A 72,089-nucleotide genomic window follows, 5' to 3' on the forward strand; every position below is an offset into this window, starting at 1 on the left:
AGTCAACCTTCTTCTTGTATCTCTGGTTCGACAAATTTTGAGTCGACTAGAGTAGAAATTGGAGTCATCTCTGGATCGTACCAGGATGTTGCTTCGTCGAAAACGACATCTCGACTCACTCGAGCTTTTCAGGTATATGGGTTGTAGCATTTGTACCCCTTCTATTCGAGCGAGTACCCTACGAGGATACATTTCTCCGACTTCGGATCAAGATTTTGTTGCGTCTCGTCAGCAATATGCACATAGGCAATTGAGCCGAAAATACGGACATGTGATAAATCCACCTTCTTTCCAAAAAACTTCTCATGAGGTGTTACGTCGTGTACACTAGAGGTTGTACACCTATTCATGAGATATACAGTTGTGTTCGCCGTTTCTGCCTAGTACGATTTCGGCAGGTTCTTCTCATTCATCATTGCCTATGCAACCTCTACTATGTGCCGATTCTTCCGTTCAGCTACACCATTTTGCTGAGGTGTATGTCAACACGAGAGTTCTCGTCGTATTCCTTCCTTCTGGAGATATGCCGAAAAATCATCGTAGAAATATTCTTTGCCTCCATCCGATCAAAGGCAGCGTACATTTCTACCCGTGGCTTTCTCGACTTCATTCTTAAACCTTTGGAAATGTCCGAACACTTTGCTCTTCTGTCTCATCGGGTAGATCCGGGTGTGCCTAGAGAAGTCATCGATGAACGTGACATAGTAGCTGCAACCTCCAAATGTTGCGATTTGGGCTAGTCCCCACACATCTGAATGTACTACATCAAGGATCCCTTACTCACATTCCTCTCTTTCGGGAATGGATGTCGACATTGTTTTCCAAACTGGCACGCCTCGCATACGCTTGTAATCTCCTTCTCGGTAAAGTTTGGGAGTCCGATTACGACTCCTTTCGATTGCATGTTCTGGAGTTTCTGGAGATTAATGTGGCCAATTCGCTTGTGCCACAGTTTCAAATCAATTTCAACTTTAACGCCTTTCGCGAACATAGCTTGATTTCACCTCTTTCGATTCAAGGATAAACATCTTGCCTTCTCGGCGACCGTGAACGATGAGGCGGCCTTCTTTTTCGATGAAGCACCCTTCATCATTGAACCGCACTTGCATCCCTTATTCGACAATCTGGACTACCGAGACCAGGTTTTTAGTGATGGTTGGGACATGCAAGACATTTTTGAGGTAGGTTTGTTTGTCGTCGTTCCTGAATGGGATGTTCCCGATGTGCCGTATTGAATGTGTCATGTCATCGCTTGTTTCGACATAACCGGACCGATCGGGCTTTCGTAATTCTCGGAACCAATCTTCATGGGACGTCATATGATTGGATGCTCCTGAGTCAACAAACCATACATTATCCGAGGATTAGGTGCTTGTCTCACCTTGTGCCGACATCGAATGTGCCTTGTGCCTCATCATAAACATTCCGCCATGATCATCATAGTCGAAATTCGAAGCGTAATTCATAATTTGTCAGCTAGTCGATGACGAGTCTCGTATCTTTTTTCGGCACTGCTCTTCATAGAGTTTGTTGGGTGCAAGGCCATCAATGCGGAAGAGCAGACAACGTCTGTGATGGTGAAGAATCTGCGTATGCGAGTTAACACTAGATACGCACGGAGAGAGAGAGATATAGGCACAAAGAAATAGGGTTTTATTTCTCAATAGCAACAACTACAAGAATTACAACCAGCAGCTACTAACAGGTTACAAAGTCACTTTATATAGTGATTGTCCTAGGGCAACTGCCCTTTGTGCTATTTATAGAAATAGCCCAAACTTGGGTTGTCCAAGGGGACAATGTGAATACGGCCATTATACACTCGTATTCGACACTCCCCCGTAATGGGTGTATACATGGGTTATCTAAACAATTACAGGTATATATACAAGGTTTATCGAACAGATCGGGTTTGTCAGAGTCGGCAAGATCCGAAGACAGAAGACCGAACCGGTCGGGTCGAAAGAGCTGAAGCCGATCCTCAGAGACCCGATGTCGGTGGTCCGAAACCGTCCTGTGTTGTGTGTCGGACTTTAACCGGACCGATTTTTCGTTACGCCCATCTGGTGCCAAAGGAACCGGAAACGATCCGCTGAAAGACACTTGTTCATTCCATCTACGACCTTATCAGTTGTGGATATCTTCTCTAGACTGATTTTCCTTGAAATGACGCAATCCCGAACGAAGTGATATCGAACGTCGATATGTTGGAGGCGTTGTGGTGAACCGGGTTTTTTGACAAAGCAACATCACCCTGACTGTCGCTGTAGACAACTGGAGCCGAGTCGGAGTCGACCTGTCGGAACGTGTGCGCCAGCCGACCGAGCCATAAAGCTTCTTTTGCCGCGTCGGACGCAGCTACATATTCCGCTTCGGTCGTTGAGGTGGTTGTGCACTCCTGAAGTTTCGACTTCCACGAGATTGCTCCATTGCCGAATTTGAAACAATACTTGGTTGTTGATTTCCGACTATCCACACAGTCGGCAAAGTCCGAGTCGGTGTAACCGACTACGCCTGAGGTTGAGTTCGGGCTGAAGAGAATGTCGTGGTCTTTTGTGCTAGCTAGATAACTGAACACATGCTTGACTGCGTTCTAGTGCAATCGGCCGGGGTTGTGCATGAATCTGTTGACGACTCCTATGGCGTGAGAAATATCAAGCCGTGTCACGACCATCGCGTACATAAGGGAGCCGACTGCCGGTGCATACGGTACCAACTTCATATCTTCCCCCTCCGGACCAGATGTCGGGCAGTCTCACTAAGACAGTCGAAGGTTAATGGGGAGCGGGGTCGAAGCAGACTTGGCCGAGTGCATGTTGAAGCGTTCCAAGACACGTCCGATGTAGTCGGTTTGAGACAAGAAAAGTTGACGTTTATCGCGATGCCGACTAATCTTCATACCAAGTATGTGTCTGGCCGGACCAAGGTCCTTCATGGCAAACTTCAACTGCAGTTTCTGAACGAGTTCAGTGAGCTCACCGGCATGCCTGCTGGAGAGGAGCATGTCGTCCACGTAGATGATGAGGAAGACGGGAGACCCGTCTTGAGCTGTTTTGGTAAAGAGATAGTGGTCCTCATCGCTCTTTGAGAAGCCGACCGATTGGATGAAGTCGTTGAACTTCTTGTACCACTGTCGGGGTGCCTATTTGAGGCTGTAGAGACTCTTCTTGAGTCGGCAAACTAGATGTTCCTGGCCGGATGCCACAAAGCCTTTCGGCTGCTCCATATAGATTTCCTCCTGTAGCTCACCGTGGAGGAATGCCGTTTTTACATCTAGCTGAATCAGCTCCAAGTTGTCGGCGGCCACGACGCCGAGCATGAAACGAAGGGTCATCATTTTCACCACTGGTGAAAATATTTCGTCGAAGTCGACACCATATTCTTGTCTAAATCCCTTTGCAACTAATCTGGCCTTGTACTTTGGGTTGGTCGAGTCAGACGTTTCTTTTAGTCGATAGACCCACTTACATGGAAGAGCACGTCGATTCTCCGGTAAGTCGACTAAGTCCCAAGTTTTGTTTGCCCGAATGGAGTGCATTTCCGACTCCATCTCCAGATGCCATGTGGTCGAAACGGTTCGCCGGCGTCGGTAAAGAAAATTTCGAGAGAGTACCTCTCCGGAGGTTGTGACAGTCTCTCGGATCTGCGAGGTATGATTGGACTAGTTGCGTCGGGTGTCAATGTCGGATGATCGGGAGCCGAGCCATTCGGCTGTGTTGAATCGGTGGATTCAAGACGAGAGGTGTCAGTTACCCGTGAAACCGATCTCGTGTTGTGGGCTGGGCTTTCATGAAGGGTTGGCACTTCAGAGAATATTACCCTTCAGACTTCAATAGGCCTTTCAACCGTTTTATGCATAGCCGACTCATTGAACACGACATCCGAACTTCGGATGATTTGTCTGTGCTCGGGGTCCAGAGTCGGTATCCGATCTCGCCGTCGGGTCCATACCCAAGGAAAACACATTTCCTTGATCTTGGTTCAAGTTTCCGGCGATCGTCTTTCGGTATGAGGGCGTATGCCTCGCAACCGAAGATCCTCAGCTTGTCATAATTTGGCTTACTACCGGTCCATACTTCCTGAGGTATTTGAAGTCCTAGAGGTCTACTTGGCGACATATTTATTATGTGTACTATCGTAAGTAGAGCCTCCGCCCAGAAGCCATCCGACAGTCCGGAGTGTTGGAGCATGGATACTATGTGTTCTTGAATCGTCTGATTCATGCGTTCTGCAATTCCGTTCTGCTCCGGACTATAGGGTGTCGTATATTCACGTCGATCGCCGCGTTCCCGGCAAAATTTGACGAATTCGTCAGACTTGAATTCTCCTCCATTATCGGTTTGGAGACATTTTAGTTTCCGACCAGTCTGGTTTTCGACCATTGCAAGCCATTCAGAGAAGATCGAGAACACCCGATCTTTGGTTCTGATGGGGTAAGCCCACACCTTCCGAGTCGAGTCGTCAATAAAATTGACGAAGTACGAAGCACCGCCGAGAGACTGATGTGGCATCGGGCCACAGACGTCCGAGTGGACCAAATTGAGGGGACTCGATTCTCTTGGTGCTGATGTCGGACATGATGCGGCTACCTGTTTCCCGTACTGGCAATGCTCGCAGAATTCGTGATCCGAGAAGGAGAGCTTGGGGATGTAACCGGCTCTAGATAGGTGCGTTATGCCGGCCTTGTTGAGGTGTCCAAGTCGTCCGTGCCATAACGATGACACGGGGATATCAACAAAAAATAAGTCACCCTCTTTGAGTGTGACATATAAAGGGTGCAAAGAGTGTACCTTCAGTCCTCGAGCAAGCATGAGTTTCCCTTTGTGGAGTGTCCACCCTCCTTATGAGAATCCGGCACGGATGCCGGCTTCGTCAAGTTGTCCGACTGAGATCAAGGGTCTTGAGAGCTCAAGAATGTGTCGGACGTGTTGGGAAACAGGTCCCTCCGGATGGGAAGGGAGAAGAACAGTGCCGACGAACAAACTCGGCCAAGGCCGACAGGCCGAGGCCGAAACGGTATGAACCGGATGGGGAGAACCCGACTGCAGAGAGTCGGATGGTGTAGGCCCGACTGCGGAAAGCCGGATGAGGAGTACCCGACTGCGGAGAATCGGATGGTGTAGGCCCGACTACGGAGAGCCGGATGAAGCCCATCAAGGCTACATTTGTAAATAGCCGAAAAGTCATATTAGTATAAATATGACTTAGGGCAAACTTTTAGTCGTAGTTGTGATTATTCTTTCTTGTTGGTGCAAGAAGAAATCAGAGCGCGTAATTGTACAAAGAGAGAGAGAGAGAGAGATGAGGTCGTTGCCTCTGTTGTAACCGCCGCCTGTGGCGAAGATCTGTGAGCACGAGGTCGTTGCCTCAGTGATCTCACTGTTGTATATTTCTGCATAGTGACAGTTTGCAGCTTGTGGGCTGCCGTGGTTTTTCCCCCTATTTTGGGGTTTTCCACGTATACCTCCTGTGCACCATTTCTCCTCTTTTGTGTCGCGTCTCATTACCTGTTTTTCTGTGTATGAAAAGAATCTCGGTTGTGGCCGAGCGTCGGACATAAGGAACGTCGAGTTCCCAACAAGTGGTATCAGAGCGAAATCGACACAGAAAATGGACGAATCGTTTGGCGGCATGTTCAAGCTCACCGGCTCCAACTATTCAGTGTGTAAGTCGAAGATGAGGGACATGCTCGTGGTTAAAGACCTCTGGCTGCCGGTTCAGTTCGGGGACAAGAGACCGGACAAAATCGACGCCGCGATATGGGATGTGATGCACATGAAGACAACGGCGTACATACGGTGCTTCATCGACATGAGCCTGTACAACAACTTCAATGAAGAGAGCAAGGCTCATGAGCTCTGGGAGAAGATCGGCACAATGTTCCAGAACAAAAATGTTGTCAATCAGGCGTCGGTATTCCGGAAGCTTGTAAGACTCCGGTACCAAGATGGCTCCAGCATGGCGAAGCATATGAATGCCTTCCAGGGGCTGATTCACCAAGCAACGTCATTGGAAGTACCTCTTGCCGATGAGGTCCTAGCGCTACTCCTGCTCGGTTCCCTCCCGGATAGCTGGGAGACGTTGGTTGTCACTTTGGGCAATGCCGGGCCGGAAGGAAAACGGTTATCCCTAGCAAGAGTAAAGTCGAGCTTGCTAGATGAGGAGGCCCGTCGGAAAGACAAAGATACGAGCTCCGACTCCAAAGCGCTCCTTACCGAATCGGAACGCGGAAGACATAGAAACCGTAGTCCCCAGAACCGGGAGAAGTCGGGGACACGATCAAAGTCAAGGGGGAGGCCGACTTGCTTCTATTGCGGCAAGCCGGAACACTTCCAAACGAACTGTCGGCATTTCCGTAAAGACAAGGAAACCGACGGTACCGATTCGAAGCAAACCCCGAACCGGAACGGTACAGACCGGAACGGTAAAGACCGGAGGGGGCCGGACCGGAAGGGAACGACGGCAATTGCGGCAAGTGAAGAGGAGTTGATGCTCATCACCGAGGAGAGTGAGATAAACCATGCCGGCGATGAGATGACCTGGGTGGTAGACTCCGGAGCGTCGTTCCACCTTACCCCGGACCGGAAATGCTTCTCATCCTACTCAGCCGGTGATCACGGTTGTGTCCGGATGGGGAATGAAGGAACATGCCGAATTGTCGGCATAGGAGACGTGTGGCTGACAACACCAACCGGATGCAAGTTGCTGTTGAAAGATGTCCGACACGTTCCGGAAGTACGTCTGAACCTGATATCAGCCGATCGGCTAGATGATGAAGGCTACACGGGTAGCATCCGGAACGGTGTCATGAAGTTCAGCAAAGGGAGCCTGATTGTGGCTCGGGCCCGGAAGGTAAACACATTGTACCTGATGAATGCCCGGTTATGTCCGGAAGAAGTGAACGTGGCTTCCGACACTGCCGGTGAGCTGTGGCACAAGAGGCTATGTCACATGAGTGAGAAGGGGATGAAGAGGCTTGGAGACGACAACCTCATTCCAGTTAAGAACGTGCACTTAGAGAAGTGCACTGATTGTCTGGCCGGTAAGCAGAACCGGACCTCCTTCCGATCAAGGCCACCGATGAGACGTAATGCACCACTGGAGTTGGTGCATACGGATGTTTGTCAAGTAGACACGAAGTCACATGCCGGAGCGCAGTACTTCGTGACGTTCATAGATGACCACAGCCGGAAGCTGTGGGCCACACCGCTGAAGACGAAGGATCAGGTGTTATCCGTCTTCAAAGAGCTCCACGCGAGAGTGGAAAGAGAAACCGGTCGGAAGCTGAAGGCGGTTCGAGCTGATAACGGAGGTGAGTACCGGGGGCAGTTCGAGGAGTACTGCCGCTCGAAGGGAATCCGGCTCGAATTTACCGTGCCGAAGACGCCGGAGCTAAACGGACTGGCCGAGAGGATGAACCGGACCATAATGGAGAGGGTCCGGAGTATGCTAGCGCATGCAAAACTACCCAAGAAGTTTTGGGCTGAGGCATTGTCGACGGCGACATATGTGATAAACAAATCACCCTCAGTACCCCTGGATGGAGACACGCCACAGAGAGTATGGACCGGTAAGGAAGTGTCCTACCGGCATCTAAGGGTGTTCGGGTGTCTCGCGTACGTGCATGTAGCAAAGGACCGGAGAGGAAAGCTAGATCCAAAGACCCGGCCATGCATATTCCTCGGTTACGGTGACGACGAGTTCGGCTACCGAGTGTGGGACCCGGTCGACAAGAAGGTATTCCGGAGTCGAGATATTGTCTTCATGCAGGACAAGACGCTCGCCGACTGGGAGTCGGAGAAGAAGATAGTGAACTCCGAGTCGACCGGTAAGGATAGACTCTACAATGAGCAGACCGGTTAGCACTCGAGGAACCAGCCGGTTACGGTGAGGATACCGAACCGGCAGAAGAAGAAGTAGAGGAAGCTGAGACCGGAACCGGTCAAGACCCCGAATCGGATTCGGATGAAGAGCAAATGGAGGAACCGATTACCGAAGCCCGAAGACGTAGATATCCTCTCAGAGAGAGAAGGGCGCCCCGGAGATTTCCGGATGCAGAGCATGTCCTGCTGACCGATGAGGGGGAGCCGGAAAGCTTCGAAGAAGCGAAGGTTGACATCCACAGCCGAAAATGGTTAAGTGCCATGCAGGATGAGATGGATTCCCTGCATGAGAACCATACGTACGAATTGGTGGAGCTGCCGAAAGGAAAGCGGGCACTCCGAAACAAGTGGGTATTCAAGTTGAAACCGGGAGATGCCGGCAACCCCCCGAGATACAAAGCCAGGATCATGGTGAAGGGGTTCCAGCAGAAGAAGGGCGTGGACTTCGACGAAATATTCGCCCCGGTAGTAAAGATGACCTCCATCCGGACGGTGCTGAGTATAGCAGCAAGCATGGATCTCGAGGTAGAGCAGCTGGACGTGAAGACGGCATTCCTTCACGGCGACCTCGAAGAGGAGATCTCATGCAGCAACCGGAAGGATTTGTGGAGAAAGGGAAGGAGCACCTGGTATGCCGGTTGAAGAAGAGCCTATACGGACTGAAGCAGGCTCCCCGGCAATGGTATCGGAAGTCCGACTCCTTCATGACCGATCAAGGGTACCACAAGACGCATGCCGATCACTGCGTGTTTGTGAAGAAGTTCGAAGGAGGGGACTTCCTGATACTCCTCCTGTACGTGGATGACATGTTGATCGTCGGACGAGACCAAGGAAAAATACGGATGCTGAAGAAGGCTCTCAACCGGACCTTCTCAATGAAGGACTTGGGTCCGGCAAGACAGATGTTGGGGATGCACATCATTCGGGACCGGTCAGTGAAGCAGTTATGGCTGTCACAGGAAAAGTATGTGACAAAGGTGCTTCACCGGTTCAACATGTCAGATGCAAAACCGGTCGGATCGACACTTCCGGCAAACTGCAAGTTGTCCGGCAAGCAAAGCCCGAAGACAAAAGGAGAGAAGGCAGATATGATGAAGATTCCATATGCCTCTACCGTCGGGAGCTTGATGTACGCAATGGTTTGTACCCGACCGGACATTGGATACGCAGTCGGAGTGGTGAGTTGGTTCATGAGTAATCCCGGCAAGGAGCATTGGAATGCGGTCAAGTGGATACTCCGGTATTTGAAGGGCACTTCAAATATGTGTCTCCGATTCGGCACTGGAAAACCTCAACTGGACGGTTTCACCGATTCGGACATGTCGGCTGATGTGGATACCAGCCGATCTACATCCGGGTATGTGATGACATATGCAGGGGGAGCTGTCTCGTGGCAGTCGAGGCTGCAGAAGACGGTTGCATTGTCAACCACAGAGGCGGAGTACATGGCGGCTGTGGAAGCCGGCAAGGAGATATTATGGATGAAGGACTTCATCGGGGAGCTCGGTATCCGGCAAGAGGAATACCGACTCTACTGCGACAGTCAAAGTGCCATCCACCTTGCTAAGAATGCGGCCTACCATTCCCGAACGAAGCATATCCAGCGGAGGTATCACTGGATCCGGGAAAGGGTAGATGACCAGGAGTTCGCATTAGCGAAGATCCACACGGCCGAGAACGGGTCAGATATGCTGACCAAAGTGCTGACACCCGACAAGCTGGACGCGTGCCGGAAGAGGATCGGGCTGAAAAGACACCCCATGCCGGAGTGAAGGGGGAGTTTGTTGGGAAACAGGTCCCTCCGGATGGGAAGGGAGAAGAACAGTGCCGACGAACAAACTCGGCCAAGGCCGACAGGCCGAGGCCGAAACGGTATGAACCGGATGGGGAGAACCCGACTGCAGAGAGTCGGATGGTGTAGGCCCGACTGCGGAAAGCCGGATGAGGAGTACCCGACTGCGGAGAGTCGGATGGTGTAGGCCCGACTGCGGAGAGCCGGATGAAGCCCATCAAGGCTACATTTGTAAATAGCCGAAAAGTCATATTAGTATAAATATGACTTAGGGCAAACTTTTAGTCGTAGTTGTGATTATTCTTTCTTGTTGGTGCAAGAAGAAATCAGAGCGCGTAACTGTACAGAGAGAGAGAGAGAGAGATGTGGTCGTTGCCTCTGTTGTAACCGCCGCCTGTGGCGAAGATCTGTGAGCACGAGGTCGTTGCCTCAGTGATCTCACTGTTGTATATTTCTGCATAGTGACAGTTTGCAGCTTGTGGGCTGCCGTGGTTTTTCCCCCTATTTTGGGGTTTTCCACGTATACCTCCTGTGCACCATTTCTCCTCTTTTGTGTCGCATCTCATTACCTGTTTTTCTATGTATGAAAAGAATCTCGGTTGTGGCCGAGCGTCGGACATAAGGAACGTCGAGTTCCCAACAGGACGTTGTGTAGTACGAGTGCAGAGCCACCCGGAAGGTTGAGCTCTACGGTGCCGATTCCGATTATAGCACAGTGCTGCGAGTTTCCGACTCGAACTGAGTCGGAGTGTCGGTCCGAGTATTGCCGAAACTGAGATCGGTGAGGTGTCACATGATACGATGCCCGAGTCAAGAAGCCATGTGTTCGATTCCTCAGCTGTAAGCAGAACTTTTGATTCAACTAGGTTCTCTATGAACAGTATGTTCGGGTCGGTCGTCAAAAATTCGGCTGAAGAGCCGACGTAGTTGACCTCCTCATGTCGGCTACTCTTCTGATCTGCTCTCTAAGCTTTGTCGGTTTTTGCTTTGAGTGCCCGGTAGTCGTCTTTGATGTGTCCCAGTTTCTTGCAATAGTTGTAGATTCGGTTGTCCCGGGACTTGCTCCGGCTTCGCTGATTGTTCGGCGGTCGGGAAGAACTTCTTCCCCGGTTGTTCGATCAGTCAGTCGAACCTTGTACTACGTAAGCTTCATCTGTCAAGTATTTGGCGAAAGACTTTCTCCGAGCTGCTTCAATCATGATTGTGCTCATGAAGCGTTGAAGCGTTGAAGCCTTGCACACGGTTGTAGCGAAAGTTTCCCATGAAGAGGGGAGGCTACTCATGAGTATCATTGCTCTGAGTTCATCCTCGATTTCCATCCCCTGAGTCGAGATTTGGTTTCTTATGCTTTCGTACTCGTTGAGGTGTGCCTGAACCAAATCGAATTCTGTCATCCGCAAGTTGTAGAGGCGCTGGATCAGATACATCTTCGTTGCGGCGACCTTCTTTTCATAAGTTTTCGATAGTGTTTTCCAAAGTTCAAATGCTATCGTGCATGATTGCACTGTGAAGTACACTGACTCCGACAAGTGCATCCGAATCGTGGCTCGGATGATTCTGTCCAACTTTAGCCACTCATTTGCCTTGTATGCTTCTGGAGGATTTTCATTCTCAATCGAGTCTATCTGACCCTTGACTATGAGATAGTCTTGCATTTGTTCCTTCCAGAAGTTGAAGTCCGAACCGTCGAACCTCCTTAGACTCATCTCCGATGAGTCGAATGTTGATGCCATCTAATTCGGTTTCGGTTGGGAAGACTCAGTTCGGAGTTGACGACGAACCTTAGTGGGGTGTAGCCAGTCGGCTCACCCGATATTGTTCTAGTCGGTTTTAAACCCGAGTCGGTTTGGTTTCGGATACTTGTTGCTGAACTTGCTCGAAGTGACTCTGGTAACTTGAGATGCGAGCTTTTGTTTTTCTTCTCCCTTCTCTGTTCTTCAAGGAAAACGAAAAATGGAATGTTGTGTGGTGTACTATGACAACTGGCAGCGGGTTGAAGAACCTCCAACGCTCTAATACCAAATGTTGGGGGCAAGGCCATCAATGCGGAAGAGCAAACAACGTCTGTGATAGTGAAGAATCTGCGTATGCGAGTTAACACTAGATACGCACAGAGAGAGAGAGAGAGAGAGAGAGATAGGCACAAAGAAATAGGATTTTATTTCTTAATAGCAACAACTACAAGAATTACAACCAGCAACTACTAACAGGTTACAAAGTCACTTTATATAGTGACTATCCTAGGGCAACTGCCCTTTGTGTTATTTACGAAAATAGCCCAAACTTGGGCTGTCCAAGGGGATAGTGTGAATACGGCCATTATACACTCGTATTCAACAAAGTTTTCCACAATACCCGCATTTGATCGGGTTGTTATGATTGCTCGGTCCGGCAAGATAGCTCCCCCTTCTGCCGAACTCTTTGGCATTGCTCCTGTTGTCTTGCCACTAGTGAGAGTTACGTTCTCGAGTCGATTGAACCTATCGCCCTCAGCCGAATTGACCTCTATTTCCTCAGCCAAATCCTCTTCTATCGTCCGATTGTGAGTAGAGCATCTGACCATCCGATGTTTTGCTCCTTTGTTAGGCATGGTTTTCTTCCACCAATAATATCGATTGAAAGTCAAAAAAGGAAGGTGGGTTCTCCCTTGCGAGGATGTTTGATTTGATCGTGTCGAATCGTGGTGTTAAGCTACCGAGGCATATTTGCACCATTTCGTCATCGTCGATGATGACATTGATCGATCCGAGGGCATCACACAGCTCCTTGATCTTCAAGGTATAACCCGTGATCGACATATCCCTCTGTTGCATGTTGTTTAGCTCCTGTCGAAGTTGGAGCTTTCATGCAGCCATATTGGCCGCAAAGATCTTCTTAAGATTTCCCCAAGCTTCTTTTGGCGTTTTCAAATCTCGAATATAGCCAAGCATGTGGTCATGGACGCATGACACAAGGCAATACAACACACGGCTCGTAGCCTGCTCCCACGCTAGGTAGTCAACGTGTGTCGGGTTGGGTTGCGTTACGTGAGCTCCCTCGATGTAGCTCCAGTAACCTTGTCCGACAAGGTACTGATGCATCTTGTACTCCCAAGATGTGAAATTTGTTCTATTGAGCTTCTCAGTGGGAAGAGCACTTCCCATCTAGGTGTTCATTGTCGAACTTCTTCTACTCTTGATGCGAGCTGTGTAGAAATCGTTGCCACAGTGATCAATCGGTTCTCTACAAGTTTGAGCACAACACATGTAAAGGCGATGGGCTTGGATCAAGCGACCACGCGCTCTAATACCATGTAAAGAATTGTGAGTGATTTTGTGCAACGGAAGGACTGTGTGTGTGTATGTGCACAAGAGAGAGTGAGAGCTCTAACCAAGAAATTGTATATTACATCCAACAGTAACTAAGTTACAAAAGGTTGGTTTAAATACCAACTAGTCTAGGGCAAATGCCCTTTCTACTAATTACAAAAATGTCCTAGTAAGTTGTCCACTGACTAGTGTGAACACTATTCCTATAGGAAGTTGAGTTCGATTCTCAACAGGATCCGATATGCTCACGAAGAACCTACCAATGGATAGACCCAGAGCCTATCGACAAAAGACAGGATTGACTGACTCCCGCCCACTGAAGTGAAGGGGGAGTTTGTTGGGAATAAGTCCCTCCAGTGGGAGGAGCCGATAGTTTGGGCCAAGAAGTGCCGACAGTTGAAGACAAGGAAAAGCCAACAGTTTTGGCTGAGTGCCAATGGTTGAAGAGTCAAATGCGAGAAAGTCAACTGTGAGAGTCGACTGGGTGAGTCAACATGAAGGAGATCCAAGTCGAAGACATGACCGACTAGTCGGGCCGACCAGATGGTCAATGACCAGGCCGACTAGTCGAACCGACTGAACAGTCATCACTAGAGTCGGATGATGGCTAATTATTCTTATAGATAATAATAGTAGTGATGTGTAGTAGGGGCTACACTTGTAAATAGCCCATATGATGTATTAGTATAAATACAGCTAGGGCAAACAGAAGACAATGTGTAGAGAGGAGAGAGTAAGAGTGTTGTAGTGAAGCGCGAGAGAAAAAGAAGAGGGAGAGAGCGGCGCCATAGCTGTGTGAAACAGTCGGCACCAAGAGCCCTGTGAGGTTGATACACTCCACAAAGAGTGTTGTAATCTTCTTTTTTTGTATATCCACTGTATAATGAAGCTCTGGTCCAATGGTTTTCCCCGTTTAGGGTTTCCACGTATTCTTCTTGTGAGTTAACGATTGGTTTTTCAACAATGATTCCAGTCAGACTCATGTTGGCTGTGACATAGATTGGAACTCCTTATTTGTAGACTGCCTTCTGTAAAGCCGACGTTGTCATCAACATTTCCTTCAACCTTTTCATCACCTCCATGTGCTCCTCACCCCATGAAATGTTGCTAAGTTATCATAGGATGCCATGAAATGTGTTGAGTGAGCAAGCTCAACCGGATCTAGATCAGTTGGATAAGCTAGAGTCGGATCGGTGTCTACATAGTATCCGGAATGGGGAGCCGGATCGGAGAGCCAGACCCACGTGTGTACCGGTAGGCCGTTTAGAGGTCTACGCGTCTACTAGGTAGTCATGGTCCTCGTAGTTAGTGTAAGCCGCTTGTATGAGCATTGAAGTACATAGTACTTCTATCAGTCCCTTGTGGACTTGTATAAAGAGTGCTCACTGAGCACATCCTATGTACAAAGTGTTATTATTTTGAATTGAGTTTTATGATTTCTACTCTCTCTTGTGTATTCTATGTTCTTAAAGCTTTCATTAAACCTTCACTCTCTGTTTTATGTTGTTATCCGGATAAACCGGTTTGTCAAAGCTTCCACGTATTAACTTTGACATGGTAATAGAGCGCGAGGGTTGAGAACCTCCGCAACCGACGAGCGATTACTGAAGGCAAACCCTAACACCCAGTAAATAGCGACAGATGGATAGAAGTATGGCAAGCTCACTTCCGACAGAGAAACTTGACAAACACAACTATGCATCCTAGTCATACAAGATGCACCAGTATCTACTCAGACATGGATACTGGAGTTATGTTGAGGGGGTGTTGAGGGTGCGAATGAAATAGTGTCGGAGTCGTCACAAAAGGAGTTCCCGGCATGGGAACAAGGAGCAAGTAGGGTTCTATACTGCCTTGCATCCTCCGTGCATGACCAAATGATCAGCTACATTAGAGATGCTAAGACGTTGAAACAGGCATGGGAAAATCTGAAAAAGATTTTCGCCACAAGTACCTCAGTCTAGACGCTACAACTTCGGCAATAACTAAACAATATCCGACAAAAGGATATGTCAGTTTCAGACTACACCGCGAAGATAAAGGAGATTTGCGATGCACTAGGGTCCATTAACGTCACGATAGACGAGGATGAAATGGTGCAAATATGCCTCGGTGTTCTAGCTCAAAGGTACAGGCCCATCCGAACCGCTATCCTCACCTGGGAGAAACCATCGTCCCTCTTCGTCCTTCTTCGATGCTCATGGTCGAAGAAAACCATGCGAGTGGGTCAAGGACCACTCAATCAGATAGTCGAATGCTGTATACGGAGGTGAATCGGCCCCGTGGGTGTGGAGGACGAGTTGGATTGGCACGCAATGCAGGCGGCCGACAAGAGTAGAACCGGAGGCACAGAGTTAGTGCCGACAGTAGTTCCGAACCCTCCAAAAACATGGGGAGTCAAAACTGCGCCAGAAACCGGCAATCGAAAACCGATACGGAATGCTGGTATTGTGGCAAGAAAGGCCACTGAGAAAGCAAGTGCTGGAAGAAGCGTGCCGATTCGGATAAATCTGGATCTGACAAGGCCGAACAAGGGAACCGACAAAGCTCTCACTACGCTGAAGGATCGGAAGGATCCGGAACTGGGAAGACCGAAAAAGGGCCAGCCTTTGTGATGAAGCACAAGGCTAACTTGATGAAGAAGATCACTTCCAAATCAATGGAAGTTTGGTACGTTGACTTCAGAGCATCAAACCACATGACGAGCCATGAAGAGTGGTTCTCGTTCTTGGAAAAGCCGGAGCAACCAGGAGTTGTCGAAACTAGAGATGACACTCCTCACCCGATCGTGCATGTCACAAAAGTTCCCTCGAGTCATGCCAAAAAAAAAGGGAAGCTTATGAACTTGCTTCACATCCCAACAATCACAAAGGACCTAATATTGGTTGAGCAGATCGTTGACTATGGGATTCAGGTGCGGTCTACACACCTCGAGTGCTTCATTGAGGAAGAAGGCCAGATAATTGCGCAAGGGCACCGGGAAGGGAGGATGTTCATCCTTGACACCAATGACGTCGGCACCGCTATGTTCGCAAAAGGACAAAAGATCGAACATCGATCTCTGGTGCAAGCGGATCGGCCACGTCAACTATCGGAGGCTTCCAGACTTGCAATCGAAACAAGTTGTTTTCGGATTGCTGAAAGGCCCAAATTTGTGAAGCCTGCCAGCTTGGGAAGCAACACTAGCTTCCGTTCCCCACCGAAAGAAACCGGAGCCATAACAAGCTTGATCTAATACATTCGGATATATGGGGACCGACACAGAACGTTAGTCTTGGCGGTAGCCGATATTTTGTCCCTTTCATCGACGACTACACCTGACACACGTGGATCTACCTCATCGAGAAGAAAAGCGAAGTCTTCGACTGTTTCTAGAACCTACGAAGTCTAATCGAATGGGAAATGGAGAGGAAAATCAAGTGCCTGTTGTTGGATGGCGGAAAAGAATATTTTTCTGGCCAATTCAATAGTTATCTACAACAAAAAGGAATTCGAAGAGAATTCAGTTGTAGGTACACACCAGAATAACATAGTGTGGCCGAAAGGAAGAACCGGTTGATTGTCGACGCGGCAAGGGCAATGCTTGAGGAGAAAAGCATGCCCAAATTCTACTGGGTTGAGGCGGTCCGGACTGCCGGAAAGTTTTCTGAATAATAGCTCCCCGAGTTGCTGAAAAAGGCTTCGTTGTTCTGGCTAACAAATATTTATGATGAATGGCTACAATTTGACCGGACTGAAGACAGATGTCATTTTTACGGACGCTTCTATTTTCACTGAGCAATAATCCAAGCTTAATTAACAAGGTTGGTCGACGCGGGTAATTCCGCAATGAATAGTTAGAGAAAGGTCTATCTGGATAAAAACCCGTGGTAGATTTAAAAACAAACCCATCTTCATCAATAAGCACATCCAAAACCAAATCGGGGATAAGGTGTTATCACACGAGCTGCATTTCGGGTGAAAGCCGAACTTGAGGCACCTTAGGATATTCGGTAGCATAGCCTATGTGCATGTACTGGATGAGAAGCGAAGGAAGTTGCACCCAAAGTCGAAGACATGCATAGTAGTCAGCTACTCTCATGACCAGAAGGGGTATAAGTGCTATAAGCCCTGGACAAAGATAGTCCGAGATGTCGAATTTGATGAGTCAGCGTCATGGTACTCTCTATTGGCTCCAATGTTTGACTCCGACACAATTCCGGAGGATGAGGCTAGTGATCCCGACGATCCGGGCCGAAGAAGAAGAAGACTTTGGTACTCTAGATGAGATTTCAATCTCTTTCTAGCTAAGTGGGCCAAATGAGTGACTGAGTTGGAACGACCAGTCGGACGATCAGCCGGCGAGTAATGGAGACTCAACCGTGCTTTCCCCGCATAAAGAACCAAGGAGACAGTTCACACACAAGGAAAAAGGGAAGAAGAAGATGTTGGGATATGACACCGGTAGGGAAGAGTCGGATCAGAGCGATCCCGACTTCGGAATGCAAGAAGTCAGACCTTCAAAAACGAAGTTTGGGCCTGCCAAAACGGCCCTCAAATCGACTAACGAAAAGTTACGCTGATCAACCCGCCAGAAGAACCCCGTCAAAAGGTATGGGTACAATGAGTACATGGCGCCTCACTATGCGTACATAATGAAAATGGCGGAAGTGTGTGAGTCAGAGAGCTACGAAGAAGCGGCAAAAGACGCACACTAGCGTGCCACTATGGAGGAAGAATTGCGGGCACTTGATGCCAACAACACATGGGACCTGGTTGACCCTCCCCGACATTGCAAGTGGGTGTACAAAGTCAAGTATAATGTTGACAGTTCAGTCAACCAAGACAAGGCCCGGTTAGTGGCGAAGGGATATGCGCATACCCACAAAATCGACTACGACAAGACCTTCACTCCGGTAGCGAAGATGACAGGTGTTAGCGGTTGTTGCGGCAAGGGGGTGGCATCTTCATCAAATGGATGTGAAGAATGCGTTTCTTCAAGGTGATCTTGAAGAACGGGTTTACATGGTCCAACCCCCCGGATTTCAGTCAGAGATGAACAAGTCGTCAGTGTGCCAACTCAAGAAGTTGCTTTACAGTTTGAAGCAAGCCCCCTGAGCTTGGAATGCGAAAATCACGCACCGGTTGCGTAAGATGGGTTTTGTGACCTCAAAATCCGACTCTTCACTGTTCATCCGAAAAGGTCTGGACGGCCCGGTATGTATCCTACTATATGTAGATGATCTAGTGATCACCAAACCCAGGATTGATGAAATCGGCCGAGTGAAGTCCCAGTTGTCGGATGCATTTGAAATGAAGGACCTAAGGGACCTTCGTTATTTTCTAGGGATCGAGGTGATCCATACCCCCGATGGCATATTGCTCTCACAACAACATTATGTGTTGAATATGTTGTACAAGTTCAGCATGACGAATTGCCGACCGATCTCCACACCCCTGGACCGGAACCAACCTGCAATGAGAAACAATTTCGATAGATTGTCGGAAGCCTTATCTACTTAACTATCACCCGACCCAACATTAGTTATCTAGTCGGAGTGATTAGCCATTTCATGCAGAAGACGACCATGGAGCACCTTCAGTGCGCACACCGGATACTCTGGTATGTTAGTGGCACTAAGGATAAGGGTCTATTATACCGACACGGTATAGCTGAAAAGCTAGTAGGATATACAGATGTCGACTGGGCTAGTGATGCATCGGATCGCCGATCCATCTCCGGATTCATGTTCTCTCTAGGTAGAGTGACTGTTGTGCGGAGCAGCAAAAAGTAGCCAACAATGGCCCTATCGATCACTAAGGTTGAGTATCGAGGCACTACCATTGGCACCTATGAAGTTATATGGCTTCGGCGGCTGCTGTAAGACCTCCGGATCGAGGTACCGACCCCGATCCTGATCTATTGTAACAATGTAAGCAGCATATAGCTCGCTAAGAACCCCGTATTTCATGCTCGGACAAAGCACATAGAAGTACATAATCACTTTGTGCGTGAGCGGGTCCTAAGCGGTGAAGTTGTACTTCGGTATGTTCACACGGATCGGCAAGTTGCCGACATCTTCACCAAGCCCCTCGGATTAGACAAGTTGCAACACTTCTCGGAGATGCTCGGTCTCCAGCATCTCGATGTGCCACACTTGAGGGGGAGAATGGAGACAGGTAATGGCACCGAACAAGGAGCCGGAGAGAGAGAGAGAACCAAGACAAGGGGAGACAAGAAGACAAAGGGAGTTGAGTCGACTGATAAAGTCGGCACATCCGATAAAGTCGGAACAAACGGTGATGGGGGCATAGTCAAGAAGGATAGAGCCGATCGGAAGGAGAAGGCCAAGACCCGGACGTGGTTCAACGTGGTGAAGGGCTTGAAGGTTGAAGACGAATTGGAGACATCCAATTCAGACAAGAGCTAGAATGAATCGGAGGCAATTGATTCGCAAGTGGAGTTTGATTCGGAGGAGCCGAATCAATTGGAGCCGTATTGGAGAGCCGGACCTACGTGTGTATCGGTAGGCCGTTTAGAGGTCTACGCGTCTAGACTACTAGGTAGTCATGGTCCTCACGGTTAGTGTAAACCGCTCGTATGAGCATTGAAGTACATAGTACTTCTGTCAGTCCCTTGTGGACTTGTACCAAGAGTGCTCACTAGGCACATCCTATGTACAGAGTGTTATTATTTTGAATTGAGTTTTATGTTTTCTGCTCTCTCAGTCTCTCCTGTGTATTCTATGTTCTTAAGCTTCCATTAAACCTTCATTCTCAGTTTTATATTGCTATCCGAATAAACTGGTTTGTCAAAGCTTCCGCGTATTAACTTTGATAAAATTCTATAAACAATGTTGTGGCTAATTTATCTTAGGATGCCATGAAATGCTATAAACCTAATATTCCAAAATTGTACTCTTGCAGTTTAAGAGAAAAACACATAAGTTATCTAGAGGAACATACCAAAATCTACAAGAATAAAATTTTTATCATAAACAAAACAATAGAATATAAGGTATATGATAGCTTATCACCAACCATAAACCTTGAGGCAAATGCAATCCCATACTATAGGAGGGTAGGAACCACATAAGTTATGATTGACTTAAAAGCAAATATTGAGTTGGAGAGAGTAGTGAGCAAGTACAAGGATCGATAATCAAATAGCTCATGCTTATAGAGCCCAATGGCAAGTCTAAACCATATGCTAGATGGTTTAGCTTTAACTCCCTAATGAGTCATATGACTTAGTTATGTGTATGCTTGGAGCAATCCCTCTACACGCATGACACTTTGAAAAGAAAAGGGTGTGCCCATGGATGATGACGACGTATGAGATAGTATACGCAAAAAACATGCCGAATTCTCAACTACATGCGCCAAGTGGCAAGTTGAAAGGGTGGAGATATTATGAATTGCAAAAAGACGACCAAACCACGTAAGTAAGGGGATCTTCGAGAGCAAGTGCCATTGCTCAGTTTGTTTTGTCACATGCTTGATATTGGTTAGAGTGATAGATAGCTTACATGACATGTTCCACAACTATTGAAGTCGCAATATGTTGTCTGAGCGAAGAGAGAGCCCGTAGAACCCGAGTGTATGAATGACATTAGCCAGCTCATCTAGGTGTTTCATTATCATCGAATATGACCTGATCGAAAGCAAGGGGGGGGGGGGGGGGGTAGATGAGTGGGGGGATCGATCAAATGCAGAGAGGCCGACAGGAGGAGGAGACCCAGAAGGAGCATCATAATTTGGGTTATATTTTGTGTTTGCTGAATTGAAGAAGAAGTGTTAATGCCAACATTAGGTGATAAATAACACCTGCCTTCTTATTAGTAAACAATTTCCAATTCAAGTAGATTAATAAGTAATAAATAAATAAATATAAATAAACAAGTAAATAAATACATAATCGAATAAATAAGTAAATATGTAAACAAACAAAGAAACAAAGAAACAAACAAAGAAATAAATAAGTAAGCAAATAAGTAAATAAAATAAATAAATAAAGAAATACGCAAATAAATAAATTAAATAAGCAAATAAATAAATAAGTAAAATAAGGAAATAAATAAATAAAAAGAAAATAAATAAATAAAAAGAAAATAAATAAATAAAAAGAAAATAAATAAATAAATAAATAAATAAATAAATAAATAAATAAATAAATAAATAAATAAATAAATAAATAAATAAATAAATAAATAAATAAATAAATAAGTAATGTAGTAGATTTCTGTGTTCTCCCTCTCTCCTTCTTTTTCTTCCTCTTTTAAAGCTTTCAGCCTCGGCTATGGTGATCCTCTCGAGCCGATCTGATTTCGTAGAAGCTCTGATAAATTTTAGAAAGTAGTGTGCTTCCTCCGTTTGATTTTCTGTTCTGAGCTTTGGCTGCGGATTAGGGTTTGTACAGGAAAGATAGGCAGTTTTTTTTTTCTTCTGTGGATCAGAACTACAGTTCCTTTCTGTGGATCGGATTTAGTATTTTTTTTACTCCTTACATTTGGATCGGAGCGAAGTTCCCCTTTTCCACAAATTTTATTCCTCAGCATCAGGTAAAAACTATAGATGGTGAAATTCTCTCAAATTTGTTTTTCTTTATTTTCATGGTTTTTTCGATATTTTCTCTGAAGAAAATCGAAATTAGGAATTCGCGGTATTTAATTGCCGTCTGTGATTCCTCTATACCAGGGAAAGCTATGGATTCTGTGATCTTTAGGTCATTTTTAAATAAAAATCGAAGCATGAGAAAGAATCTTTGAATAATTTAAATCGTTGAAAACAATTATGGGTTCTCTTGTCATTAAAACCTTAATGATTATTGAAACATTGAAAAGCATTTGAAAGGCTTCTATCATCCCTCTGCATCAGGAAATAGCTATGGAGTTCGAAGGTCCTTTCTGAATATATTAAAGTTCTAAAGGCCCTTGAATAATTGGAAATTATAACTGGTTCTTGGATCATTGGAAATCAAGCATTGAAAGCCCTTCGATGACCAAGAAATCATATCAGGTCTACATCTGGTTTAAATCGTCATCATCAAAGAATGGCTTTTCAAACCGATAACGACCAAGAAGATAGTGATTTCTTTGAGCAACTCGCAAACGATCTTGGAGATGAAGATAGTGGGTCTAAAAAAAGCTCAAATCTAGATGACGATACAAGCTTTGAAGAAGCTTTTTCAAGGCTTAATGTGGATTACCAAGGTAGATCTAATGTATCTGCACCTGCTTCAATGATAGAACAGAGTGGTGGCGGATCAGATGATTTCTGGCTTGAAGAAAGCCTTCTCACTCTTGATACCAAGGAAGAAGTGAAGAAAGGATCCATTATGGATGGAGAAGATAGTGTTTTGCTGCCAGTGGATACATCTCTTGGGTCAGATAACTCATTGTCGGTGCTTCCACCATCTGATCTCAAATCGATAGAGTCAGCTGGATCTTTTACTTCACCACAGATGCTTGTTGAAACTGATGGTAATGAAGATCTGGGAACAGCTATGGAGGGTTCAATTATACCTACAATGGTCGACAGCAATGTAAATGTAGCCCTAGGATCATCTATGGAGGGCCTTATTATGCCTCAGATGGTCAAAACTGATGTAAATGGAGAACTAGGTCTATCTACTGAGGGTTCTATTATGGCTACCTTGCCTCAAATGGATGCGGCCAATGTGGATAATAATCTAGTTCCACTGATGGATAGTGCTATTTTGCCACCAGGCATGTTCCCAACTGATGTAAATGGAGATCTTGTTGTCCCATCTATGGAAGATTCTGTTATTATCACTTCAACTGATGCTAATGGGGATCTATGCCACCCATGTATGGATGGTCCTGTTATGGAAATTCTAACTCCAACAGTAGAAACTACTGTAAATGGAGATGTAGGAACACCTGTGGATGGTGTTATTACAAAACCAAGGAAGGTCGAAATTGATGCAAATAGAGATCAAGGAAACTCATCAGTGGATGATGCTATTATGGCACCAGATGTGGACATCAGTTTTATACCTGACACAATCGGCATAGGAAACGAAGAGGAAAGGCAGCAGTTTTCATTGAAGGAACCATCATTAGATGATGCTCATACTATGGTTACTCCTAATACTCAAGTAATCATGAATAGCTCCATTGACTCTGAAGGTGTAGTCCGACAAGAGAGTCAAGGAAGTGTCCCTAAAGATGCTACTGACATCTCTCCACCAACTGTGAAAGTTCTGGACTGGAGTAGCTTTGGGGGTGTGATTCAACCCAACTCATTTGGATCTTATTCCGATTTCTTCTCGGATTTGGGAGGTCAGGAAGATTCAAGTTCGGGCTATGGAATTAGCACAATCAATCAAAAAGACCATGTTAAATCATCTTCAATGGAATCCTCTATTGCACAAGAGGGTTGGGGGAACAGTAGTCAAATAATACAACCTAGTGGATATGATGAGGCAGAGTATTGGAATCAGCCAGAAGTCATCAACTATGGTGTTGGAGGCATGGAGGAGATAAATGAAGCCCATGTAACCACAGCTACTGTGGTGGGTGATCAGCAAGCACTAGGGTATAGCAATACAGGGTTTGTCGGTACAATAGGAAACAGTATTGGGAATATATCAACAGGAGTCGAAACTCAACAACAAGATGTACAATCTTGGGAGAATATGTACCCTGGTTGGTATTTTGATTATACAACCAATGAATGGAAGCAAAATATCCAAGCTGGATCTGGTGCAGTGGAGCAATCCTATACTAATGTCGCCGAAGTGGATCAATCCTATAACACTGTTGCTGAAGTGGATCCCCTCTACACTAATATTGCTGATCTGTCTTCCAATTTCAAGGTAATGGATCCTTCACTTGCCCAAGACGGTTCTAATATCAATCCGGTTGCAACAATGCCTGCGTCGTCATGGCAACATTTAACTCAAGAACCGAGTTCTCAGTCAATGCCAGGAACAGATCTCTCACATGCACAAGAGGGTTCTACTATCAATAAGGTTGCAATTCTAGCCGGGTCATCATGGCAACAAACAAGTCAAGAACAGAGTCCTTGGTCCACGGAAGGAATAGAACCTTCACTTGCACAACATGGTCCTATCAAGCAAACTCTGTCTGGATCATCGTGGCAGGAAACAAGTCAAGGTCAGAGTTCTTGGTCCATGAGAGGAGTAGATCCTTCACTTCCACAAGAGGATATCAATCCAACCCTGTTTGGGTCATCATGGCAGCAAACAAGTAAAATACAGAGTTCTTGGTCTATGGGAGGAATAGATCCTTCACTTGCACAAGAGGGATCGATCAATTCAACTCTACCCGGGTCATCATGGCAGCAAGCAAACCAAGAACAAAGTTCTTGGTCTATGGAAGCAACAAATCCGTCACTTACACAAGAAAGTTCTCTCAATGAGGTTGCAACGCTGCCTAGGTCATCATGGCAACAGACCACAAGTCCAGAACAGAGTTCTTGGTCAATGGCAGGACCAAATTTGGGAATGCACACACAACTTTCTAATATTGATCAATATGCTACTGATACACAACTTTCCAGCATTGATCAATATGCTATGAACACACAACTTTTGAATAATGATCAATATGGTACTGATGGTGGTTTGGCACATCAACAAGATGTCAGTTGGGAAAACCAATATCCTGGTTGGTATTATGACCATGCAGCGCAAGAATGGAGACAAATAGATGTAAATGCAACCTTCAATCAAGAGGCCTCTCAGGTTACTGGTGAGCTGACTTCCTCACAATTGGCTAGCGACACCTGGGCAGAGAGGCAAGATCAATCGTACTATCAAGGAAATGTGAATCAGGGTGCTTATTGGCCTGAGAATAGTCAGAGTTCATATAGTAGTGGCACTAATGCAGTGACAATGTTGAATCGTGACGCGTCATTCAACTCATGGGCAGATTCGAAAGTTCAGCAAGTGGATATCCAACATCCACTGGCTGGGCCAAATATTGAAAGTATCAATGAAAGTTTTCAGGGTGCAAATGTACAATTCTGGCCTGGATTCCAAGATAATGCTAATGCTAGTAGTTATAACTATGAATCAGTCGGTGTTGGATTTCAAGACAGTGCTAATTCCAGTAGCTATAACAACTTTGCATCACAGAATGCTTACAAGCTGTCAGATAGTACTGCATTTTTTGGCAACCAACCAGCTGTTGTCCAACCACATTCTGCTGATTCCTCTGCAGGACGCCCTTTGCATCCATTAGCAGTCTTTGGATTTGGTGGCAAGCTTGTAGTCATGAAGGTATTTAAACAATTTGATTCTCTGAATGTGCCCACCTGCATATTTTTATCTAATGTAAAATCAGCTTTTGTTTTCATATAAACTCTAATCATGTTTGCAACTTTTGTAGGCTTTGCAAATGGGGAAACCTGAGCCTATTGTTTTTCATGATCTGAACCAGTTAGTATTGAGTGCCGAAAATCATAGCTACAATGATGGAAAAACATATTTTTCTGCCTTGAATCATCAAGGGTTGACATTTCCTTTGGTAGGGCATGGGCCTACCAGCAAAGAATTGGTAAAATGGATTGATGAGCGTACCGAGAAGTGTGAGACTGAAGATCGGCATTGCACGAGCTCGGAAGCACTTTCTGTGCTATGGGGTGTCCTAAAGATTGCTTGTTCGCATTATGGGAAGCTGCGATCTCTAGCGGGATCAGCCGGCCTAAAATCACAGGTTTGTCATAACTGAAATAGATGTTAATTCCCTCTGTTTGGTAGAAAAACAAAAGAATGATTTGATATGTCTATTGAAGCTGAAGCTGCCATGAAGACCCAAATTTGTTTACAATCATAATGTTGTGTGGTATCTCCTCCAGACAAAAAGAAAAAGCTCGTTAAGATGATAATAACCTAAACTAAAAATGGAGAAGATGAGAATTGAACCCGTGATGCTTTTGATTCAGGCAGAAGATGGACCTGAGGTTGCTTTAGGGAAGTTGTTATCTGCTGCCAAGAACCAGAGACAATGGAATCTAGCAGGGAATCCAGGTTTGGATGCATTGTGCACTTTACCTCGAGAAGACCAACTACAGGTGCTGTTAAATTTGAAGTGTTTTTATATATTAGTTTTTTATTTGCTGTATTGTCTTTTTAACATATTTCAGAATATATTCGCAGGCAACTGCCCGTGAAGTGAGAGTGAATTTGATGGATGGGAAACGGAAAGAAGCTCTTCATCTTGCTCAGCAAGGTCAACTGTGGGGTCTTGCCCTTGTCCTTGCATGGCAATTGGGAGAGAAGGTTTGTTATATCCTATATGCCAAGTTGTTTTGAGCTTATTTTTTCCCTTATTTTTCCATCTCTTATTGTTTAGACTTTTACCCATATTTTATATATGTGACTAGATCTGTCTTCTGAAAGGCCCATATTTCTATTTCCCAAGCTATTTAAGTTTTTTTCTCTGTAATTTCTTGTACTGGTTTCAATTTTTTTAATATTTATGTTAAACTTGACATGAGCTTTGGTATCAATGAGTTAAGGTTCGATGTCATAACTACTAAGTAAATTATTGAAGTAGCATAATTGAGGTCCACAAATACATTTCATTTGAAATTAAGTAGTTTTTCATCCATTTCATAATAGGACATGACCTGTTTGCAAATAATAAGTGCTCTGATTTTTGAGATTGTTTTCATTTTTCATCCATTTTTATAGGATGTGTTTTTGTTTAACAAATAATTAGTGTTTTCTTGTTCACAAATGTTCTCAATGATCCCAGATTAAGGTAATTGACAACATTGTTTTTTTCTTCATCAGGCTTATTCAGATACTATTCTGCAAATGGCCCAGCAGCAATTTTTTCCTGGTTCTCCTATGCGAACGCTACTCTTACTTTTTGCGGGACAGACCACTGAACTTTTCAACTCTCAAAATGTTGTATTGTCAACTGGGACACCTGGTCCTTATTTGCCAGGTTCTTCCACTATAAAGGTTGTGATCTCTGAAGAGAAATTCTGTAGGTCTTGTTTTACCATTGATGAAACTATCTCCACATGATTGCAACTTGGATTGAAAATTTTAGCTGCAAGGCAACTTGCACTGTGGTCATCTTTGTGATATCGATATTTGGATTTTCTTGCTTTGAAAGCCACTGGTTTGGATTTATATTTAAGGAATGTGCATGGTTTTAGCCTTGAACTCTGACAGGAATTTTTAGAGCAAATTATGATCATAAAAAGCAGTTTAGGCTGGGAAAAACCTCTTATCCAGACATGACATGATGTTAAAGGAAGTTTGATGCTATATTTTCCACTCAATGCCTTAGTGTTGGAACTAATTGCATTAGAGGTGATTGCAAAAATGATCTATTGACATCAATGGTGAATAATGGGCCATGAATGTTTATGCTTATTGGTGAGTGTGATGAAGAGTAAGGGTTTAGTAGATGATGTTTTATGGGGATGACAGAGTAAGGGTTCTTCATGGGTTATTAGAACTTGTTTGTAAGTTCGATGCTTCCTCATTTTATGTCCGAGTTCCAACCAAAGGATTAAATATTCATCTAAGGTGCTACCATTGCGTTAAACCACATCAAGTGTCATAAACTGAACATCTGGTTGTTGGAGTCTCGATTGAAATACGAAAACTGAAACCTTATTTGGAGACATTGTATGAACCCTTGTTTGAAATACGAAACCTTATTTTAGACTACGTATCTGGGAAATATGTTAAATTTCTTTTGCTACAACAGGACAGTGCTGGAGGTATGCTTGGAGACTGGTTGGGGAACTTGTCAGTTATTGCTGCAAATCCAACCAAAGGAGATGATCAAGTTATCACTCACTTGGGTGATTCTTTATGGAAGGACCTAGGAGAGGTAGTATTTTGTGTAAGTTTTACTGTAAAGATACTATGGTACATGTAGTTGGAGAAGCTAATTACTTCAATGCTGACAGGTAGCCGGGGCACATACCTGTTATTTGGTTGCTGATGCTAGTTTTGAATCTTTTTCACGAGAAGCTAGATTGTGTCTTATTGGTGCAGACCATTTTAAGCATCAACGAACTTTTGCAACACCTCTAGCAATACAGGTGAGTGTAGGAACCATTGGCTTCAACCCGCTGATTTATGCTTTGCTTTTCTAGTAGTCAAATTCATTTACATTTTTTTTAATGTTGCTGGTACCATTTCATCCATTAGTTTATTTCATACATTTCTCCTTTTCTAAAACAGCTGTGTAATGTGTTTTCTACAGAGAACAGAGATTTTTGAGTATGCTAAAGTGTTGGGAAATTCACAGTATATTTTAGTTCCATTTCAGCCATACAAACTTCTGTATGCATATATGTTGGCAGAAGCTGGAAAAATATCTGAGGCATCTAGGTTTGTCCTTTGTGTACAATTTTCTTTACTATGGATGTAGTCTGTAGGGATTGTGATTCATAGAATATTTTGATTTATGAGTAGAATTTTGTGAGCAAACGCAATCTATTGTATATCCATCCCTTTGCTTCACATCAGGTACTGCCAGGTTGTAATAAAAGCATTGAAGAATGCTGGTCGTGCACCTGAAATTGAATTCTGCAAACAATCAGCTGTAGCACTAGAGGAGCGGTTGCGTTTGCATTCTCAGGTGTGATGTTCAGCTGTGGACTTTTGTTGATGTTACTACTGGTCATATTCGTGTTTTTTTGATGTGTTGCTATTCATTTTGAGTAGGGTGGATATAACTTAAACTTTTCCACGGGGAAGCTGGTGGGAAGAGTTATGGGTACCATTGACAGTACCATTCACAAGATCATTGGTGGTCCTCATTTACCCCCGGTTGAGAAACCAACTCCAACCCCTGCAAATTCTGGGGATTGGGTTTCAAATAGTCAGAAATATGCCACCCCGGTAAAATCTAAAAACGAACAAATATATGGATATCCAGGCACACCTAATAAAGCAACACCAATAGGTCCATCTGCGTCCATTAACAATTTGGTTAATACTAATAGTAATCAAGTTGATATGGTTGCAAGAAGTGTGTCTGAACCGAATTTGAGCTGGAGCCCAGCACAGGTACAATTTCCTGATATTTATTTTTGATGCATATTGATAGATGCACCTTTCCACGCTTGGAAAACAAGCTTCTCCTGCAACCCCTTTTGGTACAAGTGTTTATTTTTCATCTGTTTATCTCGCATAGGAAGTGCAAAAGTCTACAGCGAGTTCAGAAACATCGTCTTCCTCTCCAAAAAAGCCACCCAAACCCCAAGGATCAACCGGTGGTTACTTTGGTCGCTTTGGAAGCCAAATTCTATCAAAGGCAGTTGGGTTAATCAAGCATAGTAAACATGAGGTATGCATCTATGTGTGTGCTTGAATTCAGATTGGAAGAATGTAGCATGGATTGCATCACGTACCTCAAAAATTTACTAGATATGGTCTTAATCCAGGCTAAGCTAGGTGATGAAAATAAGTTCTATTATGATGAAAAACTAAAGCGATGGGTTGAAACTGGCGTCGATCAAAGTCAAGAAGAAGCAGTTTTGGCACCGCCACCTATGGCTACCAAATTCAGCTCTAGCGCTGGAGGAAGTCCAATGGCGGATGCAAAATCTAGTGGCGAATCTCAAGGTGTTGGACCGAATGGTTCTTCCACACTAAGCTCTTCTGCAGATTTGCCACCTATGCCACCTGGTATCAATCAGTTCTCAGCTCGTGGGCGCTTACAAGGTGTAAGATCAAGGTGAGATTTTAACGAGTTTATGATGCTTATAGTTGCATAGGTCATATTTGACATCTGAGGACAATAATATAATCTTATGACAGTAGCTGAATTGATGTTCTATAGGTTAGTTCATAATGGATCCAGGGAATTTTCTACAAAAGCATATAGATACACATGTTAGATTTGTTCATAGCGAGGTAAATGTGTGAATTGGTGCTAGGTAGATTCTTCATATCTGTTTTGATATTACTTTTTGGAGATAGTCTCAAATGCTGTCGAACTTCTTACGCAAGGTAAAAATGTGAATTGGTGGTAGGTACATCATTTGTACTTATTTAGATGGTACTCCTGTAGAAAAACTCAAATGTTGTTGGCACTTTGTACTTTTAATGAAGTCTACAGATTGATATATAGCATGATGGTTCCATTTTTGTGACATGGAAAAAGCTCTCTTGAAATGAATTTTTATGTAGTGACATCTACACATTTATATAGCTTGATAGGTAGCCAAGCATTCATTTGACGCATGGAAAAATTCTTATTTTAACTTGTGCTTTTTCATGCATTGTGAAGACACTAGACACCTATACATGTCCTGAACCCTGACAATTATACTAGACACTAGACACTTGTGTTTTACAGGTATGTTGACACTTTCAATAAAGGAAACACGCCCTCCCCAGCAAAACCTACGGAATCACCCATTGTACCTATGGGAGGATGGGGCAAGGCTTCGAGTCCATCCCAATTTTTCACAGCTGCATCAGTTTCACCCACCACAGAGAGCAGTAATGAAAACCTTGCTAATGGATATAGCTTTGGTGGAACGATGTTATCAAACATGGCATCAAATAATACTCCCCTGATTGATCAACTACAAGGAGATCATGAACCTCTGTTGCCCAAGGATCTATCGTCGAGCTTTATGGCGGTACCCCTCGCCCAACGGCATTCTAGTGCAAGTGATCTATCTACACTTAGTGGTAACACCATGGCATCGGCAGCGGATCATGATAAAAAAAATGCATATGCGAACATATCAAAAGCAGCTTCGTGGAGCGGTGAAGCCCCAAAAGTCCATATGCAAAGATCTGCATTGGATACTAGTGGTGACATTGATACGACTACCGGTAAGCAAGCACTTATGAATGGGATAAGTAGCTTCTTACCATCACCACCTGTGGTTGAACCCCAGGCATCTTTTTCAAGCTTTGGGAGTGGTCATTTACCGATGATGAACATGCCACCACCACCGATGAGCTTACAGGGAGGCATCTATGGTGAAATGCAAGAGGTTGAATTGTAATTGTAAAGCAAAAAAAGTGTCATTATACTTGGGGGTATAATCTGTTCATTATTCATGTGCAAAAAAACACTCTTTTCTTTTAAGAATGTAAAGTTCAGTAGGACGAAACGGGGCATTGGCAAGGAGAGTTTTTGCCAAAAAAAGAATCTGTTGTCGGATGCAAAATGATTTTATGCTTTTTGCTTTCATCATCAGGAGGCAATGTAAATAGAAAGTTTGAGGTGAGATCAGACCACAGTTTTGGACAGTTATATATAAAAGTGGTGAAAGGTGCCCATATTAAGGTTCAATTATTCTTTGGGTATTCCATAAATGTCGGCAAGCAAAATGCCAACCTGAATCGAACCCTCATTCTATTGCATGGGATAGCATTTGTTTAATTCTCATCAAACTTGCCCAATTGGGATTTTGTGGCCAACGATATACTTGCAATTTGGATTCATTTTTATGCCACACCATGGAAATCCAAATATTAATGCAACCTTTTCATGTCTCTCCTGTGAATTGTGTTGATGCAAATAAATTTAATATTGTGATTGGTTTATATTTCCACATGCATTTACAATTGTTTTGAGTAAATGATGTATTTTAGAGTTGTCACTGAAAGTGGCTATTCGATTTGGTAAATTTTCTATGCACGTTTCAGGGTTCCAGGTGAACTTTAAAATTTAAATCATTTATGGGTATGCATACTTTCACCTTGGTGCTTACTCAAAGTGTACACATGAGAACCTTATTTGCTCAATTATGGTATGCATAATGATATATTTGCTATATAAAATTAATCGAACGGTGGACTGACATGATTCATGAATGTGGTGAGCAGAATAGTATAGTGAGAATAGGAAGACATTGATGTGACATTTTGATTTCTTAAATGTCGCTTGCATATAGTACTCGTTTACAAATTTGAGATCCAAACATCTGTTTGTGGTTAAGGAGGTGCCAAAGGAAAAAAACCATTGGGACATCTTAATTTGTATCATCTCAGATTTCAATCATGTGAGAAACCATGAACCTTTCTTGTTTGAGGTTAATTGAGTATAAATAAGTTGCTACACTTAATGATCAGTCTTTTAGATGTGCATAACCCATCTCAACTTGATCAATGCCCTATATTCTTCATGAATCTACAACAAAGCTGTGTCTTCATAGTACAATGGAATATGATCTTAAGGATCGTTGTGAACCTATTTCTATGAAATGTAGATTGTCTCCCACCTAAAGGGATTGAAAATGAAGCAATGGCATCTACCATAGTGTGAAAGGACTCCTGAAAGAGTATTGCCCTTTTCAAGCTTTTAAATTTCCTTTAATGTGGCACTCTTGTAAGACCATGAACTTGACCTCCAACATCCTCAATCTTTTGTGACATCATTTATGATTGCGAACCATCATTTATCTAATCAAAATTTTGGAAGCACTCACTCATGGTCAATCAAATTTCTTGTACTAATTGATTGTTAAACTAAATATACCAAATCAAACAATAGAGTATCGTTGTTGTTTCATCAACCACCAATAGGATGAATGGGTTGACATTTTACATTACGTTCAATTCTTTCTCTCACAAGATATTCTCCATTCTTTGCAAACATAGTATGTCGTCTTCATTGGACAATCCTTCAACATCTTGAAGTCTTGAAAAATCCTATTGCCGAGGATCGTCTACTTTGCTCCAAGAAATTCAAGCTACCCTTTCCTTGATGTTACTTCTTAGTTTGACCCTCCTTTGTATAGACTCATCCATGAAGTCAATATAAATCTCCTCTTGAAATTACGTTTATTGAGTAATTATTAAAAGGAGTTAATATCTAACGTGCTCCAAAGTATCTAAGGGTGAACTTGATTGAAATGTATTTTTCGTCATACTTTTGACAACCATTCGGTAGGGTTGGAACGTGCCAATAAGCATACTACTTTATGTTGATAATCTAGTCATCGTCGACCTCGACCTAGAAGAAATTGGCCGAGTCAAGCCTCAATTGGTGACATTGTTCAAAATGAAGGACTTGGGGGACCTTCATTACTTCCTCGGGATTGATGTGATCCGCACCCCAGAAAGCATACTAATCAATCAATGACATTATGTATTGAGTATGCTCTTCAAGTTCAGAATGCCGAATTGTAAATTAGTCACAACTCTCCTGGAACGAAATGTCAAGCTTCGCCAAGGATCGGGAATGGTGTGCGATGCGACATGGTTCTGCCAGATTGTCGAAAGCCTCATATATTTGACTATCACCTGGCAGGACTTGAGCTATCCGGTCGAACTGATGAATTAATTTATTTCGCAACCCTCAATCGAACACATTTAGTGCATGCAAAGGATTTTGAGATATGTGAGTGGCACGAAGGATAGGGCGTTGCTATATCGGACCGGTGTAGTTGGACAACTAGTCGGCTACATGGATCCCGATTGGGCCGAAAACGCCGGCGATTGCTGACCAACATCAGGATACTCGTTCTCCTTAGGGAGTGTAGCGATCGCCTGGTGTAGCAAGAAGTAGCCAATAGTGGTAGTGTCGAGCACTGAGGCCAAGTATTGAGGAGTGGTTGTCGCGACATGCGAAGCCGTGTGGCTCAAGAGGCTGTTGAGAGATTTGTAGATGGAGGTGTCCGAGTCGATAATAATATACTGTGACAACCTCAGTAGTATTCAACTAGCCAAGAACCCCATCTTCCACTCCCGGACAAAGCATATTGAGGTACACTATCATTTTGTTTGTGATCGGGTGCTCTCCCGTGAAGTGAAACTTGTTTACATTTCGACCGATTGGCAAGTGGCCAATATCTTCAGCAAACCTCTAGGCCTAGACAAGTTACGATTTTTTTTGAGTATGCTTGGGTTATAACACCTCGACATGCCGAACTTGAGGGGGAGAAGCGAAAGCAGAATTAAGGGCAAGAGCAAAAGAGATGAAGTTTGAGAAGCCGAATCAGAAGTGGAATTCAATTTCGGGACAACTAAAAAAGCGGAGGACGGATCGGATGAGAGGACAAGCGGAAGAAGAACGGTTAAGTGTAGACTAACCAATTATAGGGGGAGCGGCCAGAAGAGTGAGGTGAAGCCCGAGACAATCAAATGAGGGAGAGGTAGAGTCGAGAGAGGCAAGGTCAAAGGTGGCAGAGCCGTGGAGAAGAAGGCCAAGACTTGGGTTGATATAGTCAAAGACTTGAAGGGAGACGAATCAGAGACAACCGATTTGGGTAAGAGGAATGATTCAAATGAGTTGAATCATATGAAGGACAAGTGGACGAGAGGGCAACTGAAGCCGATACCGACGTGGAGGAGCCGATGGGTCGAGGGATGCAAATTCTGTAAGGGCAAGAGGGCCATTGAGGGCCTTGGTAGCAGATAAGTTGACCGTGTAGGTCGAGGAGCGTGGGATTGGATGGGTCATGGAGTGCGAGCAAGAAGGCAAGTAGCCACAATAAGCTGGAGAGAAGAACTGGCAAGAGTGGACGAATGGACGGAACCTCAAGTTGAGCTTGAGGGGGAGTGTGGAGAGACAAGCTCAACATGGCCCGACCGACTGAAGAAACTAGAAGTCGGATCGGCTAAAGAAGCCGAAAACCAAATCGGATGAAGGCCAATCGGCTAGGCTGGATCAACTGAAGAAGCCGAAAGACGGATTAGACAAAGGTCGATCGGCCAGGGCCGTATTGGCTGAAGAAGTCGAGAGCTGGATCAGCGGGGAGTCGGCAGGCTGTTAGGGCCAATATTCCTATTCATAGTAATAGGAATACTTTTGGGAGTCAGTGTCAGATGCTTAGTTATGAGCATTCAAGTACTTGTCAGTACTTGAGTCAACCTATGTCAGAGACTTGTATATAAAGTTGTTGAATGTTGTACTCACTCAGTGTGTGTGTGTGTGTGTGTGTGTTTGTGTGTGTTTTCCTAACTGTCTTTTGGTATTCAGCCGAACTGACTATGTCTTCTGTTTGTACAAGCTTTCACACCTAATATTTTTCAATGGCCCTCTCTACTAGCATGCTTAAACAATCGAACATGGTCAAGTTTTTATTTTATCTGGTTGTGTTGTCGAATTGCATGTATAAAACTGACGGTATTATACATAGCCAAGGTTGTAACACTCTTCACATAACTGTGATTGTAAGATTAGGGTCTTTGTGGATATTAGGATAAGTTAAGAATACTTGAGGCCTTATTGTCTGACAGTACATCAAACAACCTACTAGATGCATTTACACTAGACATTCATCTCCAATGTCCTTTGGCAACCATTGGAAGTGTGACAAACAAGTCTTCTTCTGATCCATGCTGTCTATAATCATGCACATATACTTTTGGGTGATTGAAGCACTTTTTGTCGGTGATGCATAACTTTAGAATGTTCCAATGTTTGACTTTCACGATGTTCTTTTCATCGATTCTTACAATTCTTTATTTCTTCATCTAATCTCCCACTCTTTGCCATACTTTTTAAACTTGCACATATTGAGCAGACACCCATCCTTACCTTTCGCGGTATAACCACATCGTTAAATTGTAACCTCCATAATTGATTAAAATGTCTATATTGTATGTAAGGTACACCTTCTAACAACATGTCATCCTTATACGCTTGGTAAACCTCATGACAAGTGAAGTTATTAGACAAATACAATCTTCTAGTAGTAGGTGTTATCCGTGGGACAAAGGGCACGAGGTGTGAAATGAATCTAAAGAGACGAGTAGGTCAAGTATGTAAAAAACGAATCGGCCGAGCACTAGCAACCGAGGAAGGTAGAACGAAATACATGCATCCGGGAATAAAGGGTCGTGAATTAGGAGGGAGTAGTTGAAGCATGCCAAGGAGAGAATAGGCTATATAAATCGTGGAGCAATAGAAGAAGGGGTGAATATATACATATGTTATGACATAGAAAGAGAAAGAAAGATATATTAACGTCTTCTAAGCCCAAAATTGACCCATGAGACAAATGGTTTACAACAAAAAATGGGATATTTACCCATTCATCGAAAGTAAAAAATAAAAATAGAGTTTTAAGCTAAATAGTTCTAGTAAAATAAAATAACAAACATGTTCTACAATGAAAATGATGTTATACTAGGCCTAATTTCATTTCCATCCAAGTCTCTCGAAGAGAAGCGGGAGGTCAAAGGGTTTCGATGTGTATGTGGCTCGTGGCCCCAATGTAAAAGGTACCCCAACCATAGCTTCTAGTTGACGTAGCTCACGTTCCCTTATCTTCTTAATCCTTTCTACTCCGTGTGGACTTGTTTTGAAGCCCAACATCTGAGGCTGTTTGGTTGTTCTTTGCATTTCGGCTTCCTCAAGAGAGACGCCGAGCGGCATTAGTGTATCCACATTCATCGTCTCCCCTTATTCCTGAAAAATTACACTAGTTACAAGTTGATGAATAGTAAAAGGGTTATGGTTAACACTTTGTAATTTATTCTCCCTATGTTGTTTTAGCTCTAAGATATACCTACTGAGTCTCTTTACATCCGGAGTACCTAATAGTTTGGAGAGGGTCCTAATATGTCTTGGTATTCCACTCATATCTCGGCATAAGTTGGGCACTTGCATGTGAAGTGATACTCATCCTCTATCTCTATGTGGCACAACCTACATAGCCTTTCCTCCCTAGGGACTCTATTAGCCCGACCATTTTCAATCTCAAGTTGGTGAGATGATATCCTAAGTTGTCCAATGGCAACCCTTAGTGCATTTGATAAGAATGTATCTAGATATCTTGGTCGTGTAATAAAACCTAACTGAGAGAAGTGCAAGAAGTGTTCCTTATAGTACAACATTTTAGATGGGAGTGGCTCTCGTAGGGTAATCCATTTATATCGAGTGTAAATTTGCCATATTTCTTGGCGTATCACTTTATTACGGTCTTCATGAGATATTAGAGTTTGGTCAGTCCCATGGTTGTACTTAAGGGGGGGTAGGTTATTAATGTCTATGTTGTTTGCAAGTAACCAACTCACCACAGTGCTATACCAAGAGCTAGTGTCTCCAGACGCATGTAGGGATCGAGATGCCTCAAAGGCTCGACGGGACATCCTATCTTGTGGTTGGCTATGTATCTGATGAATAAAAACTACCACTTGAAGCAGTGCTTCTACTAACATCAGGGGCAGATTGAACTCTGCTCTAATAATGTCATGTGGTACTGTCGATTTGCTTCGGAGTTGATGTGATAACATCGTCACCAAAGGTTTCTCTAATTGCATCCACATGAAAGATGGTAGACCTGGAGCACATACTGCTGATGCATACATGAGGGAAGGGGTCACTAATGAGTCGAAGAGCCATCCCTTAGTTCGTGACTCTTGAAAGTATGCTTGGTGGCATTGTCTCTCTAAGAATGAGAGGGATGCATACCCTCTCGTTAGCCTATCTTTGGTTGCTTGGGTCATTGAGAATTTACCTGAGCAAGCACTAAAAGTGACTCCCAAGTATACATATGATCCGACTACCTCAACTAGTTTATGAGAGAGGATTAGGTGACATTTACTCCTAACTCGGGACGATGTATGAAAGATAAGGACTTTAGTTTTCGCTAGATTCACTACCAGTCCTCGTTGTGTACAAAAGTCATCTAGGGCATTAAGATGCTTTTGTAGGTCGTGTTCTGACACCGAGAGCAAGACAATGTCGTCTACGTAGAGTAAGAGACTAACTTGCGTATCCCCAATACCTACTCCCTTGCCTCCCTTACAAGCAATAAAATCAGTGATCTCATTAATGTAGATCCCAGAAAGAGTCGGTGATAGGGGGCAACCCTGTTTTACACCAATGGTGCTAGTGAAACAATCGGATAGGCCACCTGGGCATCTTACGCACGTAGAGACTTGCTCATATAGGGCATAAATGGCCCAGATCATGTCATTTGGTATCTCCAAGCTCTTAAGTCTATCAAACAACTTCTCCCTAGGAATTGTGTCAAAGGCTTTGCGGAAGTCCACAAAGCAACAATATAGTTTCTTCTTACGAGCCTTCGTCTGGTCAATTAAGCACCTAAGTGGGAAGATATGGTCAATAGTGGAGAAGGCTCGTCTAAAGCCAACATGCTCAGGTGCTCGAAGACTTAATGTTTCCATATAATCACTAAGCTCCGTTTCCATTACCGCACCATATAGTTTAGCAAGCGTATGGCCTATCATAATGGTCATATATGTATTTGGGTCCATTGGGCCCCCTCTTTTATGTATAGGGGCCACTGTGTTCATGGTCCATTGTGGTGGAAAACCCTCGGCAAGGGTGAGGTTGAAGATTAGAGTGAGAAAGGAGGCAAGGCACTCTCGAGCATATATGATGTGCTCGGCTCACAATCCTGTGTGGTCCATGGATTTCCTATGTGGTAATTTTTTTATGACCTTCGTGACCCTAAAGGTCGTGAAAAGTGTCCCCATGTTAGGTAGGGGTGTGGAAGGCATTAGGATGGGTGGTTGGTTCGGGACATGGTAGAGTCTCTCGATATATGTGTGCCAAATATTGGGATCCTTGATGGGTGTTTGTGGTCGTGGTTCCCATAGTCTCTTCCATGCAAGGGCGCAATCCCTACTCATGAGCATATGGTAGAGTTCCCAATATTGGGATGCTTCCCAAGCTCGTCTTTTACGACGTGCCATCTTGCACATCTCTTTTCGAGCCTGTATTGAGGAAATAGTACCACTAAGCCACGGCACTTTAAGTTGTCTATACAACTCTCTAAATCCTCTTCATACCACTTGTTCTGTGGCATAGACCCTATTCTACTATGATTGGAGTGTTTCATATATGGGAAGCTACTAATTGCCACTAAGTGAAGGGTGTGTGCGAGTTCTGCAACGAGGTTCTCTAAAGGCAAGGAAGAATCAAAAGAGGAGAGATGGGCTTGAACATGTCGAGAGTAGATGTTAGCAAGTTCATGCGTGAAATGTATTATGGTCTGATGGTTTGGCTGACTAGAGTTGGTGGCATGGGAGGTGTCACATTTTAGCTCAAAGTATAGGAAGCTATGGTCTGCACCAATGGGGCATGGGGCCACCCGGAAGGAGTTAACCATGTGGGTAGCTTCAGGGCGTCCTATTAGGTAATCAATTGTGCTTTCCCCTCCTCCATGTGGGAAACATGTGAGCGCTTCCGAGCCCGACCACTTGGCTAAGCCATTATATATGATCATTTGGTGTCAGCTTCCAAGTTCAAGTAGATGATGGCCAAATCTTGTGGCGTCCGCACCTTGATCCTTTGATGTACGCGTTATGTCTAACTCTAAAGGGTCGACATTCACCATTTCGAGGTTTCTATCCATCTGAAATATTGTTCATTGTCGGGATTGTGTTCTCGCATTGAAATCTCCTACAAGGAAGACTTCCCCTTGAGAAGAATATCGGATTATGTCATCCGATAAAGGTTCGTATGGAGAAGGCCCATGCGACGTTCCTTCATCAACTATACTCGCCTCTCCAGCCATATTATACCGGGATCCGTTCGGGGGGAAGTAACACACAACGATAAATATCGCCCGATCCTTGCTAGTGAGGACTTTCACCCACATAAAATTGGCTTCTGGGTCTTTCTTTAGTATTTCTATCCTATTTTGTATCTCTCTCCAAAATAGTATCACAACACCTCCAGACCCCCTAGTAGTATGTGGACGTGAGGTTTGTCTAATGGCAGATTCCCAACGAAAATCGTCAACTTGTGGCAGTCTTCGATTTGGGCTCTGATGTATGTTAGATACCTTCAAAATCTCCTCTAGATGGCCTGGGTGTGTCGAAAGTGCATTGTTACAGTTCCATAAAGTCATCCTAAGTTTATTGTCTGTCACATGGGCCACACGCCGTCAATTGGTGGCGTGATCATTTATTATCACACGCACGTCTTGATAAAAAGCACGATGCCCCTCTTTACGAGCTTGTATGACTCGCGGCGTACAAGTTTTACGATGCTCAATTTGCATCTTGGTCAAGTCTTTATCGAGGTAGATAAGGTTCCCACCCAATCCTCGACGAATTGGTCTCTTTTTAAAAAATGCGATTCTAGATTCTGAGTCCTTAAACTGAAGCACCAAAGCTCTTTTCCTAGTAGTGTCACGTCCTACCTTCCAAGTTTTAGTGATTGGTAGGGCTTCGTACCCCAACATTTTCGATGAGCGCGTGTAGATACATAGAGCACAGAGTATTCATATAATTTTCAAGAATAGTGTGTCCTGCTCTCTCTCTCCCTCTCTCTCTCTCTCTCCCGCGTACTCTCTCTCTCTCGTTGTGTATTGTTCTTTCTAACGCTTCCGCAAGCAATCTTTTACATGGTATCAGAGCGCGTGGGTTGAGAACCTCTGCTGCAGACATCTACGCTTGTGAAGGAAACCCTAACAGATCGGAAAACAGACACAAAAGGAGAAATGGACAGAGGAATGGCTACGTCGCTCCCGGTGGAGAAGCTCGACAGAACCAACTATGCATCTTGGTCATACAAGATGCACCAGTACCTGCTTGGGCATGGCTATTGGAGTTATGTCGACGGAGTGAACGACTCAGCACTGGAGACGACACACAAGGACTTCCCAGTGTGGGAACAGGCGGCAAGCAGGGTGATGTACTGCTTCGCGTCCAATGTCGGTGACCAGCTGCTCAGCCATATCCGTGACGCCAAGACACCGAAGGATGCTTGGGGAAACTTGAAAATGGTCTTCGCAGCAAGCACCACTACCCGGAAGCTGCAACTCAGACAGGAGTTGAGCAATGTTCGACAGAAGAACATGTCGGTGGCAGATTACACAAACCGGATCAAAGGGATTTGTGACTCGCTTGCCTCTATTAACGTCATCATAGAGGAAGACGAGATGGTGCAGGTCTATCTTGGAGGCCTGGCGTCCAAGTTCAGAGCTTTCCGGACTGCGGTTTGTACAAGGGAGAATACGCCCTCATTTTTCGACTTACAGTCGATGCTCCTTGTAGAGGAGAACCACGCCGATGCATCTACTAGTGCATCCCCAGACATCCGGATGTACACGGGAGCGGATTGGTCCCGCAAGCGTGGTGGACGAGGTAGGTCAACACGCAATGGAGGCGGCTGGCAAGAGCAGGAACGAAGGCACAGTGAGCGTGCCGACAATAGTTTCGGGACTTCCACAAGCAAGGGGAGTCTAGGTGGTGCTGGAGGCCGGCAAGACAAATCCGCTATGGAATGCTGGTACTGTGGCAGAAAGGGCCACAGGGAAAGCGAGTGCTGGAGAAAGCGTGCCGATTCGGATAAATCCGAATCCGGTAAGACCAGTAAGGAAGGCCGGCAAAACTCGCACTACGCAAACGGATCAGGAGGATCCAAGAACGGTAAGGGTCCAGCCTTGGTGATAAAGCACAAGGCAAACTCAATGAAGAAGACCACTTCCAAATCGGAGGAAGTGTGGTATGTTGACTCCAGCGCATCGAACCACATGACGAGCCACGAGGAGTGGTTCTCCTTTTTTGAGAAGCCGGATCAACTAGGAGTTGTCGAAACCGGAGACGACACTCCCCACCTGATCGTGCACGTCGGAGAAGTCCCTTTGAGCCACGTCAGACAGAGGGGGAAGATGATGAATGTATTACATGTTCCGACGATCATGAAGAACCTGGTGTCGGTCGGATAGATCGTCGACCAGGGGATGCAGGTGCGGTTTACGCACCTCGGGTGCTTCATTGAGGATGAGGGTGAAGTTATTGCGCAAGGGCGCAGAGATGGGAGGATGTTTATCCTCAACACCAATGACGTTGGCACCGCACTGTTCGCCAAAGGACAGAAGGTCGAGTCGGATATCGACCTGTGGCACAATCGGATCGGCCACGTCAACTATTGGAGGCTTCAAGACCTGCAAACGGAACAAATCTTTTTCGGTTAGTCGAAGTTTAGCGGCCAGAGAGCCCAGATTTGTGAAGTCTGCCAACTCAGGAAGCAACACCGGCTTCCATTCCCCACCGAAAGAAATTGAAGCCGTAAAAGCTCGATCTTATCCATTCGGATGTGTGGGGACCGGCACAAAATGTTAGCATTGGCGGGAGTCGATATTTCGTCTCCTTCATCGACGACTACACGCGGCATACGTGGATCTACCTCATTGAGCGGAAGAGCGAAGTCTTAGAGTGTTTCCAGAGCCTACAGAAGATGGTGGAACGGGAATCGGAGAGGAAGATCAAATGCCTACGGTCGGATGGCGGAAAAGAGTACTTTTCCGGCCAATTCAACAGCTATCTGCAACAAAAAGGAATTCGGCGAGAATTCAGCTGCAGATACACAACACAACATAACGGTGTGGCCGAAAGGAAGAATCGGTCGCTGATTGACGTGGCTAGGGCAATGCTGGAGGAAAAGAGCATGCCCAAGTTCTACTGGGCGGAGGCGGTCCAAACGGCTGTTTAAATCCAAAACTGGATCGGGGACAAGGTGTCAGCTCACGAGCTGTATTTCGGGCGCAAGCCGAATTTGAGACACCTCTGGATATTCGGGAGCATAGCCTATGTACATGTGCCGGATGAGAAGCGGAGAAAGCTGGATGCAAAATCGGAAAAATGCATCCTAGTCGGCTATGCTCAAGAGCAAAAGGGGTATAAGTGTTATAACCCCTGGATGAAGCAGGTCCGAGTCAGCCGAGATGTCGAGTTTGATGAATCAGCATCGTGGTATTCCTTACCGAATCCGACTTCCGATCCCAACCCGATGTCGGAGGATGGGGCTAGTGAGCCCGAACCGGCCCTAGTAGAGAAAGATGAAGCCGGGACTCAAGATGAGAGTCTGGAATCGTTTCGGTTAAGCGGACCGAATGAGAGACTGGATCAGTCCAACCAGTCGGATGATGAGACGGCGAGTAGTGGAGACTCTGTCGTGCTCTCCCCGCGCAAGGAACCGAGGAGACGGTTCACACGCAAAGAGAAAGGGAAGCAGAAGATGCTGGAATTCGAGATCGGCAATGATGAGTCGGATCGGTGCATATCTGACTTCGGCAAGGACATAGGCAGATATTTGGGAACGAAGACCGAACCGGCCAAGAAGGGTCTCATACCGGGTAACGGTGAGTTACGCCGGTCCACCCGCCAGAAGGATCCCGTTAAACGGTACGGGTATAACGAGTACATGGCGCATCATTATGCGTACATGACCAAGGTCGCGGAAGTGCGTGAGCCGGAGAGCTACGCAGAAGCGGCAAAGGACGCAAATTGGCGTGCCGCTATGGAGGAAGAAATGCGGGCACTGGATGCCAACGGAACTTGGGACCTGGTTGACCCTTCCCGTCACTGTAAACCGATCGGATGCAAGTGGGTGTACAAGATAAAGTACAATGCCGACGGTACAGTTAACCGGTACAAGGCCCGGTTAGTGGCGAAGGGATATGCGCAGACCCACGGAATCGACTACGACGAGACCTTCACTCCCGTAGCGAAGAGGACGACAGTTCGTGTGGTACTGGCGGTTGCTGCAGCAAGGGGGTGGCATCTTCATCAGATGGATGTGAAGAATGCCTTCCTTCAAGGAGATCTTGAAGAAGAAGTCTTTATGACTTAGCCCCCCGGATTTCAGTCGGAGGTGAACAAGTCGGTGGTATGCCGGCTGAGGAAGTCGTTGTACGGCTTGAAGCAAGCCCCCCGTGCTTGGAATGCTAAGATCACGCACCGGTTGCGAAAGATGGGGTTTGTTGCCTCTAAGTCGGACTCTTCCCTGTTCATCCGTCAAGGCTCAAACGGTCCGGTATGTATCTTACTCTATGTTGATGATTTAGTCATCACCGACCCAGGTCTTTCGGAAATCAACTGCGTCAAGTCCCAATTGTCGGACGCATTTGATATGAAGGACTTGGGGGACCTTCATTATTTTTTGGGGATCGAGGTGATCCGCACCCCCGACGGCATATTGCTTTCTCAACACCGTTATGTGTTGAATATACTATACAAGTTCGGCATGACGGAATGCCAACCTGTCTCCACACCCCTGGAACGGAATTAGAAGATCCGTCCCAACTCCGGACCAGCTTGCGATGAGAAACGGTTCCGACAAATAGTCGGAAGCCTGATCTACTTGACCATCACCCGACCCGACATTAGCTATCCAGTCGGAGTGGTAAGCCAATTCATGCAGAAGCCGAACGTGGAGCACCTTCAGTGCGTGCAACGAAGACTGAGGTATGTAAGCAGCACTAAGGACCGGGGGCTCTTATATCGGCAAGGTATAACCAAAGAGCTTGTCGGCTACACGGATGCCGACTGGGCTAGCGATGCAACGGATCGTCACTCAACTTTCGGCTTTATGTTCTCTCTTGGGAGCACGGCTGTTGCGTGGAGCAGCAAAAAGCAGCCAACAGTGGCTCTATCCAGCACTGAGGCTGAATACCGGGGCGCGATCGTTGCCACCTGCGAAGCCATTTGGCTTCGGCGACTACTGCAAGACCTACGGATCAAGGTACCGACCCCGATCCTGATCTACTGCGATAACCTCAGCAGCATGCAACTCGCCAAGAACCCTGTGTTCCATGCTCGCACAAAGCATATAGAAGTGCATTATCACTTCGTGCGTGAGCGGGTCCTAAGCGGTGAAGTTGAACTACGGTATGTTCACACGGATCGGCAAGTTGCCGACATCTTCACCAAGCCGCTCGGGTCAGACAAGTTGCAGCACTTTACCGAAATGCTTGGTGTTCAGGATCTCGACGTGCCGCACTTGAGGGGGAGACGCAAGGGCAAAGACACTACCGAAACGGGCAAAGGCAAAAAATAAAAAATTGTTGAACCCGTAGGTAAGAGAAGAACCGGTAGAGGTGGAGACAAGAAGAAAAGTGAAACCGAATCGACGAAGGAAGTCGGCACATCCGAACAGGTTGGAGTGAGCGGCTGTGAAGAAGAATTGTACACTCAGGAAGAGAAGTGAATGCTATGCGGAGGTCATCACGATCGTAATGGCCATGATGCGGAGTCGAATGAAGAATTCGACTTCGGTGAACCGGCTGAAGAGGCCAACAAGACACGGACGCAGCGGAAGTCGATGCCATCGCGGAGGAACCGACGGATCGGCAAGCGCCGGAGTCATAACAGCGAAGGAGCTAAGATGGGCCTATTGAGCAGACATGCTGAAGGTCGAGGTGCGCAGAACCAAAGGGGTCGCGGCAAACGGGACCAGACCGGACAAGGAATGCAAGCAAGGCGAAGTGACGCCAGGAGAAGTCGGTTGGAAGAACCGGCTGCCACAGAGGTTGACACTACAACCCTACCTCAGGTTGAGCTTGAGGGGGAGTGTTGAGCGGCAAGCTCAACCAGAGCCGGATCAGCTGAATAAGCCTGAGCCGGTAAGCAAGATGAATCGGTATGCCGGTGAGCAACCGAACCGGTAAGTAGTAAGGACCGGTGAGGTTGGGAGCCGGTATGCCAGATCCAATCCGTAACCGGAAGCCTAGTATAGGTTAGACTACTAAGCAGTTATAGTCTCGTAGTTAGTGTCAGATGCTCGTGTGAGCATTGAAGTACACCGTACTTCTAACAGTCCCGTGTGGACTTGTATAAATTGCGCTGATGAGCGCGTTGTAGATACATAGAGCACAAAGTATTCATATAATTTTCAAGAATAGTGTGTCCTGCTCTCTCTCTCCCTCTCTCTCTCTCTCCCGCGTACTCTCTATCTCTCTTTGTGTATTGTTCTTTCTAACGCTTCCGCAAGCAATCTTTTACAATTCGCTTTTAACCTCTTCCTTAACCTTTTTTATCTTGTCCTTAATATCTTCTAGGGAAGATATTTCACCATCTTCCATAGATATCTCAAGGTCCTTAACTTGTTTCTGAAGGTTCATGTTGTCTACTTTAAGTTTTTTTATTTCAGCAATAAGCACCTCTTTTTCTTTCTTATCTTTTTGTTTTTCAACTTCAATCTCTTTCACCCATTTTCTATTTTAACTAAGCAGTTAAGGACATCTAAAAATTCTTCCTTACTTATAATTTCTTCGTGTGTTTCCTTATGATTTCGTCTAGAAGTCATGTTGTAAATCAAATGATAAAAGAAAGAAAAGACAAAGAGGACAGAAAAAACTTAGTCGAGCATCGATGCCTTGCGTACTAGGTTCGAGTGTAGAAGGACGTGTATGTTGTCTTGTTTTCAGCTGATTACGTCGTCAAAAGCGTAGGTGATAGCGAACAACGATGACAACGGCAACAACTACACACGACAACGGCGGCGGCGGCGTCGACGGCCAAGAACTGACAACAATGGTGACGACGACGGCAGCAGATGACAACGACAACGACAGAAAGAGCCATTACAAGAGAGAGAGAGGGAGAGAATGACTAATATAGTCATCCCGTGTTGTCTTTGTAATCGATACATACAATAATCAATACACATACTTTTTGGGTCATCTCTGTGTTTGTTTCCTTAATTTGTACTTTCTATTATGTTATTCGTAAGTCGTAAGTGGAAAGCTGGTTGTGGCCAGCTATCGTGTAACAGTTTCGCCTACTCAGCCCCATCTTAGTCCCCTAAGCAACCACGATTCCATGACCTGATTGCTTAGGGGAATAATCGAAGGTGTTTCCCCAAGAAGGAGATAACACAATTTCGCACGCCTGGTTCACGTTGTGAGGTCACAACAAACAATGTAGGAGGAAATCCCAGCCGCCATTACGACGCCCACCCGCAACACGCGATCTTGGCTATCATCTCCCTGTGCCGAGCTAGCCAAGAGCACTTCCGACTCCATGCTCACACAACAATCGTCGATGGAACCATCTAAGTCGCACCACTCTCCGCCGCCGACACCAGACACTCAGTCAAACATGAGTTCTCACCCTATTTCGCCTCACAGTTCCCCCAAAGTCAACCAAAAAGAATACAACCCATTCCCGGTGTTACCCAAAAATCTAGACTTCGACACCATGCGTATCCGTATCAGCGGTACACGGATGGCCCCTACACCGAATCACACATCCGCACCTTCTTGTTGACATGGCAAGCCAACCACTCGACGCAACGTCTGACTGCTGCCGAGAGGGACTCGTCCAAAATCGCGATGGACCCGCAACAAGATGGCATTCCCGGCACGATCTTGGGGAATTTGCGACATTTTGGGACGTCCCAACTCGCTTCCTTGAACTTTTCCATCGAGAGATACACAAGCGAGAACTCCTTTGCCAATTGTACGCAATCGCCCAGTTCATGATCTGCTTCCAAGATCTTTATCGTCAGCTTGCTCAAGATGTGTCTGCGAATCATCTCAAGGAAACATTCCTTGCAAGATTACGGGAGCCTCTTCGCAAGACTCTCACCTTAACCGGTGTCTCCCAGTAAACAATTGAGCAGGTGATCGCTCGCGTCCTCATGTTAGACAGAGCTCAAACTAGTATATCTTTCTCAATGGGCTCAATCCAAAACGCCTTGCCAACACATGAAGAAACCCTATTTTGGCAAGCAATCCAATGCATGACATGCTCAAATTCCGGCCACTCAGCCATGGATTGCGCTCTTCGACCGCAGTACCCAATTTGCCACTCTGCACGTATACGGTGGAGCAATATGAATATAATATGCTCAATCGCACAACCATTGCTCCGGTATGCCAAATCGAGCCCCACCATGATCTCCCTCGACAAGATGATCGTGATCATCCGCCACCTAGATTTCGGGAAGCCAAGTGACCCCAATATGATGATCGATACCGACGTGACGATAGGTATCGGCCCGAGGAGGATCACTATCGGCCACACAATCGGTACCAGTCCGAGGAGGATCGTTATCGGCCTGACAATCGGTACCAGCTTGAGGAAGATCGTTATCGGCCTAGGGAGGACCATTATCGACCAATGGATGACTACTACCAATACGATCGAAATGAGGATTACGACCCTGGGCCAAGACATTGTTCTAACCAAAGGCACGATCGGAGACCTCCCCAACATAATCGAGGTCATCGGCAATCCGGAAATAATCAACGACCTCAAGATAATCAACGTCGAGAATCACGGGGTTCAGACCATCGTCGAACGCCTTCCCACACCGAGCCTCGGGATGATTCCCACCGAGCACAACAGTACACCACACCGCCCAGAGAAGAAAATCCCCGACTGTATCAAACAACTCAATTTGAGCCAGGGGAATCAAGCAACTCGGCGCCAGTCACATGTTTTAACTGTAATCAACCAGGGCATTATGTCACACAATGTCCGGTCAATGATCACGACAAAGGTCCCGCCGTTAATATCATCACGGCCAAAGTCGAATAGGTCACAACATGAAGCAAGGCCCAACACATGCAATGGGCAGTCTAGGATGAAGTCCAACATACCGTGAAGGAGTGGATCGAAAAAGCTAATAACACCAACATCGACCGCATGAATACCGAAATGAAGGACATCACTATCAACGCGTCAGCTCACTCAAAACCTACTGATTCGCTTGATGACAATCCCATGTGACAAGCATTGTCCAAATGCAAGATATCAATGCCCCTAAATAAGCTCCATTTACTCCCACGATTCAAAGATACAATGATATCCTTGACTACCAGAAAGGATCACATGACCATGCCCGTGAACCTTGCCGAGCCACGTGCAGGACCACCACTAATGGACTCCCAGAACCCAGATGTAAAAATCATTATTAAGGGTCGGATGTTCATGGTTGTATTATCGATGGGGGATCGATGGTCAATGCCCAATGGGATCGAGTTCTTGGCATTACCTAATGGGAACCATGCCCATTTTGGCTCCGTATGGCAGATACACGATCCATTCAGCTGATGGGTTTAATCTGACACCTCTTATTCTCGGAGGCCACACCTTCACGATTTCGGCAGTTGTGTTACGATTAGATGCTCCTGGCGCCTACCCAATGCTGCTCGGCAGTATCTGGTTATGCACATCCAACATTAAGTAGCACTGGCAACGCAACATGATCTCATTCCAACGTGGGAAAACTAAGGTACGTGTTGTCACGGAGGAGCCAATCCGTAGCCCACAGGATACCACTCCCCTATATGAGGAAGGTGTTCACATGCTCGATGGACTAGCCGAGGAGGAGGTCGACCATTTCCTGGAGTATCACCCGCAGATTGTTCCACTATTCGACATCGACATCGTAACAACCATCAACCCTTATGTTTCCGAGGCGGCATGTTTTCGAGGTGGCTAGAGAAGAGAGAGCGATCAACCGAGAACCAGATCCGAAATCGATTGAAGAATTACGGTATGCATGCGACGCGCTCGAATGTGAACTAGCCATATCTCAACGAGTGAAGGCATCCACACTAGAAGAGATTAATCTTGGTACCACCACGGATCCAAGAACACTAAAAATAGCAAAAGAGTTGGTTCTTGATGAACACTTGGCATTGGTCGGTCTACTCACGGAATATAAGGACATCTTTGCATAATCATACAACGATATGAAAGGGTAAGACCTGACATACTATTAGCACCAAATCCATCTGAAGCACGATGCACGACCTGTACAACAACATTGTTACAGAATAATCCTAATTATGTGGCAAAAGTGAAACAGGAAATCGACAAGCTCCTTCAGGTGGGGTTCATTCGACTAGTTAAACGTGCCACGTGGTTGAGTCCCATCGTGGTCGTTGCCAAGAAAAATGGAAAATTAAGGGTCTGCGTCGATTATAGGAAGTTGAACATGGTGACCATCATCGATGCTTTTCCTCTTCCGTTTACAGATGGTGTGCTCGATACTGTGGCGGGTCATGAGCGATATAGCTTCTTAGATGGGTTCAGCGGATACAATCAGATCTGCATGCACCTTGACGACCAAGAAAACACAACATTTGTAACAGAATCGGGCATTTTCGTCGTAGTTGTGATGATGTTCGGGTTAAAAAAGGCACCAGCCACATTCCAACGTATCGTTGCCCAAATTTTTGACGACTACATTCCGGCATTCATGCAAGTATTCCTCGATGATTTTGCAGTTTACAGCCGACAAAATAGAGCATCTTGCCCAATTACACCTCTGTCTCTGTTACAGGCATGACCATATAATATCCCGTGGTGAGAATTTACCGTAATATTCTATACACGTGGATAAAGTGTGAAGGTTAAACGAGATTGTAAAGAAGGGAATGATTACTTTTAATCCTTGGGATTGAGACAACCCATTAGGCCAAGTGTGAACTTTCCTAAGGGCCTTGGGTCTGGTTATAAATATGAGGTCTAGCTACCCTCATTTCATCATCTATCGACTACGCCCAAACTCCATTCTTATGGTGGGTCAACTCTTGTAGGGAGTGCGCCAACACCAGGTATGACTCACCACCACAACGGTGGTATGGGACGCCGATCGAGGCTCGAGTCCATCTCGATCCCTTCGCTCGGGGGTGGTCGGGTGGATCGACACCCTTCTTTCTCTCTCTCCTTTCTTATTAATCTATCTTTGTTATCCTTATCATATGCTTACTTTAGAACATAACTTTAACAGTCTCAAATGTTTTTGACAAGCTCAGCTCAGTCTGAACCCTACGAAATGCGCATTTTATGTCTCTAGTGGCACTCTGCTGGGGCATATTGTCAGCCGTGAAACGGTCGCTATGTGTTGGGAGACAGGTCCCTCCGGATGGGAAGGGAGAAGGAAAGTGCTGATAAGCAAACTCGGCCGAGGCCGATAGGCCGAGGCCGAAACCAAATGAGGAGTACCTGGCTACGGAGAGCCGGATGACGCAGACCCGGTGAGAACCGGATGAGGAGTACCCGGCTACGGAGAGCCGGATGGTGCAGACCCGGTGAGGAATGCCGAAACCGGATGAAGAGACATATTCATAAATATGTTTCTGAGAGTCCATCAAGGCTATATTTGTAAATAGCCAAAAAGTCATATTAGTATAAATATGACTTAGGGCAAACTTTTATTTACTGTTGTTGTCATCTTTGTTGGTGCAAGGAAAGAGAGAGAGCGCGTAACTGTGTACAGAGAGAGAGAGAGAGAAAGAGGTCGTTGCCTCTGTTGTAACCGCCGCCTGTGGCGAAGATTGTGACCACGAGGTCGTTGCCTCCGTGAACTCACTGTTGTACATTCTAACATAGTGATAGTTTGCAGCCTGTGGGCTGCCATGGTTTTTCCCTGTTTGGGTTTCCCACGTAAACATCCTGTGTACTTTTCTCTTCTTTGTGTTGTGTTTTTCATTTCCCCGTTTTCTGTGCATGAATCTAAGCTCGGTTGTGGCCGAGCGTTGCGTATAGCGGAACGTTTGGTTCCCGTCACTATGGCCCCCGACAAGGTGTAGGCCATCTTGAGCGCTCCGGCACCTGCCATAGTGAAGGCCCTGAGCCGATTTTTGGGGCAAATTAGATGGCATAGTCGAATGTTGCGATACTTGGCTGAGTTCACGACACCACAACATGCGACGCTACATCGAGTACCTTTTCAATGGAAAGAGACGGAAGACAAAGCTTAAAAGGATCTCAAGGTTATGCTACTGCATGCACCGGTTGTGCAACCCCCCGATTGGTTACAACCATTCCATGTGTTTTTCTGTCACGGACACACCAAGCACGGACTAGGACGGATCACAGATGATGGGACAACGAGCGACGGATGAACTTGGAGCTAGATGTAAGGAGGCTAGGAACTCTAGATGTTTTGAGCGACATGAGGGAATGAAGACAGAAATAAAGATCAAGGCGACAAAGATGAGGCGAAACGAGAATATTAGATTGATGTGTCAATTACCAATGTTGAATCCCTTGAAAGGGACCAAGGAGGTTACAAGTATTTAAACTGTAAATCGAAGTACATGCATTAGAATATTCGGGAGAATATTCTAGAACCCTCTAGAACCTTCTATTTCTAGAACTTTCTAAAAACTCCTAGAACTTGAAATATATAATCTACTAATAATCTACTAAATATACATAACATGACCATATATTTGGATGTGTTGGTTAGAAGACAACACTTGACTATATACAAGATGTTAGGAGTTCAAATCTTGTCGTCATGTCTATGACATTATCCTCCCCTTCACGGCCGCCTTTTCGAAAGTGTGGTGTAGGGGTGATGTTATGGGCATGACCATATAATATCCTGTGGTGAGAATTTACCGTAGTATTCTATACACGTGGATAAGTGTGAGGGTTAAACGAGAGTGTAAAGAAGGGGAGGATTACTTTTAATCCTCGGAATTGAGACAACCCATTAGGCCAAGTGTGAACTTGCATGGGGGCCTTGGGTATCGCTATAAAGAAGAGTCCTAACTACCCTCATTTCATCATCTTTTGACTAGGTCAAGACTCTGTTCCTATGGTGGGTCAACTCTTGTAGCGAGCGCGCCAGCACCAAGTACGACTCGACGCCACAACGGTTGTATGGGACGCCGATCGAGGCTCAAGTCCGTCTCGATCCCTTCGCTCAGGGGTGGTTGGGTGGATCGGCACCCTTCTTTCTCTCTCTCCTTTCTATCTATCTTTTATCCTTATCATATGCTTACATTAGGGCATATCTCTAATAGTTGGTATCAAGTGAGCTAAAAGAGAAAACCAAAGTACGTAGAGGTTTGAGTGACCATGAGCAGTCCTCACCAGAAATAGGAGCACGGGTGAACATGGGCAACCATGTGTGATCCTCACCGGAAACTGCACACCAACGTGAGCGTGAGCAACCATGTTCGGTCCTCGCTGGAGATTGGAAAACCAACGTGAGTGTGAGCAACCATGTGCGGTCCTCACCGGAGAATAGAACACCAACATGACTGTGAGCGAGACCATGTACGATCCTCACCGGAGACTGGAACACCAATGTGAGTGTGAGCGACCATGTGTGGTCCTCACCGGAGACTGGAACACCAACATGAGTGAACGACCATGTGCGGTCCTCACCGGGAACTAGTACACCAACGGACGTGAGCGACCATGTGCGGTCCTCATCGGAGACACGAACACCAACGGGCATGAGCGACCATGTGCGCTCCTCACCGGAGACACGAACACCAACGGGCGTGACCGACCATGTGCGCTCCTCATCGGGAACTGGAACACCAACGGGCGTGAGCAACCATGTGTGGTCTTCACTGGAGACACGAACACCAACGGACGTGAGCGACCATGTGTGGTCCTCACCGGGAACTGGAACACCAATGAGCATGAGAGACCATGTACGGTCCTCACCGAAGATGCGAATACCAAAGGGCATGCGCGACCATGTGTGGTCCTCACCGGAGACACGAACACCAATGGATGTGAGCAACCCTGCATGGTCCTCACCTGGAACTGGAACACTTGACGACAGTGACAGTTAGGCAAAGTAATGTTGATGACGACAACAAGAGGGTTGAAGATGATGATGTCAAAGACAAAGCAATGAAGGCAATGATGTTGACAAAGCAACTTTGGAAGCAACGACTTTGACTATGGCAATGATGGAAGCGGAGAAAGAGATGAAGAGGATAAGAAACATAGATATCGAGATGTTGAGGTTCTAAAGAAACACAAAGACACATATACAAAGGATGATAGAAAACAGAAAGACGGGGATGAAGGTGATAGGAAATTCAGAGCAAGTGATGAAGATAATAAGAAACACATAGATAGGGATGAAAACAGTAGGAAACACAAGGAGAAGGATAACAATGAAAAAAAATGCAAGATAGGGATGTGGAAGATGATAAGAAGTGCAGAGATAGAGATATGACGATGAGAAGAAACTAGGAGATAGAGATGTGAAGGATGAGAAAAAACTAGGAGATAGACATGATGATGAGAAGAAACTAGGAGATAGGGATGTGGAAGATGATAAGAAGTGCAGAGATAGAGATGATGATGAGAAGAAACTAGGAGAGAAAAGACAAAGATGATGATGAAAAGAAACTAAGAGATAGAGATGGCGAGGAAGATAGAAAACGAAGGGATGTTGATGATGGTAACTCTAGAACCAATGACGGTGATGATGGTAACTCTAGAAGCAAGGGCGATGACGAAGATGGGTAATGCTTCTAATTGGAAGGGATTCAAATTGGCACAGACACACCAAGCGCGGACTAGGACGGAGCATAGATGATGGGCCTATGAGCGACGGATGAACTTGGAGCTAGACGTGACGAGGCTAGGAACTCTAGATGTTCTGAGCGACAAAAGGAAATGAAGACAGAAATAAAGCTCAAGGCAACAAAGATGAGGCGAAATGAGAATACTAGATTGATGTGTCAATGACTGGTGTTGAATCCCTTGGAAGGGACCAAGGAGGTTACAAGTATTTATATTGTGAGTCAAAGTACATGCATTAAAATATTTGGGAGAATATTCTAGAACCCTCTAGAACCTTCTAGTTCTAGAACTTTCTAAAAACTCGTAGAACTTGAAATAAATAATCTACTAATAATCTACTATATTTGGATGTGTTGGTTTGAACACAACACTTGACTATATACAAGAGGTCAAGAGTTCAAATCTTGTCGACATGTCTGTGACATTGTCGACACTTTTGACGTGGCTATCGGAAGCGCTCTAATGCAAATGATGCCCCAAATTGGTATCGGCCAATGTACTATGCTAGTAGTCCACTTTCAGCCATTGAAAAGAACTATTCGACAACGGAATGCGAAACACTCGGAATGATATACAACATAACAAAGTTTCGGCACTATCTGCTCGGCCGAAAATTTACGTTCCACTAGGTAGGCACTGATTGGCATGATGGATTTTACTTTTACGACAATTCGAATTTGACATACACCATCGGCCAGGGGTATGACATGCGGTAGCAGACTATCTAAGTCAGCTCGAATAAGGGGAACCAGCCTAAACCATGTACGATGATCTGCCCAATGCTGACATTTTTTATATCCACTCCACCACGCAATGTGTCGTCTCCAAGGATGGGTGGATAGACGACATGATTCATTTCCTCAGCACAGGACTTCCACCTGAACACTTGCCCCTCGATGCAAAGAAGTGATTAGCAGTTAGAAGCCGAACTTTTTGCCTCTTGACCAATACACTCTACCACAAGGGCTCGGACGATATCCTGAACACTTGGCCCTCGATGCAAAGAAGTGATTAGCAGTTAGAAGCCGAACTTTTTGCCTCCTGACCAATACACTTTACCACAAGGGCTCGGACGATATCTACCTACGAATTTTGTTGTCAATGCTATTTATGCCAGTGCATGGGCCAATCAACCGAGCAACCCCGAATGCCTCACCAGTCGATTCTCTTGCTCGAGCCCTTCCAGAAGTGGGGTCTGGATTTCATCGGGCCATTCAAACCAGTCGCGGCTCGCACAGGCAACTAGTATATCATCATTGTGACTGACTATAGTACTAAGTGGGTTGAAGCGAAGGCGCTTCATGACAACACAACTATGTCAACAACAAAATTCGTTTACGAATACTTATGGTGTCATTTCGGCTGTCCGATTGAGCTTGTCAGCCACGAAGGGGGCCATTTCTTGAATCGAATTATCCAAGAACTCACCAGACATTACGCAGTGGTTCATAAGAAAAGCACTCCGTACTACCCACAGGCCAATGGCCTAGCCAAGCCAACCAATAAAATCATGTAGAACATCCTTAAGAAAATCGTAAACGAAAATCACATTGATTGGGATGATAAGCTACACAATGCACTCTGGGCATATCGCACGACATTCAAAACAAGTACAAAGTTGTTGAGATATCAAGCTCAACTAGATTTAGTTAGTTAGTCAACACACATAACTTAGTAGTTACCTAGATAGAATCTAGTTAGTGTGTTGACCTTAAAGCCTTAAATAGGATTTTGTACTTGAGTGGGATACATTGTAGATCTTCCACTCCCATGTTCATTTAATGTAGGACTTACACCTTTGTACCTATATTCTACTCACACGTGTGAACCTTTGCACATGAGATGTATATATACCTCATTGTGGGTATTTTTGTATTTTATGATGCTCTTTAATATAGTTAATCATCCCCCATCTTGTCTTGTTGTTCATAAGGGTTCTCTCTCTCTTCCTCTCACACTCTCACATACTTACACACATATCACATAATCTTCTGCTGCTTAATCACATAATTAGGTACTAATTAACCCGTACTTAATTACCTAATTCTTAACATCGTATCAGAGCATGTGGTTTAGCACATTCACTAAGCCCACCCGACTCTTCATGATTGTGTGTTCGAAATGCCGACGACAAATTATGGCTATCCGCTACTGTAGTGCCGCTGTGTAGCCCGTGTACGTGACCGAAGGAAGAAAAGTGAAAAAGGAAGACACTACATCAACATGAACACACAAATGGGTAGGTCTCTCCCTAGTGAAAAGCTACACTGGAACAATTATTCCTCTTGGGAGTACAAGATGTGGGAGTACAAGATGAGCCAATACTTTGTCGGCCAAGGCTATTGGAGCTACGTCAATGGCACACTCGAAAACAAACCCGACATCACAAACTCCAACTACCCAACGTGGGAGCAAGGAGAGAGTTGGGTAATGTATTGCTTGGCAACATATGTCCACGACCACATGCTTAGCCACATTTGAGACGCCAAGAGTCCTAAAGAGGCGTGGGAGAACTTGAGGAAGATGTTCGCCGCCAACACGGATGCCTGAAAGCTTCAAGTCCGACAAGTGTTGAACAACATTCGGCAAAAAGATATGCCTGTGTTGGACCACACCACCAAGATCAAGAGCATTTGCGACTCACTTGACTCCATGAACATAAACGTCGACGAAGACGAGATGGTTCAAGTATGCTTGGGCGGCCTCATACAACGATTTGACTCATTGAGGATGGTAATCTTGGCAAGGGAAAACCCTCCTTCGTTCTTCAACCTTCAATCAATGCTATTGGTTGAAGAGAACCACATTCGAACCAAGACCAAGACGTCGGAAGGACAAATGTCCTTCTCGGATTCAGATGGTAGCTGAGGACGAGGTCAAGGCGATAGAAGAGGTTGATTCGACCCATCTCACGAAGGGAACTCAAACCTTCGACAACAAGACGGAAGCCATCAAGGAACCTTCGGAAGAAGGGGGAGCTTCCATGCCGAATAATATCGGCAAACAATGCCGCTTACCTGCAACTATTGTGGGAAGATCGGCCATCGTGAAGAGGAGTGTTGGAAGAAGAGAAGTGAGTTGGCTTCAACAAGCTGACAACTCACAAATTATGCCACCAACTCTGACTATGACGATTATGGTGGACTATTCGGTCTCCGACTCCACGAGCACCTCCAAGTCGGAAGACGTGTGGTTCGTTGACTTCGGCGCTTCACATCATATGACGTCACACCAAGAGTGGTTTCGTGATCTAAGATCACTGGTCGACTAGATTTAGTTAGTTAGTCAACACATATAACTTAGTAGTTACCTGGATAGAATCTAGTTAGTGTGTTGACCTTAAAGCCTTAAATAGAATTTTGTACTTGAGTGGGATACATTGTAGATCTTCCACTCCCATGTTCATTTAATATAGGACTTACACCTTTGTACATATATTCTACTCACACATGTGCACCTTTGCACATGAGATGTATATATACCTCATTGTGGGTATTGTATTTTATGATGCTCTTTAATATAGTTAATCATCCCCCATCATGTGTCATTGTTCATAAGTGTTCTTCCTCTCACGCTCTCACATACTTACACACACATCACATAATCTTTCGCTGCTTAATCACATAATTAGGTACTAATTAACCCGTACTTAATTACCTAATTCTTAAACTCACGATATCCATCGGTAACCCATAAAAAAAAATAACTCATTAACAAATTGGTAAGCCAATTCAGGAGCTATTACGGTAACTGTGGTTTTAGTAGCTCATCAACAACTTGGTAAGCCAATTCAAGAGTTATTACCGTGGTTTTAGTAGCAATAAATTTGGCCATTTTCGTCAGTCTATCAATCACAACCTAGATGGCATCATGACCTTTTTGGGTGTGAGGAAGGCTAACAATAAAATCCATGGATATACTTTCCCACTTATTGTTATGAATTTCCAAGGGATGTAAAAGTCCAACGGCTTTAAGTTGCTCATCTTTGTTTACCTGACACTATTGACATTTAACCGCATAGTTAGGCATGTCAGGACGCATCTTAGGCCATTAGAATTGAGTGGAGATAACAACGAGTGTGCGATGTATTCCAGGGTGCCTTGCTGAGGGTGCATCATGGCATTAAAAAAGAATTCTCTTTTTGACCTCAAGCAAATCTGGAACACAAACATTCCCATTATGGTAGAGCAAACCGTTAGCAATGTGGAAGGATTCCTTCGAGGATGTGGTGATGTCTATTCTAGACTCAACTCTTGCCTAGTATTTTCCAAAATAACTATCATCAAGATACTTTCCTCAAAAATGATCATAAAGTTCTTATGTTATTTCAGTGAAGCTATGCATGTTAACTTCACTGATGTGACTCAGTGCATCAGCGATAGTGTTCGTGGAACCTTTACGATATCGTATGGAAAAATCAAAGTCCTAGATGAGATTTTCCCATCTTGCCTTACGACCTTTAAGGTCTTGTTGGTCACAAAAATATTTCAAGGACACGTGGTCCATAGTTACCACAAAACGATTATCTTCCATAAAGATAATGGCGCCATCACTCTAGTGCATGAATAACTGCAAATAATTGCTTTTCTTGCACGGTATACCGAAACTGAGTAGAATCAAGTTTCGTACTCTCAAATGCTATTGTTTTACCATCACCTATAACATAACCATTTGCATCAGTTTCAACTTGAAAAGGTTTTGACGGATCTGGTAAAAGACGCGAAGGAGCCTTGCACACCAGGTCCTTGAGTTCCTTAAAGGCGAGGTCTAGTGTAGCATTCCATACAATAGGTTTTGTAGACTTACGTTGTCGTACCTTTCGGCACCGGATCGTTGCGTGAGTCGGGTGGGAACCGTTGGGGTTTTAGACTACGAGGAGGAGAATTCTAAGGCAGGTAAGAATATGTGTAGATTGAAAAAAAGAGATATAGAAAACTCGTGAATTCCACGAGTATAGTTTATTAGTTTAATCAACCCTTAGAACCCTAATAATAAATTGGAATAGAATTTTTCATACCCCAATTACAATTTACTCCCATCCTTATATAGTGATGGGAGAGGCTTAACAATTATACAGTGATGGGAGAGGCTTAACAATCCATGCTTTTTCTAACTATAGACTTTATGCTTTCTTCTAAACTTTATTCTTTTTCTAAACTTCATGACTTTTCTAACCTCGTGCATTTTTTATCAACTATAGTGTTCATGCACACTATATGTGCATGTGTAGCTTTTTTTTTCTATTATGCGTTTTCTTCTAACTAAAGCTTTTTCTTAGAAAATATGCGTGAATACTACGTACGGTCTTTGTTCGTGGGAAATCTACTTTTCTAACACTTGTGATGTGTTAGTATAATGGTAAGGCTTCAACTTATTAACATGGATTGTATAGGGTTCAAATCCTACCCTATGCATGTAATATATATCTTTTTCTTCATATTTATTAAATCAATTATTTTATACATTTTTCATGAGTGTACGAAATACACTATGACACTTGCCCCCTCCGAACCTGCACAACCTCCGATATGTGCCGTAGTTAGCGGTGCTTGTTACTCTCCTTCATCCGTAGCACCTTCTGTTTCTCCCCCTATGTCGATTATTAATTCTTGGTCACTTTTTTCACTTTTTGAACTTCCGTGATCCATGTCTGATTGTTCCTCTGTGTCGGTTTTATCGAAAGTTACGTAGGGTTTGACGTCACTTTGCTTCTTGAAACTCTTCACTCATTTACCCGTTATAGGCACCCGCAGTACTATTCCATCCAACTCACATATTCGGTAAGTTCCATTGTCGAATACCTTTCCGTATACTATCACCCAATCCCCTTCTTCAATCTTCTACGGTTGAAGTCAGTGTTTTTTGTCGAATTGATGTTTGTTCCGAAATCGCGCTTCTTGTTGTCGGCGTACCACTTCCTTTATGTCTCTTGGTCTTCCTTCTAGTTGTCGTATCCGGACCACTAGTAGTTCTGCTCGGCTCATTTCTTCCTTCCATGGTAGCACCATCCATGTCGCAATTGCGGTTTCCATAGGCATTACCAGAGTTTTCTCAATCATATGCCTCCGTTTCCATGTCGTTCATTAGGATCGTATTTGCATTCACCTTTGGAGCATTTGAATCTTCTGTAACCTGCCTCTTTCTTTTTACTTTTAGGTCAGGTCGGTATTCTTGTGCTCCCTTGATGTAACCCCAATAGCCTTGGCTGACAAGGTATCGGTGCATCTTGTACTCCCAAGATGTGAAGTTGTTTCGGTCCAACTTCTCGCTAGGGAGAGTGCTCCCCATTTGAGTATTCATTGTCGATTAAGCTTCCTTTCTTCTTTTCCTTCTCTCTCGTACCACTACATAGCTCGTGTTCGAGAGAGAAGGAAAAGAAGAAAGGAAGCTTAATCGACAATGAATACTCAAATGGGGAGCGCTCTCCCTAGCGAGAAGTTGGACCGAAACAACTTCGCATCTTGGGAGTACAAGATGCACCAATACCTTGTTGGCCAAGGCTATTGGGGTTACATCAAGGGAGCGCAAGAATACCGACCTGACCCGAAAGACACCGACTACGAAACATGGGAGCAAGCGGCAAGCTGAGTGATGTATTGCTTGGCGACATGTGTTCATGACCACAAGCTCGGCTACATTTGAGAAGCCGAGACACCAAAGGAAGCATGGGAGAATCTACGAAAGATTTTCGCCGCCAACACAACCGTGAGAAAGCTTCAACTTTGCCAAGAGTTGAACAACATCCAACAAAGGGATATGTCCATCACGAGCTACACCTTGAAGATCAAGGAGCTTTGCGACACGCTCAGCTCGATAAGCGTCAATGTGGACGATGATGAGATGGTGCAAATATGCCTCAACGGCCTTGTACCACGGTTCGGCGCGATGAGGACCGCCATATTAGCATGGGAGAATCCACCCTCCTTCTTCAATCTTCAATCCATGTTATTGGTCGAAGAAAACCATGTTCTAACAAGGAGCAATGCCTCGGAAGGCCACGTGCTCTACACACATTCGAACAGAGGAAGAGGACACGGCCGAGCAAGAGGCCGATTCGGCCAAGGACGAGGTGGACGAGGCCCGACTTACGAAAACAACTCGCAATTTCGGCATCAAGACGGAAGCCATCGAGGAACCTTCGGAAGAAGGGGGAGCTTCCATTCCGGTCCCAGCTGACAAAACTCGGTCGAATGCGGACATTGCGGAAAAATCGGTCACCACGAAGAAGAGTGCCATAACAAGATGCGTGAGTCGGCTTCCACAAGCCGACAACTCACTAATTACACCACCAACTCTGACTATGACAATCGTGGCGGAATGTTCGTGATGAGACATAGAGCAAATTCTATATCGGCTTCTACTTTAACTAGTGCCTTTGGTCTGGAAGACGTTGTCGTGCCTTTCGGCGCCGGATCATTGCGTGAGTCGGGTGGGAACCTCCAGGGTTTTGGACTAGGAGGAGGAAGAATTTGAGACGAGTTTAGTTATGAATATGAATCGATTATAAGAAAGAGAGATTGAAACTGTGAATCCCACAAGTATATTGTATTAGATTAATCATTATTAAGATAATAATATGAATTTAGATTGAAAGATAAGGATATAGAAACCTCATGAATCCCACGAGTATAGTTTATTTCGTGAATCTGACGAATATAATTGATTAATTTGTGTTTTTAGAAATATATCCAATTTCCAAAGTTTTCACACACTTATTACATTGTGCTCCCCATCCTTATATAGTGATGAGAGAGTCTTAGCAATCCATGCTTTTCTCTAACTATAGACTATATGCTTTCTATAACATGCTTCTTCTAAAAGTGATCATGCTTTTTTTCTAACCTCATGTGTTTTTATTGACTATAGTGTTCATGCACGTTAGATGTGCATGTGTAGCTTTTTTCTATCATGCGTTTTTCTTCTAACTAAAGCTTTTTGCTAGAAAATATGCGTGGAAAAAACCTTTCTATGTGGGATATCTGCGTTTTTAACACTTGTAATGTATTAGTGTAATGGTAAGGCTTTCACATTATTCACATTGAGGTACAAGGTTTAAATCTTGCCCTATGCATGTAATATATATTTTGATATTTCTTTCTTTTTCTTCATATTTATTCAATCGGTTATTTTATACGTTTTTCACGTAGTGTACAAAATACACTACGACAACGTATGGTTCGTCGACTCCGGTGCCTCGAACCATATCATGTCTCATCAAGAATGCTGAGAACTTCGAGAGTCGGACCGACCCGGCTATATGTCGAAACCGGAGACGATACTACGCATCCGATTCGACACATCGGCAATGTCCCATTCGGCAAAGAAGGTAACCAAACGTTTATAAAAAATGTATTGCATGTACCAACCATTACGAAGAATTTGGTCTCTGTCGGCCAAATTGTTGAGCAAGGGATGCAAGTACGATTTAATCAAGGCGGTTGCTTCATCGAAAAAGAGGGTCGACTCATTGCTCGCGGACGAAGAGAGGGCCGAATGTCCATTCTCGACTCGCACGAGATGAAATCGACCATGTTCGCAAAGGGCACAAAAGTCGATTCCGACATAGAGTTATGGCACAAGCGGATTGGCCATATCAACCTCGAAAAGCTCAAGGCAATGCAATCGAAAGGGGTTGTCATCGGGCTCCCAACATTCACAGAGAAAGAGATTGAAGGCGTGTGTGCCGCTTGCCAATTCGGCAAGCAACATCGGCACCCATTTCTGAAGGAGCGGTGCGACAAGGACACGTGAACTTGAGGCAGGACCCTGAGGCCTACTACCAAAGGATATCAAATTCGTGTGTTTATACTTTTAACAATTAACAGAAATAAGAAAATTTAGTAATTTTTCATTAGCAAAGGAAAAGAAATTACAATATGTCCCAAGATTGGGATTACAGAAGTTTAGGTTTACTGAGATTAATAGAAAAGAAAAATTAGGTTTCAAATTTATGAGATATGGCTTTCATAAGAAAAAAATTAGGGCTTATTCGAAAGATATGGCTTCCGTAATGAAAAATATGGCTATACGAGAGATATGGCTTCCGTAAGGAAAATTATTAGGGTTCCAGTTTTTTATTATTGATTGATAGATTTATCTTTTCTAACTCAAAGATTCTATGAGAAAAAATAAATTGTTCTTCCTTCCCTTCTCTTAGGATTTTCCACACTCGAAAATACCCTTCTTGCATGAAGAACTCTAGTTTGCATCTTGAGTTCAATTGCATGTATCCACATGACCTTTACTTTACATAAAGTTTGTCTTTAGTTGCATGCGTTCACATAAACCTTTACTTTAGTTCGGCTGCATGATCCTATCATCCTTAAAGTTCAACCCGTGCATGATCCATCTGTCTCGACCGTCGCCCATCTGATCCGTCCGGTTCGGTTCCAGTTCCGGTTCCGGTTCCGGTTCCGTCGCCATCCGTCCAAAACCATTACATGTAATTAAGCCACACCAATCCATCCAAATAGTGTAGCCGAATTTCAACCATTCCTTCTATACTCTTAACTCATAAATGTAAACTAATGGTTCTTGATCTACTTATATAGTGTTAGATCCCAAAGTTTCCTATCTATGTGGGATATTTCACAATTATGTTTTCCTTATCTTCTCAAACTTCATATTAACATGTTACATAACTTGATACGTAGTTGTCCATTTTATATGTAGTAAAATACATTCAAAAGCTCTTAAAGATGTCTATCTTTTCATACCAAGCCATTAAGCTAATCTAAAATAATTATTTCATTATTTTTCATATCGTGTGTGAAGAACCACACGAGAGCGGAACATGAGCAAAGGCGTACTCGACGTAATTCATTCTAATGTATTTGGTCTGGCTCATACGGCTACATTCGGCAAATGCCGATACTACGTGACCTTCATCGACGACTTCTCCAGGCACACCTGGATCTACCCCATGCGGCAAAAGAGAAAAGTGTTTGGACACTTCCAAAAATTTAACAATGAAGTCGAGAAAGCCACGGGCCGACATGTACGATGTCTTCGGTCGGATGGATGCAAGGAGTACTTCTTCGACAAATTTTCAGCTTTTCTACAGAAAGAAGGAATTCGGCGAGAGTTTTCGTGTCGACATACGCCACAACAAAACGGAGTCAACAAACGAAAGAACCGGCACATCCTCGAAGTAGCACAGGCCATGATGAACAAAAAGCACCTACCGAAGCGGCTAACACGGTCATATACCTCATGAATCGGGTGTGCACGAACTTACTCCGCACGAGAAGTTTTTCGGGAAGAAGTCGGATCTATCATATGTTTAGATTTCAGCTCCATTGCATACGTGCACATCCCCGACGAGAAGTGACAAAAGCTTGACCCAAAGTCGGAGAAATGTATCCTCGTAGGATACTCACTAGAGCAAAAGGAGTACAAGTGTTATAACCCCTCTACTCGGAAGGGTCGAGTAAGTCGAGACGTCATTTTCGACGAGTCCACATCTTGTTATGCACCAAAGACAACTTCGACTCCAATTCCGCTCGACCCGGAATACGTTGAAATAGAGATAGAAGCCGAAGATCGGCTCATGCGCATGTTCGAAGAAAACCCGATTACGACAAGGCTTAATGGGCCACAAGAGCCCCCGAGTGATCAAAGCACATCTTGGTCGAGTCCAAAGTTGGACAAAGGGAAGGTGAAAATGCCGGAGTATGAAGATGATCACTTTGATGGCAACGAATCGACTCACTCCCTCGATAGTGAGTTTGAAGGCCTTGACATCTGGACAAATGGTGCGAAGAAAGCCTTTGTATCCGCAAACAAGAAGCTCCACCGATCCACCCGTGAAAAGAACCTCATAAGCCGATTCGGCTACAACGATTCTTTACAACCTCATACACATACGACACAAATCACATATCAATTATATGTCAATTGAGGTCTTGACCTCATACACATATGTAAACATTTTATACAACCAATTATTACCACTACAACATAATTGAATCAATGAGATTATTACATATAGACTTAAACATGATTAGAATGGGAGAAGAAAGAATAAAAAAAGCTTAAGGGAAGTACCAAAGTTCCTTTGTTGATATGTTACTAGATCACGCTTGAACAAACGTTGATCGATCACCATCCAAAAATAAAAACAAATCAACAAAGAAAACATTAGAAATCAAGGCTCTTATACCAACTGTTAGATCTAGAACCTCATGTAAGCATGAGATAAAGATAATATAGATAGATAGAAAAGAAAGGATCGAGACGGACTCGAGCCTCGATTGGCATCCCATACCATCGCCATGGTGTCGAGTCGTACCTTGTACTGGCACACTCGCTACAAGAGTTGAATCACAACGAGGACAAAGTCTGAACGTAGTCGATAACGTGTTAAATGAGGGTAGCTAGGCCTCATATTTATAGTTAGACCTTAGGCTCCCAGACAAGTTCACACTTGGCCTTAATGGGTTGTCTCAATCCCAAGGATGAAAAGAAATCCTTCCCTTCTTTAAAGGCTCGTTTAACCCTTACACTTTATCCATGTGTATAGAATACTACGGTACAATCTTACCATGGGATATTATATGGTCATGCCCATAACAACTCCCCAATGTCATTTCCAAGTGAGGAAATGTTTATGTATTCTCTTTCAAGATCCCATGAATAACAATCGGCAATGGTTTGGTTTGAACTGAACCGAACCGCAAAATCGCATCTTAATGGCTTAAACGGTTCGGTTAGAGTTCAAAAAAATTTTAACGGTTCGGTTCGGTTTTAAAGGTTTAAAACCGTGGTTTAAATATTTTAAATTTGTTTTAAAATTGATTGTTATTTAAACAACCTTTTCATTTTTAAGCTAATTCTCACATTTTAGGAAAAATCTTTAAAATTTTGAAAAATTAAAATTTGAAATAATGAAAATTTTAAATTTTGAATTTTGACCTAAGTTGAAAACCAAAACCAAACCATGAAACCGCAGTTTTAGCGGTTTAATGGTTTAACGGTTTGGTTTTTTACCTAATGGTTCGGTTTAAATGGTTTTAGTTTAAACAATTTTGGTATAACGGTTTCGTGGTTTGGTTCGATTCATGTTTCAAAATTTTTAAACAGTTCGGTTTGGACACTCTCAAACTAAATCGAACCATTGCCGATTGTTACCCATGAATAACTTGTATATATAGTATTAACACAATAAAAATTTAATTTTCTATTTTTTATTAGTTTTTTTTTTCGAACAATGGTTTATATTATGTCTAAAGTGATTTAAATGATACATGGACACTTCCAAATATTCTTAATAACTTCATCATGGATTTTTTACCTTTTTCAATTGCTCTTAGGCTGCCACAAACATTCATTAAAGAAAGCATATTAATTGAAGACTATAGTGATAAGAAGTCTAGTTTATGAAATGAAAATTAACTACTAGAGACAAAAAGAGGGTCTTGGTTTATGTGGACATAATCTATGCATATAGGGAGTTTGGATTAATTCTATATTCATGGGAGATGAGTGGGATATCTAAAGTATTCAATTCATTCAATGTAACGGTGATTTGCCATTCATTAAATCAATGTTGGACTTTAGTGACCAAACAGTGATGCTGACCAAAGCTAGCAATAAAAAAGCACAAGGATTGTTTAAAAGCTACAAGCCCTCTTAGCGGCATTTTCAAGGCCCCAACATAGTATTTCGAGCCTATGATTGTTTGCTACAAGGTTTGATGGTCAATTGCCAGAATTGAAAAGGAAGAGATGGCAGCCATCCCCAACATCATGACCATGTAGACATGCCCATTGTGCCCTAGGAGTAACGCTAAACTTAATTGGGCCTCACCATTCGGGGAAGATGTTGGTTATCATTGGTAAGGTCTTGGTGCCATATGGGTATGTGGTGACACTTGGTGAATAATAATAGGCAATGGTTCGGTTTGAATGGAACCGAATCGTGAAATTGCGGCTTAACGGTTTAAATGGTTCAATTTTGTGTGTGTGTGTGGGGGGGGGTGAACGGTTCAGTTAAATTGTTTTGATCGTTTAGGGTTGCTAGTTGATTTTTTTTTAAATAACCTTTTCTTTTTTTAGCCTAATTCTCACAAAATTGTGAAAAACTAAAATTTGAAATAATGAGGAATTTTACAATTGAGAATTGGAAATTTTCGAATTTTGACCTAACGTGAAAATTGAAATCGAACCATGAAACCGTGGTTTTAACAATCTAATAGGTTTAACAGTTTGGATTTTTTTGTAACAGTTATGTTGAAAAGGTTTCGTGGTTCGGTTTGGTTCGGTTCAAGTTTCAATTGTTTTTAAAACGGTTCGGTTTAAAACCGGTTTGGATTTGACCTCTTGAACCGAACCGAACCGAACCGAACTCATACTGTACGTGTGATTACAAGCCAGGCCAAGCCGGCCTGTGCTGATAAGTGGGAACACACAATCCAGCCTCTGTCTGTCTGTAGTTCCCGTTCGAAGCAACCTCCTTCGCCATGGAAGTTGGAGGAGAGGAAAGAAGAACCTGCCATGGAGATGGGGGAAAACCTGGCCCATTTTGAAGAGTGAAAATATATCCCTCCCTCCCTCCCTCCCTCCCTTGTGGGCGATGGAAATCAGATGGAATTATGCGTGAAATTTCCATTTTAAGTCGATGATAATCTGATGAAGCCTCCTTCATATTGTTATTGAACAGTTTGATCAATCACAGTGGCAAATTCATCGGTGGGTGATTGAAAATCTGGGCGGAAAGATGACATTGATGAGCAATATTGAGGAAGTTCAATGAAGGAAACCGAAATTTGAATTAAATATCCATGCCAATATGAGCTCAGAATGAAATATCCATGTTGGTAATCAAAGCCTGATCTTACCTATTATTTTTTGTTTTATTTTGCGACCAAAAGGAATCATGGATCAACATAAGCCATTGGATATTGCCTCCTGGATGAATAAAAGCTCCAATGCGGTAAAGAATTCTTCTTCTTCTTCTTCTATGAGGCCATCCATGTTACCTTTACCACTTGGTTTGCATCATGGTTCCGGTTCAAATCCATTTAACATTGCAAAAGCACGAGCTGATGCTGCGGCTGCATGTGGCAATGGATCCAGAGCTTCTTCCTATCGTTCCAGAAGACAGTCAGTTGGCTCTCAGATGTCCTTCTCTTCCAAGTAAGATTCATGTGTTTTCTTTGTCAATCGGTTTTTATGCAACTTTTTGGATATGAATAAAAAAGAATGAAACATACATTAGTGTTTTTTAAGAAACCAAATGGCCATCGAGACCGACCAAAATTCTTGCATACAAGTATGCCAGAATTCATTTTATCCGTACTGAAATAAAAATAAAAGCTGCTCGATGGAAGAGGAGTGGTGTTGAGGGACCAACCCTCCTGGATCAATTCCGTATACCCGCTCCTCCCATCGCTGAAAGATGAGCAAAGAACCTTTTTACATAAAATCAGAGTCTATTTGGAACACCGGTAGGTTCGGTGGAATATTGGAGAGTTCTTCCCATCGGGTGTTATTCCTACATCTAAGTCCGAGATCCTCCCCTCTCCGAGGTTTGAGGAGTCTTTCTAGGACTTGAACCCCACTTGTATAACTTTCATCAATTTCTGCTCCGATGGACCCCCAAGGGAAGCAGCAAAGGCTCGTCTAGTATGATCCCTCCGTCATCTGTCAAATGATGAGGGTGATCCCGTAGTTCCTGGTTCATGAATACACATTATCAGGTGCTTCGTCTCTCACATCTGGCCTGAAATTCATCAGTCTGTGCTCGAGAGACAGCCATCCACCATGATAATGATCTTAATATATATCGTGAAATTATTATGGGGATGGTTTACAGGCATGAAGTGTGTAAAAGCTATAGGTTCTCTATGCTTTTGATGCTTGAACAGGATTTCACTGAGGTGTCAGGGATAAGACTTATCCATCATTTGTGAACTGATGGCGGAGTTTGTGTAGAGCATGACATAACTCTCGCTGCTTTGCTTGTAAGCAAGTTAATTAAAGTCAAACTGTTTCTCACTCTTGAATCTCTCTTTTGCATTAATTGCAAAATCTTCCAGCTCTACCTGTGAAAAGTGCTTATCCTGCTTTGATATCTAGGTAGTGGAATGAAAATCTGAATTTTCCTATTGCTTGGTGGGCACTTTAGGGCTAGCACACATCCATGTAATGTGTTTTATGTGAATCCATCCTGTGAGAAGAAATCTGGTTTCTGGGTTCATCCAACCTTCTCAATAACCAGCAGGTGCATCCATTTTCTTTGTAAAAAAACGATAATACTTTACAACTGGTGGTTGATTATCGAGGCCTCAACAAAATCACTGTTCGAAATCGATATCCTCTACGCCACCAAGGAGCCAACTACTTTACTAAGATCTTGGTGGGGCACACAATCTCATTCATCTCTGAGAAGGAGATGAATGGAAAACAACTTTCCACACTCAATATGGTCATTTTTATACACAATCATGCCGTGTGGTCTTACCAACAGTCTTCAACACATGGAGAATGATGTTTTCCAAGAATTGTTTGTTGTCTTTGTGATCATCTATTTAGATGATATTTTAATATTCTCAAGAACCTTATCAGAGCACCAAGGCCATGTCTGTGAAGTTCTTCGGAAACTTTGTGAACTCGGTTTATATGCAAAGATCAAGAAATGTCAATTTTAATAGGATAGTGTGTAATTTTTTTAGTATAACTCCTATTTCAATATGACAAGTTCAATGTTTTTTTGGGTTCGCCAACTTTTACCGCAATTTTATAGAAGGCTATTCTGAGATCATCTGGCCTCTCATATGTCTCACTCAGAAGGGCATACCTTTTGAATGGACAATAGACGCAGAATCATCATTCATAATCTTAAAACACAATTTTACAGTAGCACCAATTTTAATGCATCCTGACCTGACAAAACCGTATTTTGTCCAAATGGATGCTTCGGATTCTGCATCAGCAAGCATATTGTTCCAAGGAGATGATCACCAGTTGCATCCTATTGCTTTTCATTCCCGAAAGTTCTCATCAGCCAAGTTCAATTATCCAATACATGACAAGAAGTTGTTGGCTATTGTGGATTCATTCCAATCGTGGCAATGTTTTCTTGAAGGTTCCCTTCATACAATTACTGTTTTCTCTGATCACTGAAATTTGAAATATTTCCAATCAGCAAGGGTTATTACAAATTCTGACTAGGACGGCTGCAGGGACAAATAGCTGCACTCTCAAGATGCTCTTACTTGGCACCTAAGCCAAGAGAGGCTGCTTTTGATAAGTAATCACAGATTGTTCTTGGTTCAGAACATTTCAAGCTTGCAGTCACAACCTTATTTTTCAACACCTCAAGATGCATCTTTTATAAGCCCAGTCCAGGGCTTACTGGATACAGATACGTTAGCACAAGATGTCATTAAGCATTTGGCTTCCTCAACATCGTCATCCACATCAGGTACACATGATTATGATGTTTTTCAAATGCATGATGGGCTATTATATCGACACGGTTTGTTGCACATTCCTGATGAACCACCCCGTCTAGAAATTCTTCAAGTTTGCCATGATTCTCGTATGGCGGGCCATCTTGGAATTGCTAAAACAACTGAGCTCATAAGTAGAAACTACTGGTGGTCATCCCTCTGGAAATTAGTTCAGGCCTTCGTCAATTCATGTGATACTTGTTCTTGGGCAAAAGCCCCGGGACACCAACCACATGGGTTATTTCATCCCTTACTAGTAACTGAGGGGCCATTGGAAAGCATCTCCATTGACTTAATTCCCAAACTTCCACGATCTAATAACTATGATTCCATTTTCATGGTCGTCGATAATTTTTGAACATGGCACATTTTATTCCATGCTCATCAACTATTACAAGTGAAGCTACAGCCTCAGTTCTACGTCGAGAAGTTTTTTGCCTTCATGATCTACTGGATACATTATTATTGATCGAGGTCCACAATTCAGCAACAGTTTTTGGAAACATATCTTGGAACTTTTGCAGATCCCTTACTAGTAACTGAGGGGCCATTGGAAAGCATCTCCATTGACTTAATTCCCAAACTTCCACGATCTAATAACTATGATTCCATTTTCATGGTCGTCGATAATTTTTGAACATGGCACATTTTATTCCATGCTCATCAACTATTACAAGTGAAGCTACAGCCTCAGTTCTACGTCGAGAAGTTTTTTGCCTTCATGGTCTACTGGATACATTATTATTGATCGAGGTCCACAATTCAGCAACAGTTTTTGGAAACATATCTTGGAACTTTTGCAGATCCATAGATCGTTATCCTCTAGGCATCACCTATAGAGCAATGGTCAAACTGAACCAACTAATCAAACCTTACAGCAATATTTACGATGTTTTATTTTCTATCAACAAGATGATTGGGTTAATTGGCTCTCTATGGCAGAGTTTGCTTGTAATAGTATTGTTCATGCTTCTATGAAGTAAAATCCCTACTTTACAGTCTTTGGCCAACATCCTAGATTGTCTTTCTTAGCTGAGATGGAGAACTCCATCAATCCATATGCAAAACATTGTGTGGAGAAATTACAAGACATGCACATCTAACGCCAACACCAACTTCAACAAGCCCAACAGAATTTTGAACGGTTTGCAAATGAACATTGCAAACATGCTCCTTCATTCAAGATTGGAGATTAGTCTGGTTTCTTTGCAAAGATCTACCAACGAAGAGGCCATATACAAAACTTGCCTTCTGACTTCTTGGCCTTTTTCTCATTATTGGTCAAATGAATAAAGTTACCTACCGTTTGAAATTATCACCTTTAGTCAAACTTCATTCAACTTTCATGTTTCCCTTTTGGAGCCATACCGAACTGGTTTCGGCCTAACCGATTAAGGCTTAATCTCTTGTAAGATACATTGATGGAGCGAGGTGATAATTTATGATAGTGGATCAAATAGATTGCTATTCATAATTGAATTTATGAAATTCTATCTAATGAGGATATGTCTTTGTTAACCCAAGTAACAAAGAGGTAGGATTCCTGAATATTCTCTGTTATTTCAGGTTATATATGAGTATGAAATTAAAGCACATGTCTCTAGATGATGATCATTAATATCTGCTGTGTGTATGTAGTGCTGTAATGTGCAATCCAGTTCATCTACTTGAACATGGAATAAAGATCCCTGCTTATACCTAAAACGCTTTCCAGCTCTATTTGTTTCTT

General features: G+C 44.1%; 2 protein-coding genes across 4 annotated transcripts in view; both read left to right on the forward strand.

Annotated features, from left to right (window-relative positions):
• Positions 1 to 21,225: 21,225 nt before the first annotated feature.
• Positions 21,226 to 31,503, forward strand: LOC147857185 (uncharacterized). Of its 2 annotated transcripts, none has more exons than XM_087328433.1 (14): positions 21,226 to 21,523; positions 21,840 to 25,230; positions 25,340 to 25,666; positions 25,896 to 26,024; positions 26,110 to 26,232; positions 26,749 to 26,925; positions 27,683 to 27,808; positions 27,888 to 28,022; positions 28,187 to 28,314; positions 28,453 to 28,564; positions 28,651 to 28,995; positions 29,123 to 29,275; positions 29,373 to 29,665; positions 30,290 to 31,503. In XM_087328433.1, exons 2-14 carry the CDS (start codon positions 22,015 to 22,017, stop codon positions 30,951 to 30,953), a joined length of 5,928 nt encoding a protein of 1,975 aa, XP_087184559.1. In that variant the 5' UTR covers positions 21,226 to 21,523; positions 21,840 to 22,014; the 3' UTR covers positions 30,954 to 31,503. The 2 variants fall into 2 exon arrangements, with proteins under 2 accessions (XP_087184559.1, XP_087184560.1); XM_087328434.1 differs by having other exon boundaries at positions 26,749 to 26,922.
• A 35,960-nt stretch (positions 31,504 to 67,463) lies between these two features.
• LOC147857186 (uncharacterized) overlaps positions 67,464 to 72,089 on the forward strand; it is a 13,613-nt gene continuing 8,987 nt past the window's right edge. The window contains exon 1 of one of the 2 annotated variants that reach the window (XM_087328728.1): positions 67,464 to 68,042. In XM_087328728.1, the coding sequence (XP_087184854.1) occupies positions 67,783 to 68,042 (260 nt within the window). In that variant the 5' untranslated portion in view covers positions 67,464 to 67,782. The remainder of the gene's footprint in view (positions 68,043 to 72,089) is intronic. The other variant, XM_087328729.1, reaches the window with a different exon arrangement.

The sequence above is a fragment of the Azolla caroliniana genome, unplaced genomic scaffold (genome assembly GCF_043228905.1).
Source record: "Azolla caroliniana isolate FFs.n. ecotype wild unplaced genomic scaffold, voAzoCaro1.0.p SCAF_12, whole genome shotgun sequence".
NCBI classification, from domain to species: Eukaryota; Viridiplantae; Streptophyta; class Polypodiopsida; order Salviniales; family Salviniaceae; genus Azolla; species Azolla caroliniana.

Bases quoted from the DNA above. Each gene is read 5' to 3' on its own strand.
- LOC147857185 (XM_087328433.1), top strand. From the start codon at position 22,015: ATGGCTTTTCAAACCGATAACGACCAAGAAGATAGTGATTTCTTTGAG. The intron at 26,926-27,682 runs GTGATCTCTGAA...TTGCTACAACAG, and splicing joins GTTCTTCCACTATAAAGGTT to GACAGTGCTGGAGGTATGCT. The intron at 28,565-28,650 runs GTGTGATGTTCA...CATTTTGAGTAG, and splicing joins GGTTGCGTTTGCATTCTCAG to GGTGGATATAACTTAAACTT.